This window comes from Equus caballus, chromosome X, assembly GCF_041296265.1.
Source record: "Equus caballus isolate H_3958 breed thoroughbred chromosome X, TB-T2T, whole genome shotgun sequence".
Classification (NCBI taxonomy): Eukaryota; Metazoa; Chordata; class Mammalia; order Perissodactyla; family Equidae; genus Equus; species Equus caballus.
The window spans coordinates 122,915,886-122,987,974 of record NC_091715.1 but is presented as its reverse complement, the minus strand read 5'-3'; the positions used below and the strand labels follow the sequence as shown (position 1 = coordinate 122,987,974).

General features: G+C 35.0%; 1 protein-coding gene across 1 annotated transcript; it reads right to left on the bottom strand.

Annotated features, from left to right (window-relative positions):
* Positions 1-37,194: 37,194 nt before the first annotated feature.
* On the bottom strand, positions 37,195-38,646 carry ACTRT1 (actin related protein T1). Its single transcript, XM_001500549.5, has one exon. It carries the CDS (start codon positions 38,435-38,437, stop codon positions 37,304-37,306), a length of 1,134 nt encoding a protein of 377 aa, XP_001500599.1. The 5' UTR covers positions 38,438-38,646; the 3' UTR covers positions 37,195-37,303.
* Between the last annotated feature and the right edge of the window lie 33,443 nt (positions 38,647-72,089).

Genomic DNA, 72,089 nt, shown 5'->3' with positions numbered 1-72,089 from the left:
CCCAACAGCAGCAAAATATACATTCTCTTCAAGTGCACATGGAACATTCTCTAGAATAGACATATTAGGACGCAAAAGTCTCAAAATTTTTTTAAAAAAAATTGAAGTTACACAAAGTATCTTATCATAAAAGAGTGAAACTAAAAATCAATAGCAGAAGTAAAACTGAAAAATACAAAAATACGTGGAAAATAAGCAACACACTCTTAAACAACCAATGGGTCAAAGAAGTCACAAGAAAAATTAGAAAATACTTTGAGAAAAATGAAAACTTAAACACAGTATACCAGAACTTGTAAGAAGCATTGAAAGCAGTCCCTAGAAGAATATTTATAGCTGCAAATGCATATATTAAAGAAAGATCTCAATCAACAATCTTATACATCTCAAGAAACTAAAGAAAAATCAGCTAAACTTAAGGCTAACAGAAGGAAGGAAATAATAAAGACTAGAGCAGAGATTAGAAAAATAATAGAAAAAAATGAATGAAAATTTTTTGAAGAGATCAACGAAGTTGACAAGGCTTTAAGCTAGGTTAATAAAAAAGAGAGAAGACTCAAATAAATAAAATCAGAAATGAAATCAGGCACATTAAAACTGATGCCACATAAATAGAAAGGATTATAAGAGAATACCACAAACAATTGTATGCCAACAAATTCCATAACCTAGAAGAAATGAATGAACTTCTAGAAACACTAAACCTACCAAGACAGAATCATGAATAAATAGAAAATCTGAAAAGACCTATTATGAGTAAGGAAATTGAATCAGAAATAAAAATCCTCCCAACAGTGAAGATCCTGGGACCAGACAGCTTCACTGGAGAATTCTACCATATATATAAAGAAGAAATACTAATACTCCTGAAACTCTTTAAATAATCAAAAAGGAGTAACTCTTCCAAACTCATTGTATGAGGCCAGCATTATCTTGATACCAAAGACAGACACAGACAAAACCAGCCAGACAAGAAAACAAAACTACAGACTAATATCCGTGACAACTATTGATGCAAAAACCCTCAACAAAATACTGGCAAACTGAATTCAACAACACATTAAAAGGACTATATACCATGAAAACGTGGGATTTGTTCCTAGAATGCAAGGATGTTTCAGCATATGAAAATAAATGAATGGACTACACCATATTAATCCAATGAAGTAAAAGAACTAAGTCATCATCTCAGTTGACAAAGAAAAAGTATTTGACAATATTAAACACCCTTTTGTGATAAAAACACTCAAAAAACTAGGAATAGAAGGAAATTACCTCAACATAATAAAGGCCATATATGAAAAGCTCACAGCTAACATCAAACTCAATGGTAAAAGACTGAAACATTTCCTCTAAGATCACATCAAGGAAACGATGCCTCCTCTCACCACCTCTATTCAACATCATAATGCAAATCCTAGTCAGAACAATTAGGCAATAAAAGGGAAAAAAAGGCATCAAAATTGGAAACAAAGAAGTAAAATGATCGCTTTTCACAGATGACATAATCTTATATGTACAAAAGCCTAAATATTCCACAAAAAAATGTGTTACAGCTAATAAAATAGTTCAGCAAAGTTGCAGTGTACAAAATCAACCACAAAAATCAGTTACATTTCTATACACTAACCATTAATAATTGGAAAAGGAAATTAAGAAAACAATTCCTTCTGCAAAAGCATCAAAAACAATAAAATACTTATAAATAAACCTTATCAAGGAGTTTAAAGACTTGTACACTGAAAACTACAAATCCTTGCTGAAAGAAATTAAACAAAACTCAAATAAAAAGTAAACCCATTTTCATGGATTGAAAGACTTAATATTGTTAAGAGGTCCATACTATCCAAAGCAATCTACAGATTCAAGACAATATCAAAATCCTACTGGCAATTTTTGAAAAAATATAAAAAATCACCCTAAAACTCTCATGGAATCTCAAGGGACATCTAATAGCCAAAACAATTTTTAAAAATAAGAACAAAATTGGAGACATCACAGTTCTTGATTTCAAAAAACTACAATGCTACAGGAATCAAAATAGGTGTAGTACTGACATAAAGACCAATAGACTAGAGATTCCAGAAGCCATATAGTCCAATGGAATAAAATAGAGATTTCAGAGATAAACTTTTGTGTATACAGCCAAATGATTTTCAAGGGTGCCAAGACCATTCAATGGAGAAAGGACTATCTCTTCAACAAGTAGTATTGGAGAAATTGGATAACTCCTACAAATAAAAAATTAATAACCCAATTTTAAAAATCAGCAAAGAAGTTAAATAAGCACTTCTCCAAAGATCTTATACAAATGAACAACAAACATATGAAATGATGCTCAGTATCACTAATCATCAGAGAAATGCAAATCAAAACAACGAGTTATCACCTCACGCCAATTAGGATGACTACTAGAAAAAACCCAACAAGTGTTGGTGGGGATGTGGAGACATTGATACCTTTGTACACTGTTGATGGGATTATAAAAGGGTGCAACTGCTATGTAAAACAGTATGGCAGTTGCCACAAAAAATTAAAAATAAAACTACCATATGATCCAGTAATCCCACTATTTGTTATATATCCAAAAGTGTTAAAAGCAGGGTATAAAAGAGATATTTGCATACCCACATACTTAGAAGGATTATGCACAATAGCTGAGAAGTAGAAGTAACCAAAATGTCCATGGACAGATAAACAGATAAACAAAATGTGGTATGTATATAGAGTGGAACACTATGCAGCTTCAAAAACGAAGGAAATCTTGGCACATTATACAACATGCATGAACCTTGAGGACATTATGCTAAACAAAGCAAGACAGTCACAAAAGGACAAATATTGTATTATTCCGCTTACATTAGGTATCTAACGTAGTCAAATTCATAGATTAAAAAGTAGAATGGCAATCATCAGGGGCTAGAGGGAGGTGGCAAGGGGGAGTTGTTCAATGCACATAGAATTTTAGGTCTACAAGAAAAAAACTTCTGGAGATGTTTCACAGCAATGTAAATACACTTACTATTGAACTGTACACTTAACAATGATTATGATGATAAATTTTATGTGTGTTTTTTGTTTGTTTTTTGAGGAAGATTAGCCCTGAGCTAACATCCACCACCAATCTTCCTCTTTTTGCTGAGGAAGATTGGCCCTGAGCTAACATCTGTGCCCAACTTCTACTGTGATGCCTGCTATAGCATGGTTTGATGAGTGGTACATAGGTCTGTGCCCGGTATCCAAACCAGCAAACCCTGGGCTGCCAAATTGGAGTGCGTGAACTTAACCACTATGCCTCCAGGCTGGCCCCATGATGTGTTTTTTAAGACCATAAGAAAAAGTATCAAGGTAAGCCAGCTTTATATATAGAAGGAGTAGGCTACACCTACGTGGTGTGATTTGAAACCATCTGCTCAAAACATCTCTGGCTTGAAGTATCTACCTTTGGATAACTAACAAAGACATATCCTCTGAAAAGCCCTTGTTAACATGTAAGAGATTTCTGTGGATAGGCCATGTGGTAGCCTTCATTTTACTTTATTTTGGTAAAATATATATGAAATAAAATTTATTATTTTAACCATTTTAAGTGTACAGTTCTGTGGCATTAAGTGCTTTCACATTGTTGTGTAACCATCACCACAATCCACCTGAAGAACTATCTGATCTTCCCCAGTTCAAACTTTGTGGGCATTAAACACTACTCTCCCACTCCCCACTACCCAGGCCCCTGGCAACCACCATTCTACTTGCTGTCTCTATGAATTTGACTACTTCAGGTTCATTGTATAAGTGGAATCATACAACACTGCCCTTTTGTGACTGGCTTATTTCACTTAAAATAAGTTCTTCAAGGTTAATCGATGTTGTAACATGTGTCAAAATTTCCTTCCTTTTTCAAGCTGAATAATATTCCATTTTATGTTTATACTACATTTTATTTATCCATTCATCTATCAATGGACACTTGGGTTTTGGGTTGCTTCCACTTTTTGCTATTATGAATAATGCTGCTATGAACATGTGTGTACAAATACGTGTTTGAGTCCCTGTTTTTACTTCTTTTGGATATATACCTATGAGTGAAATTGCTGTATCATATGATGATTCCATGTTTAATTTTTTGAGGGACCAATATACTGTCTTACAGAGTGGCTGCCCAATTTTACATTCCTTCCAGCAATGCACAAGCATTCCAATCTCTAAATATTCTCACCAGTATATTTTATTTTCTGTTTCATAATAACCACCCTAATAGGTATGAAGTGGTATCTCATTGTGGTTTTAATTTGCATTTCTCTAATCACTAGTGAGGTTGAGCACATTTTTAAGTGCTTACTGGCCAGTTGTATTTGCTTTGGACAAATGTCTGTTCAAGTCCTTTTGCTCATTTTTTAACGGGGTTGTTTGTTTGTTGCTGTTGCTGTTGAGTTGCAGGAGTTCTTTACATATTCTGGACATTAATCCCTTTACAGATGTATGATTTGCAATTTTTTTCTCATTCCATGAGTCATTTTTTCACTTTCTTTTTTTTCATTTTATTTATTTATTCACTTTCTTAATAGTATACTTTGATGCACAAAAGTTCTTAAATTTAATGAAGTCAAATCTTTCTATTTTTTTCTTTTGTTGTCTGTGCTTTTGTTGTCATAACCAAGGTATCGTTGACAAATCCAATGTCATGAAGATTTCCACCCATTGTTTCTTTCTAAGAGTCTTGTAGTTTTAGTGCTTAAGTTTGTCTTTGATCCATTTCGATTTAATTTGTGTACACGATGTAAGGTAAGAGCCCAACTTCATCGTTTTGCCTGTGAATATCCAGTTTTCTTAACAACATTTGTTGAAAAGACTGTCATTTCCAATTGAATGATCTTGGCACCTTATCAAAAATCAATTTATCATGGCAGAGTTTATTTCTGGACTCTCTAATGTACTCCATTGTTCTATACATCTGTCCTTATGAAAGCACTATGCTGTTTTAATTATTGTAGGTTTGTAGTGTCAAAATCGGGAAGTGCCAGTCCTCCAACATTATTCTTTTTCAGTATTGTTTTGGCTACTCTGGGTTCTTTGCAATTGTATATATATTTGAGGATCTGTTTTTCCATTTCAGTGAGAAAGGCTGTTTCAATTTTGATAGGGATTGTGTTGAATACATAGATTGCTTTCAGCAGTATTTAGATCTTAACAATGTTTACTCTTCCTTTCCATGAACATAGAATGTCTTTCCATTTATTTAGATCTTGTTTAATTTATTTCAGCAACATCTTATAGTTTTCAATTTATGAGTCTTTCACCTTATTGTTTATTCCTATATATTTTATACTTTTGATGCTATTGTAAATGAGATTTTCTCAATTTTCTTTACAAATTATTCATTGTTAGCATAAAGAAATTAAATTTATTTTTTGGTGTCGATTTTATATCCTACAACTTTGCTAAGATTTTTTTATTAATTCAAGTAGCCTTATATCAAGAGATATAACAGACAAGTTGATTGACAAAGAGGAAGGCAATAAAGAAGACAGAGTGAATATTAAGGTTCTATAGTACCATTGTGGGTAGAGTAGAGAGACATATCTGGGCTCCAAATGAGGTATAAATATTAAATTGAGTGAAAGATAGAGCAAATGATTTCTCTTTTTTATTGAAGGCAACACAAGTTTTAACAATTTTTATGGTGTTATTTATTTATACTTATTTGGTATGAATTTTGGTAAAATTTTATTCTTGTTTTACCTAGGATTTTTACTGAATTTCTTTTATTGTGAGACTCCATGCTAACCTTCATTGAGAAATGTGTTTCCCCTTTGACCTTTGTCCCATGCATATTATTTCACCGTTCCATGGATATTGTGTGTATGGTTTGGATTTCACAAGCATTCACTTGCTTGAGGGAAAAGAATGAATAACAAGTTGGTTGTTATTTGGGTACCACAGGCCTGAAATGCACACATTACTCCAGGTATAACTTGTGTCCTCTTTTACATTTTTCAACTTTCTTTTTATTTTTCACATATCCTCTTTTTTCAAGGTTGAGGGGGGTGAGACTATGGGACATAATCAATATTGAAGAAAGAAACAACCCTAGTTCTTCTAACAGTACTATTTTAGTCTCAGATTTACAATAACCTTTTCCTCCTTTCATAAGGTAAGCTTCTTGAAAGAAGCAATGATATCTAAATCTTCTCTGATAGCTCTTATATTACCAAATACAATGTATTTAATCAAAAATAGATCTTTAGGAAATGACTATTGAATGAAAGAATGATTATTTGATCAATAACCAGAGAACTAAGATGGCATGTTGACAAAATTCTAGTGTTTATTAAGGTATCTGGGAAAAGAAAAATATTCCTTTTTGCATATATTTTATTGAAATGTCATTCCAAAGCTAATATTGGTTATTTAACATAAATGAAACACATTTTCATTTCCTTACTGTTTCATTGCAAATTTCATATAATGCGTTAAAGACTTATTTATCTCTTAGAGGACCTGTATATCAGGGCATTCATCAAATTGGTCTCAGTTGATCACAAAAAATGAAGGAGGAAGTGAATTTTTCAAAATAAATTACTGTAATGCTAGTTTAACATCAATTACGTGTTATGGCCTAAATTATGTCCCCCCCCCCCATTTTATATGTTGAAATCTTAACCCCATTAACCTCAAAGTGTGACTGTAGTTGGAAATAGGACCTTCAAAGAGGTAATTAAGGTAGAAAGATATCAAATAAGTGGACCCTAGTCTGAGATGACTTGTGTCCTCATAAGAAGAGGAGAATAGGATACACACATACAGGGAAGAAAATCTGAAGACATAGGGAGAAGATAGATATCTGTAAGTCAAGGATGCCTTAAAAGAAAAAGAAAAACTGAATACACTTTGATCTTTGACTTCTCAGCCTCCAGAAGTGTTTCTTTCAGAAAAACTTCTGAAAAGGTTTCTTTCGTTTTTTTGTTTTTGTTTTTTTTTTTTTTTTGAGGAAGATTAGCCCTGAGCTAACTGCTGCCAATCCTCTTCTTTTCACTGAGAAAGACTGGCCCTGAGCTAACATCCATGCTCATCTTCCCCCACTTTATATGTGGGACATCTACTACAGCATGGTGTGCCAAGCCGTGCCATGTCCGCACCCAGGATCCGAACCGGTGAACCCCAGGCCGCCAAAGCAGAACGTGTGCACTTAACCACTGCGCCACCCGGCCGACCCAAAGTTTCTGGTTTTTAGCAACACAATTTATGAATTTTTTAATAACAGCCTTAGAAAACTAATACCCTATGTTTATTTACTTTCTCGTGGTGACTATACAAAGAGAGATATTTAAACTCCTAATGGAAGAGTTACAACAATATAGTGGATGACACAAGGGCCCTTGAGAAGCAAATCTGGAACTCTATTATCATATGTGTTGTTGTGTACGTTTAGGTCAGCACTTCTCAGTCCTGGCTATAAGTTAGAGATACTCAGAGGAATTTAAAATGAACAACAACAAAAAATTGTCTGGCCCTACTCAGGAAGTATTAAATTAGAATCTCTAAATATCAGGATAAGACATTTTTTAAAGCTCTTCAGGGGATTCTACATATTTCAGTGAAAAACTTGAATCCTTCTTTGCCTCCGTTTCCTTCTTAATATGATGACATTAGAATTCTTATCTAATTATTTTTACAGAGGTTCTATAATAGATAAGCATGAGAACATTGAGAAACTTTAAGCTATTAGAAAAATATTCACTACTCAAAATATATATATATTCAAAATATTCTATATTTTAAATTTTAAATATATTCTAGAAACATTTTGAATTCATAACATAATGATTAGATATTTTAGATAGGATATTACTCTAGGAATACAATTTCGGTTAAAAATGTAGTTAATAAAATATCCACTCTTTTAAAAAATTAGAGTTTTCATGCATGCTCCATATTTTTAAAAGCTAACTATATTTAATTTCTTGTGAAGGCTATACAGAGTTCCAAAACTGGATATTTTATATACATAGAGACTACATAGAGGTTATAACAAGATCAACTACGCCAAGAGCAGATATAAATATATTTGAATCTTCTCTGCCAATTGAAGCATTTCCTAATTATCCGTTACATGTTAAAAACATGATTCATCTCAAAATTAATGGCTTAAATCACAATTGAATAGTGACTCTGTTCTTAAAGGTTTGGTTCAGAAGAAAAGTTTTAAAATCTGCTACTAGTGGATATTAAAATCCCAAATGTCAATATTACAATGAGAGAAAATTCTGTTTTAACCAAAGCATTGTTCGCAAAATGTGAACATGACACTATGTATTATATAAAATTTCTGCTCAATTCTCAAATAAACAGTAAATCATAGACTGTTCTAACTTCAGACAAAATTATACAACTAAGGCCAATGTTATTTGTTTGGGGCTCTCAAGTTTTTATGTCCATTTGTTTAATTCTAAAATTACTCATGTTTAAGTTTTCAGGTTTCATATCCCTACATACAGTAAAGTAAGTCAATGACAAACATACTCTTGGACATTCACACATTCTGTGTATTATTCCATTTTTTCTGTCCTTTGCCTAAGATCTACTTCTGGCTTTTATGAAGATTATTCTGGTTACAGTATCAAAAAAGGTTTCAAAGGAGGAGAAAATGAAGGCAAGGTAACCAATTAAGAGGTTTGCGGTAATGCAGATGATAATTATTCTATCTACAGAGTGGGATGGTAACAGGAAAAATGAAAATAATTATAGAGAATCAAAAAGCATCTCTAAGATGTAATTGCCTGTACTGAATGACATACTGGGATGAGGAGGGGAGACAGTGAGAATGTAAGGGAGAGAGAAAAATAGACTTGGCTGCAGAAAAAAAAAAAAATATGCACCTGTATTACTTGGATTTACTTTAAATCCTTGACTGGAAATCTCAATTGCACCATTCATACTACATAGCAGTGATAACTATATTTACCTTATCCACTCAATCTCCCATTCTCCAAGGTATCTATTTCATACATTTTTGTGTGTCCTTAAACTTATAGAACAGCTGATAACTTTTCTTCCTACTGGAACTAAGAAAATCAACTCCTTCAGAAGAGAATGTCCAGGTTCCGACAATTAAATCCACACAGCTACTAGCATCTGCACAAATGTACTCTACCTTCCTTCCTATTATTGGATGGAACTAATGGTGGACCTACCCTTCCACCTGTGCAATACATCCAGTCTCCATTTGCCTCCTCAGACTTTAACACAACATTTCTTCTGTCTCTCTTCCTTCTCGCTTCTACACTATTTTTCTTCTCTCCTGAATTATTCTCATCAGTATGTAAACATGACATTATATCTTTCATCAATACATTTTTTCCTCGACACTACTTTCCCCAATGCCTATTGGCACATTTCTCTGTTTCCTTTTTGAAGAAAATCTCCTGAAAAGAGTGATTTATGCTCACATCTCAAATTCTTCCCTTCCTATTCATTTTTATTTTTTGTATTTTTATTATGGTAAAATAGACATAGCACAGTTACCATTTTAGTTATTTTAGTGTTCAATTCAGTGGCATTGATCACATTCATAATGATGTGCAACCAGCCCCACTATCTATTTCCAAAATTGTTAATTACTCCATAGAGAATCTCAGTAACTATTGAACGATATCTCTACATCCTCCACCACCAGCCTCTGGTAACCTCTATTCTGCTTTTTGTTCCTATGAATTTGCCTATTCTAGATACCTCATATAAGTGGAATTGTACAATGCTTTTCCTTTTGTAACTGACTTGTTTCACTTAGAATAACATCTTCAATGTTCATTCATGTTGTAGCATATATCAAAACTTCATTTCTTTTTTTGGCTGAATTAGAGTCCATTTTATGCATATAACAAATTTTGTTTATCCATTCATTCACTGATGAACACTTGGGTTGTTTCCAACTTTTGGCTATTGTGAATAATGCTGCAATGAACACTGGCATACAAGTATCTGTTCAAGTCTCTGCTTTCAATTCCTTTGGGTAAATAAATAGGAATAGAATTGTTGGATCATATGGTAACTTTACATTTAGCTTCTTAAGGAGCCACCAAACTGTTTTCCATAGCAGCTACAACATTTTACATTACTATCAGCAATGCACAAGGGTTCCTATTTCTCCACAACCTCGTGAACAGTTATTTTCTTGTTATTTTCTGTTTTGATTTTAATAATAGACATTTGTCAAAAATCAACCGATCACAAATGTGAAGATCTGGGCTCTCTATTCTATCACATTAGTCTATGTGTCTGTCCTTATGACAGTGCGATGCTGTTTTAGTTACTGTAGCTTTCTGGAAAATTTCAAAGCTTGGAATTGTGAGCCTTTCAACTTTATTCTTTTTCAAAATTGTCTTGGATATTTGGGACCCCTTGCAATTCCATATGAATTTGAGGATCTGCTCTTCCATTTATGTGAAAAAGACTCTTGGAAGTTTTATAAAAATTGTGTTGAATCTGTAGATAATTTTGGGTGATATTGAAATCTTAACAATGTTAACTCTCCTTATCCATTAACATGGATGACTTTCCATGAAAGAAAGAAATTAGTCTTTAATTTCTTTCAGCAATGTTTTCTAGTTTTCAGAGTACAAGTCTTTCACTTCTTTGTTTAGACTTATTGCTAATTATTCAATTATTTTACTGGCTATTGTAAATAGAATTGTTTTCTTAATTTGATTTTTAGATTGTTCATTGCTGGTATATAGAAATACAAATGCTTTTTTGTATTTTTTTGTGTTGGTCTTGTACCTTGCAACTTTGATGAATTCTAGTAGCATTCTTGTGGATTCTTTAGGATTTTTATATATAGGATCATGCCATCTGCATATAGACATAGCTTTACCTCTTCCTTTCCATTTGGACACCTTTTATTTCTTTTTCTTTTCTAATAGGTCTAGCTAGAACTTCCAGTACAATGTTGAGTATCAGTAGGGAAAGTGGACATCACTCATTTTCCTAATCTTAGAAGGAAAGCTCACCATATTTCATAATGGAGTACGATGCTGCTTGTTTTACATAAATATTCTTTCTTATCTTGATGGATTTTCCCTGTATTCCAAGATTTCTGAGAGTTTTTATCAAAAAAGGGTGTTGGACTTTTTAAATGCCTTTTCTGCATCGAGATGATGATGCATTTTTTTCTCTTTATTCTGTTAATGTGATACATCACATTGATTGATTTTTTTACTTTGAACTATCCGTATGTTTCATGGAAAATCGCACTTGGTCATGGTGAAAAATTCAATTCTTTTAATATGTTGTAGGATTCAATTTGCAAATATTTTATTGAGGATGTTTATATCTATATTCACAAGGCATATTGGTCTGTATTTTTTTCTTGCAATGTCTATTTGGTTTTAATATTATAGTAATGTGGGCCTCACAGAATGAGGCAGAAAGTGCTCCTTCCTCTTCAATTATTTGGAAGACTTTGAGAAAAATTGGTGTTAATTCTTCTTTAAATGTTGGTCAGAATTCATGGGTGATGTCCTGGTCCAGGACTTTTTTTGTTGGCATGTTTTTGACTACTGATTTAAGCTCCTTACTTGTTATAGTTCTGTTAACATTTTCTGTTTGTTCTTGAGTCATTGAGGCAATTTGTGTGTTTCAAGGAACTCACCCATTTCTTCTAGTTGATCTAATTTTTGGCATACAATTGTTTGTAGTATTCTCATAATCTTTTTTTATCTCTATAAAATATCAGTAGTAATGTCCCCATTTTCATTTCTGATTTTAGTTATTTGCTTATTTTTTTCTGTATTGGTCAAGATAAACGTTTATCAATTTACTCAATGTTTTCAAAGAACCTGCCTTTGGTTTTGCGATTTTCTCCATTGTTTTTCTCTTCTCTATTTTATCTCTTCTAATTTTTATCATTTCCTTCCTTCTGCTAGCTTTGGGTTTAGATTGCTCTTCTATTTTTGATTCCTCAAGTTTTAAAGTTAAGTTATTGATTTGAGATGTTTCTTCTTTTTTAAAGTTAACATTTCCAGGTTTAAATTTCACTCAGCACTGCTTTTGTTGCATCCCTTAATTTTTGATATGTTGTATTTTCCTTTCCCTTTGTCTCTAATATTTTAACTACCTTCTGATATCTTTTTTGTTCCATTGACTATTTAAGAATAAGTTACTTAATTTTCACATATCTGTGAATTTTCCAATTTTCCATCTGTTATTGATTTTTACCTTCATGCCAATGGGTAAATGCTTTATGTGATAGTTATCTTTTAGAAATCTAATAAGATTTGTTTGTGGCCTAACATATGGTCTATTCTGGAGAATGTCCAATGCACATCTGAGAAGGATGTGTGTTTTAATTGGTTGTATGGAGAGTTTTGTGTATGTCTGTTAGGTCTAGTACACTTATTGTGCTGTTCAAGTCTGCTATTCCTTAACTATCTTCTTTCTGGTCAGCCTGTTATTGAAAGGGGGTTATTTATGTCTCCACACATGATTGTAAAACTGTCTCTTTCTTCAATTATATCAATTTTTGCTTCATATATTTTTTTTCTCCCCTCCATCTTCTCTCCCTTCTCATCCTCCCAGGGTTGTTCAGGCTGAACCCAGGCATCCTGGGTGCCCCTCCCAACATGCACCCACATCAGGTGGGGACACAGGATGGGGTCCCCATGAATTTTTTTTTCACTTTTATTGAGATTATGATAGTTTACAACCTTGTGAAATTTCAGTTGTACATTATTGTTTGTCAGTCATGTTTTAGTTGCACCACTTCACCCTTTGTGCCCATCCCCCACTCCCCCTTTCCCCTGATAATCACTAATATGTTCTCTTTGTCTACATGTTTAACTTCCACCTATGAGTGGAGTCATACAGAGATTGTCTTTCTCTATCTGGCTTATTTCACTTAACGTAATATCCTCAAGGTCCATCCATGTTGTCGTGAATGGGACGATTTTATCCTTTTTATGACTGAGTAGTATTCCAGTGTGTATGTATGTATGTATATATATATATATATATACACCATATCTTCTTTATCCAATCATCAGTTGATGGGCACTTAGGTTGCTTCCATGTCTTGGCTATTGTAAATAATGCTGCAATGAACATAGGGGTACATGGGACTTTTGGAATTACTGATTTCAAGTTCTTTGGATAGATACCCAGTAGTGGGATGGCTGGGTCATATGGTATTTCTATTTTTAATTTTTTCAAAAATCTCCATACTGTTTTCCATAGTGGATGCACAAGTTTGCATTCTCACCAGCAGTGTATAAGCCTTCCTTTTTCTCCACAACCTCTCCGACATTTGTCACTTTTTGTTTTGGTTATTTTTGCCATTCTAATGAGTGTAAGGTGATATCTCAGTGTATTTTTGATTTGCATTTCCCTGATGATCAGTGATGATGAGCATCTTTTCATGCGCCTATTTGCCCTCCATATACCTTCTTTGGAGAAATGTCTGTTCATGTCCCCTGCCCACTCATTGATCAGGTTGTTTGATTTTTTTATAGTTGAGTTGTGTGAGTTCTTTATATATTATGGAGATTAACCCTTTGTTGGATATATGATTTGCAAATATTTTTTCCCAATTGGTGAGTTGTTTTTTGTTTCAATCCTGTTTTCCCTTGACTTGAAGAAGCTCTTTAGTTTGATGAAGTCCCATTTGTTTATTCTTTCTATTCTTCCCTTGTCTGAGAAGACATGTTGTCCAAAAAGATCCTTTTAATACTGATGTCAAAGAGTGTATTGCCTATAATTTCTTCTAGAAGCCTTATGGATTCAGATCTTACCTTTAGATCTTTGATCCATTTTGAGTTTATTTTTGTTAATGGTGAAAAAAAATTGTCAATTTTCATTCTTTTACATGTGGCTGTCCAGTTTCCCCAGCACCATTTGTTGAAGAGACTTTCTTTTCTCCATTATATACCCTCAGGTCCTTTGTTGAAGATTAGCTGTCCATAGATGTGTGCTTTTGTTTCTGGGCTGTCAATTCTGTTCCATTGATCTGTGCACCTGTTTTTATACCAGTATCATGCTGTTTTGATTACTATAGCTTTGTAGTATTTTTTTTTAAGATTTTTAATTTTTTTTTCTTTTTCTCTCCAAAGCCCCCCGGTACATAGTTGTATATTCTTAGTTGTGGGTCCTTCTAGTTGTGGCATGTGGGACACTGCCCTAGCGTGGCTCGATGAGGAGTGCCTTGTCCCCACCCAGGATTCAAACCAACGAAACACTGGGCCACCTGCAGCGGAGTGTGCGAGCTTAACCACTCGGCCATGGGGCCGTCCCCTGTAGTATTTTTGAAGTCAGGGATTGTTGTGCCTCCAGCTTTGTTCTTTGTTCTCAAGATTGACAACTAATTTTTGACAAGGGGGCCAAGAACATACAATGGAGGAAGGAAAGTGTCTTCAATAAATGATGTTGGGAAAACTGGATAGCCAAATGCAAAAGAATAAAAGCAGACCATTATCTTACACCATACACAAAAATTAACTCAAAATTAATTAAAGACTTGAATGTAAAACCTGAAACTGTAAAACTCTTTGAGGAAAATATAGGGAGTATGCTCTTTGACATCAGTCTTAGCAGCATCTTTTTGAATACTATGTCTCACCAGGCAAGGGAAACAAAAGGAAAAGTAAACAAATGGGACGACATCAAACAAAAATATTTTGCACAGCAAAGAACAAACCATCAACAAGGTGAAAAAGACAACCTAGGGGCAAGTCTCGTGATGCAGCAGTCAAGTTCGCACGTTCCGCTTAGGCGGCCCGGGGTTCACCAGTTTGGATCCCAGGTGCAGACCTATGCACAGCTTGTCAAGCCATGCTGCGACAGGTGTTCTATGTATAAAGTAGAAGAAGATAGGCATGGATGTTAGTTCAGGTCAAGTCTTCCTTGGCAAAAAGAGGAGATTTGGCAGCAAATGTTAGCTCAGGGTTAATCTTCCTCAAAATAAAAAACAAAAAAAGAAAGAAAGAACAACCTAACAATTGATTGAAAGAAGATATTTGCAAACCATATGCTTGATAAGGGGTTAATATCCAAAATATATAAAGAACTTGTACATCTCAACAACAAAAAAGCAAATAATCAGGGGCTGGCCCCGTGGCCGAGTGGTTAAGTTCGCGCGCTCCGCTGCAGGCGGCCCAGTGTTTTGTTAGTTCGAATCCTGGGCGCAGACATGGCACTGCTCATCAGACCACGCTGAGGCAGCATCCCACATGCCACAACTAGAAGAACCCACAACGAAGAATACACAACTATGTACCGGGGGCTTTGGGGAGAAAAAGGAAAAAATAAAATCTTTAACAACAACAACAAAAAAGCAAATAATCAAATTAAAAAATGGGCAAAAAATCTGAACAGACATTTTTCCATAGAAGATATACAGATGGTCAACAGGCCCATGAAAAGATGTTCAACATCACTAATTATTAGGGAAATGTAAAGCAAAACTACAATGAAATATCATCTCATGCCCATCAGAATTGCCATAATTAACAAGATAAGAAATAACAAATGTTGGAGAAAAGATGGAGAAAAGGGAACTTTCATACACTGCTGGTGGCAATGTAAACTGCTGCAGCCACTATGGAAAACAGTATGGAGATTCCTAAATAAATTAAGAATAGAACTATCATATTGATGCGGGGTCGGTGAGCCGAGGAGTCGAAAGAAAGATTTCTTGGACTCTCAAGATCTGGCAGTAGTGCTCTTTTATTTAGAGAACAGTGTGGAATAGCATGGGGACAGGACCCATGGGCAGTCAGAGCTGCTGCTGCTGGCATGGGGACAGGACCCATGGGCAGTCAGGCTGCTGCGTGGGGACAGGGCCCACAGGCAGGAGGAGCCACTGCTGCCCTGAGTTGAGGGTTAGGGCTAATTTTATAAGGCATGGGTATATGAATCATCTCTTTACAAGACAAGAATCAAATCAGATTAAGTAAAGGTCAGAAGCCACCACCCTAAATCAGTTACATGAGATTGCCAGAGAGCAACCAACTCAAGTTCTTGCCTTCCCCATTAAGAGTTTCCAGAGACAAGGTCATCTCCCTTCTCCCTGGTGCAGAGGGGGAGGCATGAAGATTTCCTTCACAAATGCAAATGTCTCTCCAAGGGCAAACAAATTCCACTCCTGGGAGCCTGCTTCTCATCTGCAGTTTTAAAATTAACCGGCCTAAAATCCTCATCAATATGATCCAGCTATTTCACTTCTAGGTATTTATCCAAAGAACATGAAAACATGAATGTGTAAAGATATATGCACGTCTATGTTCATTGAAGCATTATTTACAATATCAAAAACTTGGAAACAATCTAAGCGCCCATCAAAGGATGAGTAGGTACAAAAGATGTATATATACACAATGGAATGTTCCTCAGCTATAAAAAAGGATGAAGTCTTGCCATTTATAACAACATGGATGGAGCTTGAGGGTATTGTGCTAATCAAAATGTCAGACTGAGAAAGTCAAATATCATATGATTTCACTCATAAGTAGAAGATAAAAACAAGAACAAGAAACCCATCCTTACAGAGATTAGATTGGTGGTTACCAGAGAGGAAGTGGGGATAGAGGAGGCTGAAGGCGGTGATAGGGAACATGTGCACAGTGATGGATGGTAATTAGTCTTTGGGTGGTCAACATGATATAGTCTATACAGAAATCAAAATATAATGGTGTATACCTGAAATTTATATAATGTTATAAACCAATGTTACCTCAATAAAAAAAATTAATGATCAGTACATAGAAATCTTAACAAAGGATTGAAGCAATTGTTAGCCCCAGGGAAAAGAAAAAAAGTCTGATAAGAAAGGATATATAATCATAGTATATTACATGGACCCATTGTGGAAAGTATTTTCAAATTAATAATAACATAAATTAAAATTAGATTTAACCCTTCCAGAATTATGCTAAGCAAAATAAGCCAGACTGAGAAAGACAAACACCAGATGATTTCACTCATATGTGGAATATAAACAAGCACATTGACAAAAAGAACAGTTCAGTAGTTACCAGGGGAAGGGGTGTGGGGAGTGGGCACAGGGGGTGAAGGGGAGCACTTATGTGGTGACAGACAAGAAATAACACACAACTGAAATTTCACAATGATGTAAACCATTATGAACTCAAATTTAAAAAATTGATTTAACTCCCCCCCAAAAATAAGAGAAATCTTGAAATTTCTTAAAATCCAGATGAGAAATTAGAATTCAATGATCAGCATTATCACATAATTCAAAGGCTTGTAGTGTGATTTTTCTTAAAAAAAACAATAGTCTTTACCAAGTGCCATATTTAGACATTTTATTTACTCTCTATATAGATATTATTCTATCATTTTCCTTCACCATTGGTCTGAATTTCGTTTCCTCTCTATCCTGTGTTGAATTACATGCCTTCTGCATCCAATATCATTATCCATTCTGGTTTATACCTTAGTATTTTATGGAGCACTTCCTCCAGGAGCTCTCTGAAAGAAAGAGAATAGAAGGCAAATTTTTGAGACACTACATTTACAAATGACTTTATTTTTCTTCCATACTTGAATGTTTGATTGGATATGAAATCATAATTTGTGAAATTATTTTTCTTCAGAATTGTGAAGGCATTGCTCCATTTTCCTCTATGTTGTAACGTGGCTATTGAGAATTTTGTTTCTTTAATCATCTCCAGTAATTGCATGTAAATTATTATTTTTCTCTCTGATATTTTTTCTAATCTTTATTTTCAGCTATTTAAAATTTTATGATTATGTACTTTAGTCTGTTTTTTTCTTTTTTAATTAATTATTCTGGCACTTGAAGGATCTGTGTGACATGAAATTTCAAGTCCTTCAGTTATCAGAAATATTTTCACATGGTTTATTACTTTTGTCCCATTGTCTCTTTTCTCTCTATTGAATCTCTTGTTCTGTATACTGAATTGTGTCCCTCCAAAATTCATATGTTAAAATCCTAACCCCTATGTGACTGTATTTGGAGATAGGACCTTTAGGAGGTTATTATGGTTAAATAAAGTCGTAAGAGTGGGTCCTTATTCTGATAGGACTGATGGCATTATCAGAGGAGGAACAGAGAAAGATCTTTGTGCATGCACAAAGAAAGGGTTATGTAAGCACAAAGAGAGAAGGTGACTGCATACAAGTCGAGAGGAGAAGCCTCAGAATGAAACCTACCTTGCTAACATCTTGATCTTGGATTCCCAGGCTTTAGAACTGTGAGAAAGAAATTTGTGTTATTTAAGACACACAGTCTATGGTATTTTGATATGGCAGCCCAAGTGGACTAATACATCTTGACCATTCATTTTTATTTCGTCTTCCAGTGGCCATTTATTTACATTTTGTTTGTCTTTCTTAGTATTTTAGTCAGGAATCTCCCAAAAAACAGAACCAAGAGGCTGAGAAGTCTTAAGATCTTCAGTGAGCAAACTGGAGACCCAGGAGAGAGGATGGTATAAGTTCCAGTCTGAAATCCAGCAGGCTTGAGACCCAAGAGGAGCCAGTTTTTCAGTTTGAGTCCAAAGGCAGAAAGACTAATGCTGCAGCTTAAGCAGTCAGATAGGATGACTTCCCTCTTACTTAGCCTTTTTTTTTTTCTGTTCAAGTCTTCAGTTGATTGAACGAGGCCCACCCATATTAAGGAGGGTCTTCTGCTTAACTCAGTCTATTGATTCAAATGTTAATCTCATCCAAAACACCCTCACAGACATATCAGAAATAATGTTTGACCAAAAGTCTAGATGTCTTGTGGCCCAGTCAAGTTGACATGTAAAATTAACCATCATGCCAAATTTTTGCCTCAACTCATCTTTTAAACTTTGTATTTATTTCTTTTGCAATCACATTTTTTTCTCTGAACGTCCTTTATAGAGGTAGAACAATGCCATTCTTTCATCAATGAAGTATATTCTCTTAACTCTGTGAGAATTTTAATTATTTATTTTTTAATTTTTCGTCTGCTTTCTGTGTTACCTTTATTTCCATTTAACTCTCCTGTTGACAATTGTTTTTTTATTTTGAGGAAGATTAGCTCTGAGCTAACATCTGCCACAAACCCTCCTCCTTTTGCTAAGGAAGTCTGGCCCTGAGCTAATGTCCATGCCTATCTTCCTCTACTTTATATGTGGAATGCCTGCCATAGCATGGCTTGACAAGCCGTGCCATGTCCACACCCGGGATCCCAACTGACAAACCCGGGGCTGCCGAATCTGAATGTGCGAACTTAACTGCTGTACCACCAGGCTGGCCCCATTACAATTTTTAAAGTCTGTTTTTATTATGTCATAGTTTTTTATCAAATATCTCCTAATCCATGTTTCCTATTCAATTTTATGACAGGCACTGAGAAACTGACAGTAAGCTCCATGTGAATGGATTTTCGTTGGAAAATCCACATCTGCCAGAAACTTTACGTAATTTTCTTTCCCCTTTTGCAAGATATTTTTCTTTGTACGTCTCATCAAGATATAAACATAGCTTCCAATGTTATTGAAGCTGATTGCAGGAGCTAGGGGTCTCATGGTTCATATTCAGTTATTCTGCTAGTTTTTGCATGACAGCCCTTACCTGTGGCTCAGTTTATGTTTCTTTATTTTCTTCTTTTAGCTACAAGTTTTTTTGTTGTGATGAGAACTTTTAAGATCTACTCTCTCAGCAACTTTCAAATATACATTACAATATCGTTAACTATAGTCACCATGCTGTATTGGTCTGATGTTTCCAAGTCCAGAGAATAAACTGCTTGTCTTCTGGCGTGTAAAAAGAGTAGTTATGTGGTTGTATAGTGAGGAGAATAAAATCCGTTTAGACGCCTACCTCTTTCTTTTACAGACTGACAAAAAAATCTTCCTTTCTTCAATGCCACTTCACTTTTTCCTTATTTTGATTTATTTTTACCCATAGCAAACATAAATATATGAATTTATATCATGCTTATCTATTTTCTGCTTTTCATTGTTTCATTTGTCTGTCTTTTCTGTTAAATATATGCTTCATATGGGTAGGAAACTTATTAGTAATCCTCACTACTGTATCTCCAGCATTTATAATGGTGACTAGTAAGCGTTTAATAAATTGTTAAATAAATAAATTTCCTTCATATACTATTTACTATTTTCTGGGTGACAGTTTTCAGATGAGAAGTTGGATGTTTGTATGACAATTTTTCGTTCATAATTAGCTTGTTATTTTTGGTTGGAAATTTGTATGATTATCTCTTTTTCCTCAGAATTGAGAAATTTTACCACACAACATTTACTTGTATATATATTTTTTTATTAATACTACATGGGATTTGGTGAGTTTTTATGGTTGCCTACTTTAAGTAAATTTTCTTCTTCCGTATCTACTCTCCATTTGTCTCCACTCTTCTTAGACTCTGGAAACTCACCTCCATTGACTGTGTCTACCCAGTTCCCTTGTCCTCTGGAGTTGGTTGAGTTCAGGCTGTAGAAGTTACAAGCAAAGCTTGGAGGGTAAGAAGAGAAAAACTTTGTAATATTTATTCTTATGGCTCCCTAATGGGTTACAATTTGGCAGTGACTACATTCCATTTTATTTTTTGAGGAAGATTAGCCCTGAGCTAACTGCTGCCAAAGCTCGTCTTTTCGCTGAGGAAGACTGGCCCTGAGCTGACATCCGTGCCCATCTTCCTCTACTTTATATGTGGGACACCTACCACAGCATGGCGTGCCAAGCAGTGCCATGTCCGCACCCGGGATCCGAACCGGGGAACCCTGGGGCTGACAAAGTGGAACGTGCGAACTTAACCGCTGCGCCGCCAGGCTGGCCCCTACATTCCATTTTCAAAGACCATATTTCCAATTAGGCAGCCTACTGTTTTAAACTAATGTATGCAATATGCAAACAATATGCAGTATGTAATATACCATATATAATATAAAATGTACAATGTATAATAAAAGTAAATTTACAACAAAATGGGAACACATAGCCTTTATGAGCACATATGATTCACCAAACAATTATCATGTTTTAGGCAGAAAAAGAAGCCTCAATATTACACAGATTATGCTTCTGGCCATAATACAATAGAATTACACCTGAAAAATAAATGAAAGCTTTTCAAATTCTTTATCGTCAAAAACTAAAATATTAATCACCAAATAATAATTTTGTTAAAGTAGAGACTGTACTTAAAATTATAAAATATCTGAAACTGAATACTGATTTAAGCATTATATAACAAAATCTATGGGGTACAGACAGCGTAGTGCTCACAGGAAATTTAGAGCTCTTTGTACACTTACCAACAAACAAGAAATAATAGAAATAGATGAGACAAGTACTTGAATGCATGACAGACACCCAAAGAAACATGAAAGAAAGAAATACTAGAGATAAAGCAGGAATCAATAAAAGAGAGTGTCACACAATAACAAAATAGCAGAGAAAATTAATAAATCTATCTTTAATCCTTTAAAAAGAGAGTATAACCTCTGATAATGCTGACCAAGAATCAAAAAACAAGAGGCCAATGAATATAAAAGGAAATGAAAAATGTGTAGATACCACAGAATTTAAGCCATATATCATAACAACATACAGCTAATAATTTTGAAAATGAAAATGAAATTAATATACTTTTGTAAAAATATAAATTGTCATAATTGATAAAAAGTAAATATAAAATTTAAATGGTCTCAAAACTATTTTAAAAAGGCATGGCAAAAAAAACACCTGTCCCACCAAATAATATATAAAATAAAAGCAAAAACAACACAAATCTTGACCCATGTGGTTCTACAGGAGCGTAAACAAGCTGTTCCAGAAGAAAGAGATGATATGAAGATTCTCAACTCATTCCATGAGGCTTATTTAATCTAATTTTATAATATACAATGACATTTTAAAAAAGAGAAAGAAAAACAAAGACCAAAAAGAAAAATTCTCATAGTCTCATTATACTAATGGGCACAAATATGAAAATCACAAATAAAATAATATGTAACTGAATTCAACACTGAATTAAAACATGTATCTTAATTAAGTAGGATTTACACAAATTAAGTTAATATGACTTATAATCTTAAAAATAAATCAACAGGGGCCAGGCCGGTGGCACAGCAGTTAAGTGCACACGTTCAGGTTCAGCGGCCTGGGGTTCACTGGTTGGGATCCCGGGTGGGGACATGGCACCGCTTGGCATGCCATGCTGTGGTAGGCGTCCCACATATCAAGTAGAGGAAGACAGGCATGGATGTTAGCTCAGGGCCAGTCTTCCTCTGCAAAAAGAGGAGGATTGGTAGCAGTTAGCTCAGGGCTAATCTTCCTCAAAAAAAAAAAATCAACAGAATTCACATGTTATTGAACCAAATAAAAGGAATCACAATAGCAAAGAATATATATAATATATGTATACGTTTTCCAGAAGAAAGCTTAACAAAGAATAGACAATATTTTTAGCAAGCTAATGTCAAAACAGTATTAAGGAAAATAAAAATCTAAATAGAAGAAAGTATAATCAATGTCCATGGATGGTGTAATTTAATGGTATATAGATAATATGTTTCTCTATAATCTATAAATTGCATTTATCTATAAATTTCATTTGATTTCAATTGAATTTTTAGGTAGAAATTGTAGGAATTTGAAAATTTAATCATAAAATTAAATGGAAAAATAATGGTCCATAAATAACTAAGGCAATTCTGAAAAGAGGATCAAATAATGGTGTCTTACTCAACTTTCTATTAAGGTATACTATAATGCCACAAAATTAAAAACTGTATGAAACTGGCAGAGAAATAAAGATACACAAAATGGAAAATTTTATATACAAATGTACTTATGGAAACTTGATATGTGCAAAAAGTGGTGTCACAAATCAACTTTTATTGCAGAAATTGATTTATTCTATGGTGAAAAATTTAGCTGGATCCTTACTTTCTCTCTCTCTTTGTCTCTCTCCATCTCTGTATCTCTGTCTCTCTCTCTCTCAGTCTCTCTTTCTGATGCTGAGCCAGAACTACTCAGCTAAGGCATTCACAGATTCATAACTCTCATACTATTGAAGACAAAAAATATCTATTATTTTAACCTACCAAAATTTAGAGCAGTGTGTTACATGGTATAGCCTTTTCCATATGAACCAGATAATACTGTACAATGAAATGAATACGACTAACACAACTCTGTACCTGTTGTTCAAAGAAATAAAAACGAATAAGTGAAGTATAGTTATATGTCTCCTCCTCATTTCTCACAGGCTAAAGAGAAAGCAGAGGAACAAAATCGTTAAGAGTGAGGCTCTTTTTCCTATATTTATTGAGGTATAGTTGGTAGATAAAAACCTGCACATAATTAATGTGTACAGTTTGATGATTGTGGCCATGCATGTTATCATCACCAGAATCCAGGTGGTAAACATATCCACTGCCTCCAAAAATTTCTTTGTGTCCTGTCATTTTTTTTATGGTAAGAAAGAACACAACATAAAATTTACTCTGTTACAAATTTAAGCACACAATTTCTTATTAATTATGGGCACTAAGTTGTACAACAGTACTCTGGAACTTGCTTCTTTTGTATAAATAACTTTATATCCATTGAATAACAAATCCCCATATCCCTTTCCCATTCCCTGGTAACCACTTTTGTTTTGTCTACTTCTGTATGTTTGACTACTTTAGATGCCTTATAAAAAGGAATCATGAGGTATTTGTCCTCCTGTTACTGACTTACTTTACTTTGATAACGTCTTCTAGATCCATCCATATTGTTGCAAATGGTAGGATCTCCTTCTTTATGAAAGCTGAATAATATTCCATTTTGTGTATATGCCACATTTTCTTTATCCATCCATCTGTTGAAGGGCATTTGGATTGTTTGCATATGTTGGCGATTGTGAATAATGCTGCAATGAACATGGAAGTGCAGGTATTGCTTCAATTGGAAGAATTAATGTTGTTTAAATGTCCATACTATACAAAGCGATCTACAGATTGAATGCAATCCATATAGAAATTCCAAAGGCATTTTTTACAGACATCGAAATAATAGTCCAAAAATTCATATGGAACCACAAAAAACTCCAAATGGCCAAAGCAATATTGGTCAAGAAAAACAAATCTAGAGGCATCACATTTTTGACTTTGTTATATTTCAAAGCTACAATAATCAAAACAGTATGGTACTGGCATAAAAGTGGACATATAGACCAATGGAACAGAACACAGACCCCAGAAATAAACTCCAGCACATACAGTCAATTGACCTTTGACAAGGGTGCTAAGAATACACAATGGGTGAAAGGATAGTCTCTTCAATAAATGGTGTTGGGGAAACTGGACAGCCAGGTGCCAAAGAATGAAATTGTACCCTTATCTTTCACCATACATGGAAACAAACTTAAAATTGATTAGATTTCAATGTGAGATTTGAAATCATCAAACTCCTAAAAGAAAATATAAAAGAAAAGCTTCTTGACATTGGTCTCAGCAAAGGTTTCTTGAATATGATACCAAAAGCACAGGTAATAAAAGCAAGTGTGGATGAGTAAGACTACATAAAACTTAAACCTCTGTAATACAAAGGAAACAATAGAGTGAAAAAGCAACCTAGGGAATGAGAGAAAATATTTGCAAACCATATATATGACAAGAGGTTAATTTCCAAAATATACAAGGAACTCCTACAACTCAGTACCATAACACCAAATAATCCAATTAAAAAATAAGCAAATGACTTGAATAGACATTTATCCAAAGAAGACATACAAATGACCAATAGGCACATGAAAAGATGCTGAATGTGGCTAATCATCAGGGAAATGCAAATCAGAACCACAAAGAGATATCTTCTCCCATCTATTACAATGGCTATTATCAAAAAAATAAAGGATAAATGTTGGCAAAATTGTGGAGAAATTGGAACCCTTATACATTATTGGTGGGACTGTAAAATGGTGCTGCTGCTATGGGAAACAGTATGGACCTTGCACAAAAATTAAAAATGGAACTATCAGGTGACCCAGAAATCCTACTTTTGTATGTATATCCAAAATAATTGAAATGAAGAACCAGGCTCTGAAAGTCCATTTTTGATTCCCGTCTCCATCTGCTGTATAATATTGGTCAAGTAACTTAGTCACTCTGCCTCAGTAAAATGAGGATAATAATAGTACCTACCTAGAAGGGGTGTAATTTACAAAGTTAAATGATCTAATGTTTGTAAAACATTTCAAACAACAATAGCACATGATAAGTACAATATAGTTGTTCATTATCTAAATTAATTTGGTAACTGAGATGAAAATATGGTGTTTCTTTTTAAATCATATATCAGGTTTCAAAGAGTGATAAAGTGTTAACAGCTTAAATCAGCTCAAAATATGAATTTTTCATGTTTTTAATGAGAAATTCTAAAACTCCAATATTTACATTGTTTCCATATTACATTATAATTTATTTAATTGATATGTTTGGTATAAATATCCACCTTAAATATTGGTGGCTATAAATCAGAATGAATTTGAGCACAAAGCAATCATCAAGAATTTCAGGAAGAGAAAGCTGCAATTGCTAACTGAATCGAAAGGGAAATTACTCTACACGATTTAGCTATTAAAACCTAAAACAGCAGTCACAGAAATAAGAGGTTTGTGACATTTTGCACTTGATTATTTCCTTTTCTGTTTGTAGAAGTAAGAAATAAGTTTTATAAAATCAAAGAACAAATCCATTAATTAATGAGGCAGACTGTCATTAGGTAAATGTGAGAATTAAAGGTAAAGTGTTCTCTTTCTCTCAAAATAAAAATGTTGATTTTATCTGATACTAAAAGTAATATATGCTCTGTGTAAAAAAAAAAAAAAGAAGATAATTCAGAAAAATATAAAGGACCATAAAATCATCATTCCTTTCACAACACAATGGAGATCTTCACGTATATTCTTCTCTACATTCATCCATATAAGTAAATATGTTGTTTTGTTTTACTTTTCAAAAGCAGATCTTGCGTTGCAGGGCCCCTTTTCCAATACATAGTTCAGATATCTTCCATATCAGTGCATATAGCTCTAGAATAAAATTTTAGTGACTCTAAGGTATTACCTAATTACATAGTGATGGATATTTATTTTATTTGTAGTCATGTTATATTATGAAATTTTAAGGAAAAAAGTCAAATGCACATTTGTGAACCTGCATCATTATTTTCTTAGGGACATTCATAGAATTGAAATTGTTTGCCTCTATGCACATTTTTAAAGCTCTGATGCATAGAGAAAAATTGCTTCCAAGGAAAATAATAATTTCCAGTATCATAATTAGTGTTTGTTTGTATCCATTTTCTTGCAACTTGGCAATTAAAATGTCAACTATTTGTCATCTTTATGAACCTCATAGGGAAAGAATATCACCTTATTGCTTTAAGTTCTACCCCTTTATTAATAAAATTTAATAGTTTTCATGTCTACTTGTATTTTAATTTCTTTATTTTTGAATTACTTTTCAAGCAATTTGTCTATATTTTCTAATAAAGTATTCATTTAATTATTAATGGTATTTCACTTATTGATTTTATAATATAAATATATATTCATTGAAAATCCCAGCAATATAGGGGCCTGCCCAGTGGGCCAGCAGTTAAGATCACACATTCTGCTTCGGCAGCCCAGGGTTTGCCAGTTCGGATCCAGGGTGCGGACTGACCCACGCTTGGCAAGCCATGCTGTGGTAGGCATCCTACATATAAAGTAGGGGAAGATGGGCACAGATGTTAGCTCAGGGCCAGTCTTCCTCAGCAAAAAGAGGAGGATTGGCAGCAGATGTTAGCTCAGGGCTAATCTTCCTCAAAAAAAAAAAAATCGCAGCAATATAGAAAATCAGAAAGAGGAAAGTAAATTATAGGTGGACCTACCTCAAAGGTACTGTGGGTTTGGTTCTAGACCACTGTGATAGAGCAAATATCACAATAAAGTGAGTCAGATGAATTTTTTGTTTTCCCAGTGCATATGCAAGTTATGTTTACACTATATTGTAGTCTATTAAGCGTGCAATATCATTATGTCTAAAAAACAAGTACATAACTTAATTTAAAAATATTTATTGCTAAAAAATGCTAACCATCATCTGAGCTTTCAGCAAGTCATAATCTTTTTGCTGGTGGAGGGTCTTGCCTCGATGTTGATGGCTTCTGGCTGTTAAGGGTGGTGGTTGCTGAATTTTTGGGTGGCTGTGGCAATTTATTAAAAAAAGACAAAACTGAAGTTTGCTCATCAATTGACTCTTCCTTTGATGATCAATTTCTCTTCAGCGTGCAGTACGTTTGATAGTATTTTCCCACAGTAGAACTTTTTTCAAAATTGAAGTCAGTCCTCTCAAACCCTGTTGCTGTTTTATCAACTAAATTTAGGTAACGTTTTAAATCCTTTCTTATTTCACCAATCTTCACAGCATATTCAACAGAAGTAGATTCCCTCTCAAGAAACCACTTTCTTTGTTCATCCATAAGAAGCAACTCCTCATCCATTAAAGTTTGATCATGAGGTTGCAGCAATTCAGTTACATCTTCAGGCTCCATGTCTATTTCTCTTGCTATTTCCACCACTTCTATTGTAATTTCCTTCACTGAAGTCTTGAACCACTCCAAGTCATCCATGAGGCTTGGAATCAACTTTTTTCAAACTCCTGTTAATATTGATATTTTGACTGCTTCCCATGAATCACTAATGTTCTTAACAGCGTCTAGAATAATGAATCCTTTCCAGAAGGTTTTCAATCTGGAATTTGCCCAGATCCATCAGAGGATTCACTATCTATGGCAGCTATAGCCTTATGAAATGTATTTCTTAAATAATAAGACTCAAGAGTTGAAATAACTCCTTGATCCATGGGCTGCAGAATGGATGTGTTAGCAGGCATGAAAACAACATTAATCTCATTGTACATCTCCATCAGAGCTTTTGGGTGACCAGGCGCATTATCAATGAGCAGTAATATTTTGAAAAAAATCTTTCTTTCTGAGCAGTAGTTCTCGGTAGTAGACTTAAAAGAGTAAACCATGTTGTAAGCAGATGTGCTATCGTCTAGGCTTTGTTGTTCCATTTATAGAGCACAGGCAGAGTAGATTTAGCATAGTTTTTAAGGGTCCTAGTATTTTCAGAATGGTAAATAAGCATTGGCTTCAACTTAAAGTCATCAGCTGTATTAGCCCCTAACAAGAGACTCAGACTATCCCTTGAAGCTTTGAAGCCAGGCATTGACTTCTCTCTGGCTTTGAATGTCCTAGATGGCATCTTCTTCCAATAGAAGGCTGTTTCATCTACATAGAAAATCTTTTGTTTACTGTAGTCACCTTCATTAAGTATCTTAGTTAGATCTTCTGGATAACATGCTGCAGCTTCTACATCAGCACTTGCTTCTACACCTTGCACTTTTATGTTATGGAGATGGGTTCTTTCCTTAAACTTCAAAGACTAACCTCTGCTGGCTGCAAAGTTTTCTCCTGCAGCTTCCTCACCTCTCTCAGTATTCATAGAATTGAAAAGAGTGAGACTCTTGCTCTGGTTTCAGCTTTGACTTAAGGGAATTTTGTAGCTGGTTTGATCATCTGTCTAGACCACTAAAATTTTCTCTATATCAGCAATAAAGCTGTTTCACTTTCTTATCATTTGTGTGTTCACTGGAGTCGCACTTTTAATTTCCTTCAAGAACTTTTCCTTTGCATTCACAACTTGGCTAACTGGTACAAGAGGCCTAGATTTCAGCCTATCTCAGCTTTCAACATGTCTTCCTCACTAAGCTTAATCATTTCTAGCTTTTGATTTAAAGCAACAGACATGTGACTCTTCCTTTCACTTGAATACTTAGAGGCCATTGTAGAGTTATTAATTGGCCTAACTTCAATATTGTGTCTCTGGGAATAGGGAGGCCCAAGGAGAGATATGTCTGGATGGAGTAAAGTTATTTTGAGAAATAAATTGTTCTGGGTGGTACAAAAACTGAATTTTAGTGGTTGCCATTGACACCCATGGAGCTTCTCTTTATTGGGTGGTACACCTCTCCCCCATCCTCTGTGAACTTTGGTTGATAGCATCTCATACTTGCCCTTTTTCTGCCTGATCCAAATGAAAACTTCCTAGTCCGTGAAGCTACACCACACCCACTTCCCCCATAAGAGGCTGACTTTGATCAATGACTGAAAAACATGAAAGAACAAAAATCCTGCCCATTTGTTTCAAGGTGGGGCCAACTATATGTGGTACAATTTTTGCTTCAGAGCTTCCTGGTGATCATACTGAAGCTAGCCTTTTGAGACCAGAATTCTTTTTCAGTATTTCTTCTTTCTCCTATCCTGCTTCCTTCAATACCTTCCTCTTGAAAGAAATCTACAATAAATTACTTGAAAAAGCATACTTTTCTAGGTTCTGCTTTTTGGGACCCCACACTAAGACACCCTTAAATACTCTGTGTGCAGATTCCATCTCACTCCATCAACCTATATATAAGCAATATCCAGAAAATTGTTTCACTCTTTTCAGCTTTTCCTTTTTAATTTTGCTGAATATATATGGGACACTAAACAATACTTCACTGGATTTTGCCTGGTTCTGATATTTATATAAATGAAATTATAGTGTGTTTATTTTCCTGTGACTAGGCTATTTTTGCTCAAGATTTCATAGTAAAGACATTCGTGTTGATGCGTGTAGCCTTACTTGAGTTATTTTTGCTCAGAGTATTTCGTTATATAAATCTATTAAACTATATTATCCATTTTCTAGTTAGTGAAATTCTGAATTTATTCCCTTTTTTATTAAAATAATGTTTAATGAAAATTCTTGAATTTTCTCGTTATAAATTTGCAATATTTTCTCTAGGGAAAATATCCAGGTGAGGGATCCCTGTGTCATAGAATATCAAAATTTTAGCTATGTTAGGTAATATCCAGTTATTTTCAAAACTGTACCAAACTCCCATAAACAGCATAAGGAACACCCCTTCCTGTATATATTTGATAGCACTTGATGTTGTATGACTTGTATTTTAAAATTTTGATAATTAGGTATATGCAAAATTAAGTCTCACTATTGTTTTAATTCTGATTTTTTATTACTAATGAAGTTTGTATATTTTCATATTTATTAGTATTTGTTTCATAACCAGTGAAATGTCTGCTATTGTTTTTTGCCCCATTTTCTGTTCAGTGATTTGTAGTTTTCTTACTGAGGCATAGGAGTTTTTCTGGAGATAATTACCTTGTTAAAAAAGTTATCATGTACAGTTCTCTTAGTTTACAGCTTATGTTTTTAAACTTTTTAAAAGTGTAGTACATATACAGAAAATGCACAAACTATGGTTATACAGATTAATGGGTTATCACAACTGAATACCATGATAAGGTACTTTGTCCCTACCAGGAAAAAGTAGCTCATCAAGAGCTCTTTTCAAATGGTTTATACTGTATACTTCTGTGCTTCAGATTGCATTGTTATGATCCAGAAACCTAGCAGGTCTATGTTTTGATTTTCCTTTTCGAATTGTCCATAAGTTCCACACTATCTTTTTCCATTACCAGTAACTCTAATGCCATAGGGTCTACTAAGTTATATGGCCCAAACAACAGGGTCCCGTAAACTGCAGCCTAGAATTGTGACAGAATATTTTCTTGCTCTGGGCCCCACTAGAAGCTCACTTCCTTTTGTGTAATGCAGTGTATTGGTTGGAGCAGTATCTCCAAGTTTGGAGATACTGCTTCTAGACCCTGAAGAGGCCTATCTGACCTTCGGCTTTTGTCTTAGTAGTGTGAGTTACAGGAGCCAATAATTTGTCCTTTCATTTGGAGAGGTTCTACAGCATATTGTAGACTCCTGGATCCCCCAAAATTCCAGGGATGAGACAAGTACCTGGTTTGTTTTAGGCTTTATCTTCCACATGATTGAGCTCATATATATACCAAGGCTTCCAGTATACATGCTGTCTCTTATTTATACAGTCCAATTAATGATGGTATCAACAAAGTAAATCAATGTCCTGTTATCTAGGATGTACAGAGGGCCCAGATCTCTTTAGACTATTTAGTTACATATGGTGGAAGAATTCATATAAATTTATACTCTTGACCATTCCTAGTGAATTAGAGCTACTTCTAATGCTTCTTTCTGATAGAAATAAAATAAAACACATTCATCAGATTGATGACTGCAAACCATACACTTGGGACCACATTAATTTGTTCTAGAAAAGATACCACACCTAGCACAGCAGGTATAATTGGGATACACTTGTTTGAATTTGCAGTAGTCCACTGTTACCCTATAGGATTAGTCTAACTTTTATGTAGGTTGGATGGTAAATAAAATTAATACCATCATCCCAGAATCCCTTAGGTCTTCAAGGATAGCACAAATCTCTGCTATCCTTCCACATCAGATGCACTATTACCTCTGGTTGATTACCTTGTTTGGTGTAGAGGCCAGAAGAATGTGCCTAAAAGACCTCCAACTGTAGGGAGAATAATTGACCAAGGACTCTAGCTGCTGCATTCTGAGATTGATTACATTTATGCCAAGGCGACACTTCCCATAGTCTTCTCCCTGACCAATGACACAGTATAGTAGGGATACCGAGGCAGCCCTGTTCTGGGCACACATGGAACTCTTTTATAGGCCAACTTTGACTTGACGACTCCCCAAGAGCTTTGCTGAAATTTCCTTAGAATGCAGATAGACTAAGATGTTTCCATGCAACTTTCCTTCTCTCTCCTTCACTTGAATTTAGGTTTATATTGTGGTCTGACAGCCCTTTCATTCTTCCCCAGCTCCCTCACCCTTTTCTCTAACAGACATTTAAAATGACACTTGCATAATTAATCTAGTCTTGGCATCTGATTCTTGGGGAAACCTCATTAACATAGCTGGTAGGAGGCATCTTCAGAAGCTTTTATGTGCCTTTTCTTACCTTAATATCTCTTACACAGTAAACCAAAAACACAATTAACATTCTGCCAAGAACTCAGAGTGTCCATTCCAATTTATACATTTTGGGACTGGGGAAAAGACTATTGGATTTGTTGTTGGACACAGTGGATCCATTATGAGCTATACTTGGTCCATGATTCCAATTATCACTTGGCCCCCATGCACTCTTACTCTAACAAGGGAGCTAAGATAACACCAGATCTCTGGGTATCCCTGTTACCTGAGGAATCTGGGGTTTCAAATTTTTTCAAATTTTTGAGTGCATTAACATAATTCTCTCCATTCATATCTCAGTTCCCATTATGTGTTCTAATCTTCATATAAAACATCTGCTGGAGTTGAAAATTCAACTTTCTCTGGATTTCTGCTACATTTCTGATTAATTCTGGGCCTGGGCCACAGCATTTCCTGCTCTTTGGCTGCAGGAGATGAAAGTACAAGGAGCACTCGTGATTTTCACACTTAGCTTAAATTGCTGATTAATCATCCTCCATCTTATAGTGTCTTTCTTTACAATGTCAATTGCCCCAAACCACAGACAGCCAACTCCATTGTCCTTATAATTACTATTTTTCAGTACTTATAAACTATGAATACATTACCTCAGTCAATGTATTCCCTTCTGCAAGCTACCACCAGTGAAAGTTTTAACAATTGGCATGGATAACATGTGCTAGGATGACCAGTGTCCTATCTAACAACACTGCAGTCTTTTTGTTACCATCTGGTGGGCAGATGATACAGATCTAATATCTAATATGCTTTCTTGGGCAAATCTTAACATTAACTCTCGTAGGTCAGATTCTCCAGAAAGCAAACTCTGAGAGGATTTATTTGCAGGAATTTAATTGGGGACCACTCTAAAGCTCAAAACCTGTGGAGAGAGAAGGAAGCAGGATTGAGAAGAGGAAGAAGTTGGATTGTGATGTATTCACAAAAAGACCTCAGTCAATCCCATCCGGTGCTCTGCAGCTTGGATGACCCTGAAGAGATGTCTCAACTGGGACAAGGAAGGTCATGTGTTTGTACTGTTCTATCAATTAATAATTGGATATGTGCTTCCTGGCAGAGGGTGTGACCTTGGGCAAAGTGTACTTTTTCAACCAATAGCAACTGTTGGGAGGGGAAACTAAGTTGGGAATTGTCAGAGTCCAACATTGCCAGCTGCTTGGGGCATGGGTGCCTCAGTACTGAAGCTAGTGCGAGTGGGGAATCTGAGTGGCTTAATCTGTTTTTATTTTTACTTTTGTGTCTTGTTTAGAAACCTGTGACATCAATCCTAAATTAAAAAGACATCCGTCTATATTATCATCTAATATTGTAAACATTGCCTTTTCCATTGAGTCCTTGATTCTTCTATAATTTCCCTCTCTCTTTCCTTCACTCCCTCTTTCTCCCCGACTCTTCCTCCTTCCCCTCCCCACTGCTCTCTGTCTCTCTTTCTGTGTCTGCTGTGATATACCTATTTTTATTTATTGTTTTTCCATAAAGTTAACTATTTACCAAACTATGCCTCATCTGAAATTCAGTACTGTCAGGTTTCTAAGTATGTCTGTATTTGCTTCTGGTTTCACTTTACTATCATATTTATCTATTTGTTTATCCTTCAATCATTACCTCACAATCTTATTGCAATAACCCTTAACGTCTATATCAAGTCCCCCAGCCTGGATCTATTTCTGTACTGTCTTGCATGTTCTTGGCCCTTTGATCTTATGTATAAATGTTAGAATAAGTTCATTATGTCTTACAACTTTGTTGGGATTATTATTGAAATTCATTGAATCTATAAATCATTCTACGAAAAAATGTCAACTTTACAATTTAAAATGTTTCTGTTGATGAGCATGGTCAGTTTCTCCATTTCTTTGGGTCTTCCTTAACGATTTGCAAAAATTTTAAAAAAATTTCTTCATAAAGAGTCTTGTACATATATTTATTTCTAATAATCTTAAATTCTTTACTGCTATTGTAAATAATATGTTTCTAAATTTAATTTAACTCTTTGGTGCTACAGTTAGAAATACAATTGACTTTGGTATATTTATTTTATATCTTAAAATTATAAATCATATCAATTCTAATATTTTTATAAATACTTTTAGATTTTCTGAAGAATTTCCTATCATCTCTGAAAATGACTATTTCATTTATTCTTTTCTGATCATTATATCTTTTGCTTTTACTGTCTTCTTTAACTACCCAGTACCCTTATTATGATGCTAAATAAAATTGGTCAAAATGGAAATCCTTGATTCTTTTGTTTAAACATAACTTATATTTCACACTTTGGCAAGAGATTTGATGTAGTATTGTGGAAAATATTACTCATTTTATGATAATAATATCTCATTTCTTTTAGATATATTTTATCATGAATGGATGTTTAATGTTCAAATGCTCTAATTTTGCCATCTATTGCGATGTAGTAAATCTCATCCACAGATTTACAAAGGGTATACCAACTTTGCGTTTCTGGAGTAAACCAGATCTTGGAAAAATGAGCTTTTTCCTGTATTGATCAATTGGATATATTATTTTGCTTATGCAATTTGGATCTATGTTTATGATTGAGATTGATGTGAATTTTTCTTTCATATATTGCTTATGATTTGGTATGATTTAAAAGCTACATTGTACTCATAAAATGAATTAGAGGGTTTTTTTCTATATTACTAAAAAATTGATTTTTTTTTTTGTGTTAGGAAGATTGGCCCTGAGCTAACATCTGTTACCGCACTTCCTCTTTTTGCTTGACGAAGATTGTCACTGAGCTAACAGCTGTGCCAATCTTCCTCTATTTTTTTTATGTGGGATGCTGCCACAGCATGGCTTGACAAGCGGTGTTAGGTACATGCCCGGGATCTGAACCTGCAAACCTCAGCCTGCCAAAGCAGAGCATGTAAACTTAACCACTACACCACTGGGACAGCCCCCCAAAATGGAATTTTTGAATGACTCATAGAACTTACTTGGACAAATATCTAGATGATGTTTCTGGTTTTTTTTTTTTTTTTGAGGAAGATTAACCCTGAGCTAACTACTGCCAGTCCTCCTCTTTAGCATGGTGTGCCAAGTGGTGCCATGTGCGCACCTGGGATCTGAACCGGCAAACCCCGGGCCGCTGAGAAGTAGAATGTGTGCACTTAACTGCTGCGCCACCGGGCTGGCCCCCAATGTTTCTTTTATGTCAAGATTTTTAAATAATTTGTTTTTCTTTGGTGAGGAAGATTGGCCCTGAGCTAACGTCTGTTGCCAATCTTCCTCTTTTTGCTCGAGGAAGATTGTCACTGAGCTAATATCTGTGCCCATCTTTCTTTATTTTATATGTGGGATGCCTGCCACAGCATGGCTTGGCTTGATAAGCGGTGCATAGGTCCACACCTGGAATCCGAACTGGAGAACATTGGACCACTGAAGCAGAGCACATGAAATTAACCACTATGCCACCAAGCCAGCCCCAGGGGCATCTACTTTTAAGACATAGTTTATGTAAATTTATATTTTTTGGATTAAGTGTAAAGTTATTTACAATATGGCCATTGTTTAATTTCTGCTTCATCAGCATTTATGGCCACTTTATATTCTTCACAATTTTAAAATTCTTTATTGTAAATTTTAATCAATAATTCCATTGGTAGATGTATTTATTTTGTCTTTATAAAGAATTGAGTCTTTGTTCATTCTCTTTATTTCATCCTTGTTTTATAGATCACTGATTTCTGATTTCTTACTTTTAATTCCTTCTAAATTTTTGAGTTTATGCCATTTGCTTTTTCTACTTCACAAATTGAACATTTAGCTCTTTGATATTCAGCCTTTATTTTTATTTGTATAAGCAGGTAAGAGGATACATTTCTTACCAACTCCAGCATGGCTGCAGCCCATCTCTTAATATTTAATATTTTACTGCCATTCACTTTTAATTAGCTTATAACTTACATTGCAATTTCTTCTTTAATACATTGGTTTTATAGAAATGTCTTGTTATATTTTCAATTGCAATGGTTATTTAATACTTTTGTATTTTTAAAAGTTTTTACTGTCAGAATTTATTCAGTTTCAATATATATTATAAATTTAATCAATATTTCTCTTTCTGAGAAATGCAAGTATATTCAAAGATTTTTAACTCCAACTAGTTTCCATGATTCTTTTCTATTACAGAATATTTATTCTTTTTATTATGTTAGTCCTATAAATTTGTACAGTTAGTAAATTTTCCTCTATTTTTACCATTTTTAATGTCCATTATTTCTTTTACACCATATATATCTTACTCTTGGATTATTTCTATATGCCCTTGATTAATTCTATAAAATTTCCCTTAGTGATGGCCTATTGACAGTAAACACTTTCAGGCATTGTCAGAAAGTATCTTTATTTTATCATCTTTCTTGGAATGGTTTTCCTAGGTATATCATTATAGATTGACAGTAATGTTTTCCTAGCTCTTTGAAGGCATCATTCCACTATCTTCTATTTCCATTATGGTTTTGCTAAGTTATCTGTAAACAGAAGTGTGTTATTAAACCAGATCTCTCAAACAAATACAAAAATAAAAGACTTGATTTATAGTAATTTATCAAGTTTCATAATTTTCATGGCTGTATTCAAGCTATCAACATGGCATCCCTGAATGTGGAGTTAGGAAGATACGTGCAAAATAAAACTCTTGTTTTTTAAGATGAATGGTTTCATTTCGCCCAGACTGATTTCTTCTAGTATAGCCCTTTCTTTTTGATTTGCCACCCCCCCACACTCTTCTTTTGACCTGTGTTACCGTTCATTACATTCTTCTCCAAAAACCTGTGTACACCACATGGTATATAACCTTCTATACTTATTTCCAAGTGCTTATAATAATAATAAAAAAGCATATTGAACCCTAATAGCAGGGTAGCATTCCTTCTTCTACTTAATTCCCTCCCCCTCTCTGCATTTTCCATGGTGATTGGGTCTCTCCTTAGTACTAGATATATCAAAAATATCTAAGACACTTTATTAAAATGAAGATTCCAGGGGTCGCACTGAGTCAAGCTTCTGGGCATGAGGCTCAAGCACCTGCTCTTACTACAAACCCTGCAAGTGGACACAGCCTCAACACATAACCCAAGGATTTCTCAAGAAAAAAACAACTAAAGAGGTCCATGGGACAGGAAGGGTGGAGTAGAACCACTTAAAAAGGTTCACTACCTGGATCAGAAATTACTCTGGTGTCACCAAAAATAAAGTGAAACCCAAAATGTCGTATCACTTTTATTGACCAACATGCTAAAGTCAAGGGAAGATATCACCTTCCACCAGTGTTCCTGTGATCTCTCACTTCAAGCTGTCCCTTGTGCTCTGGATTCTTTAAAAGCATCTTCTCTGAACGACATATGTCCCAAATTCCATGAAATCTGCAGAAGTGATCCACATCTGCTTGAAACTGCTCAGAGAGGTCACAATGGATGCGCCTATCCATGCAGAGAAACACCTATCAGGAGAAGCTGTGATCTTGAGGGGAGTTCCTCTGGAAGCCAATTGTTCTAGTTCTTTCATAAGTCTTTCCTCAAACCCAGGAAAGAGAGTAGTGCCCCCAGACAGCACAATTTCTGCAAAAAGATTCTTCTGGATGTCGATGTCACACTTCATTATGCTGCTGGAGACCATTTTTGAGATTCCTGGATTGTGGATGCCCAGCTGGTCAGGCGCGAAAAGAATCTCAGGTACCTTGTACAACTGGTCCCCAATTTGGATGACATTCCCATCTGGAAGTTTGTATTCTGTCAGGACCTCGTCTGGCTTCTTACATGGCTTTTTTTCTGGCTCCAAAGCTACATAGCACAGCTTCTCTTTGATGTCATTCACTAAGGCCTTGTTGAGTATGCAAGGGAAGGTACTCCCACTAGCGAGGAGGACCCGGGTGAGGTGCTCTGTGATGTCCTTTCCTGCCACATAGAGCTTGGTGACAGCATGAGGCAGGGAGTAACCCTCAAAGATGGGGACAGTGCAAGTGACCCCGTCCCCACTGTCCACCACTAGGCCCGTGACAGAGGCAGAGGCATAGAGTGCTGCCACAGCATGGTTGGACAGGTAGAAGGCAGGCACGTTGAAAGTCTCAAACATCATTTCTGCCATCTTCTCTCGAGTTTCCCTTGGGTTCAAGGAGGGCTCGATCATGAGCACAGGTTGTTGACAAGGTTTTACTCTAAGCTCCCACTCAAAAAGGTACTTCCAGAGTTTCTCCATGTCATCCCATTCTGTTACCAGTCCACGCTCAATGGGGTAGTGCAAATGCAAGGTCTCGTACTTGTACAGGGCTTTTTCCCCCACAAAATACTTTTTCTGATTGGCTTCTGATAAAAGCGTGTTGAGTTTAGGATGCCCCACGACAGGACTGATGACTTGACGGGGTCCAAGCTCTCCAGATATACCTGCTTTGCAGAGTCCTGATCCATTGTCAAAAATCACAGCTGGATTATCTAACAAGTATGAGTTAAACATCTCTGCTACATGCTCTTCTGAACTTCACCAAAATAGAGAAAGAACACTTGTCCACTTTGTGAGACAATAGGCACCTCTGGAAGTTTTAAGGCCACAGGATTCCAATGTTCTCAGGTTGTTACTCACGTGGAGTTAGCAGGCTGTTTACAATCTCCCAGAACACCCCATCTTCAATCCATGAATGTTTTCCCCTTTCAGGCAGCCCAGGGCCTGCTGAGGCTATTTCAGTGATGATAGCCCCCTATGTAACAATCTAGCCAAGGCAACAATTGTCCTCAGAGAGCATCACAGGGATTTTAATGGGTGGGGTCTCTGAGCTACCAGTACTCCTAACTTAGTGAGACATGAAACAGAGGAAGGCAAACCATACCTATGGACAGCTTTGATAAGTCGGTGCATCTGAAGCAAAGGCCTAGACTTAGAACCAAGTGAAGCAGCCCACCTGTGGGCTTCTCCCAGAAAACTGGCTTCTATGCTCAGCCAAGCTGCCGTTTGTAGGATGAGAAAAAACCCTTCTCTTTGCTAAGCAGAGGAACTATGCACAAAACACCAATTCAGATTGGAGCGAGAATGCCCATAATACAGTTTCGGAGATGCTTAGAAAACCCTTTCTTTTATTCTCCCTTATGTTTGTTTTCCTGTGTTTTATAGATTTATTGAGATGACTTTTACATATAATACATTCACCCATTTATAGTGTACATTTCCATGATTTTCAGTATATTCACTGATAAGTGCAAATATCACAAAAGTCAAGTTAGGACATTTTCTTCACTTCAAAACGAAACTGTACCCTTTAGCTCTCACTTTCTTCAGACTGTCCTCCTGAGCTGTAAACCCCACTAATATATTTTTGGTCTCTATAGATTTATCTCTTCTGCTTTTTTCATATAAATGGAATCATGTAATATGTGACCTTTTGTCTGGCTTCATTCATTTAGCATATGGTCTTCAAGGTTCTTCCATTGTTTGGATATAACACATTTTGTTTACCTCTTCTACAGCATACTATTGTTCACAGTATTTATAATCCTTATTTATTTCTATAAGATAAATAATAATATCCTCTCTACTTTTTTTAAGTATTTTTAAAAAACAGGATTTAGTTTCATTGGTTTCTCTATTTTCTACTTTCTCTTTCAATAATTTCTACAATATTTTTCACCATTTCATTCTGTCTGCTTTCTTTGGTTTGCTCTTCTTTTTCCAGTGTGTTAAGTTGGAAAGTTAATATACATGTGAGAACTTTCTTCTTTTTTAATTAGATGATTCATTTCATTTGTCAACTTGACTGAGCTATTGTGCCCAGTTGTTTGGTCAAACATGAGTCTAGACATTACCATGAAACTATCTTGTAGGTGTGATTAACATTTAAAATCAATTGACTTAAATAAAGGAGATTAACACCCATAATGGGGATGAGCCTCATCCAAGCAATTAAAGGCCTTTAGAGCAAAAACTGAAGTTTCTGGGAGAAGAACGGATTCTACCTCAAGACTATAACATAGAAAACCTGCCTGAGTTTCCAGCCTGTTAGCCTGTCCTATAGATTTCAGACTCAAGGCTATAACATTGTGTTGGTTAAATTTTTATGTGTCAACCTGACTTGGCTAAGAGATACTCAGATCCTTTATAGACGACTATGTCTAAGTATGTCCTTGAGGGAGTTTCTAATAGAGATTAGCATTTAAATTGGTAGATTGAGTAAAGAAGATGAGCCTCACCAATGGGAGCAGGGATCATTCAAACTGTTGAAGGTCCTGAATAGAACAAAAAAGAAGAGAGAGGGCAAATCCACTCTCTAAAAATGGATGTCTCTGGGACACCATCATCTACTGTCTTCAGAATTTGGACATCGGCACTCCTCGTTCTTGGGCCTTCAGACTCAGACCAGGACTTTCGTTACTTTTGCAAATTTTTATTTATTTACTGAGGTAGCATTGGTTTATAACATTATATAAATTTCCAGTGTATATCATTATATTATGATTTCTGTGTAGATTGCATCATCTTCACCAGCCAAAGACTAATTACCATCCATGACCATACACATGTGCCTGATGACCCCTTTTGCCCTTCTCCTTCCCCCCTTCCCCTCTGGTAACCACCAATGCAATTTGTCTCTATGTGTTTGTTTGTTGTTGTCTTCGTCTTCTATTTATGAATGAGATCATACAGTATTTGACTTTCTCTTTCTGACATATTTCATTTTGCATAATACCCTCAAGCTCCATCCATGTTGTCATAAATAGCAAGATTTCATCATTTTTTATGGCTGAGTAGTATTCCATTGTGTATATATACCACGTATTCTTTATTCATTACTCCCTTGATGGGAACATAGGCTGATTCCAAGTCTTGACTATTGTGAATAATGCTGCAATGAACATATTGGTGTATATACCTTTATGCATTCATGTTTTCATCTTCTTTGCAATAAATACCAAACAGTGGAATAGCATGAATATATGGTAGTTATATTCTTAATTTTTTTGAGTAATCTCCATACTGTTTGCTGTAGTGGCTGCACCAGTTGGCACTCCCACCAGTGGTGTATGAGAACTCCATTCTATCCACATCTTCTACAACACCTGTTATTTCTTTTCTTGTTAATTATAGCCATTCTGGGGAGCAAGAGGAGATATCTTGTTGTAGTTTTGAAAGCATTTACCTAATAATTAGTGATGTTAAACTTCTTTTCATGTTTGTTGGCCCTTCTTTGAAAAATGTCTGCTAATACCTTTCCCCCATTTTTAATGGAGTTGTTAGCTTTTTTCTTGTTGAGATGTATGAGTTCTTTATATATTTTGGATATTAACCCCTTATCAGATATATGCTTTGTAAATATCTTCTCCCAGTTGTTAGGTTGTCTTTTCATTTTGTTGATGGTTTCCTTGATGTGCAGAAGCTTTTTAGTTTGATATTGTCCCATTTGTTTATTTTTTCTTTTGTTTGCCTTGCCTAGTCAGACACGTTATTTGAAAATATGCTGCTGACCAATGTCAAAGCATTCCCTTTGCTTTCTTCTAGAAATTTTATGGTTTCAGGTCTTATGTTCAAATCTTTAATCTATTTTGAGTTAATTTTTGTGTATAGTTTAAGATAATGGTCTATTTTCATTCTTTTGCATGCCACTGTCCAGTTTCCCCAGCACCTTTCATTGAAGAGGCTTTCCTTTCTCCATTATTTGTTCTTGGCTTTCTTGTCAAAAATTAACTATCCATAGACATATGGGGTTATTTCTGGGCTCTCATTTCTGTTCCATTGATCTGTGTGTCTGTTTTTGTGCCAGTATCATGCTGTTTTGATTACTGTAACTTTGTAGTATATTTTGAAATCAGGGAGATTGATACTTCCAGCTTTGTTCTCTTTTCTCAGAATTGCTTTGGCTATTCAGGGTCTTTTGTTGTTCCACATAAATTTTATGAGTTTGAACACATGCATATACCTGTGATATCATTACCACAATCAAGGTAATAAACATATCTGTCACCTCCAAATGATTTATTGTGTCCTCTTTTTGCTTGTGTGTGTGTGTATGCATAGTGAGAATACTTAGCATGAAATATACCTTCTTACCAAATTTTTAAGTGCACAATGCCATATTGTAAACTATAGCCACTATGTTGTGCAGCAGATCAATAGAACTTATTCATCTTCTAATGCTTTGACTTTATACCCATTGAAAAATAACTTCCCATTTCTGCTGTGCAGGGCTTTTAATCACCAAATCACAAAATAGTACAGCAAACAAGAAAAAAAGGACAAAAGAAATATAAAATATACAGAAAACAATAAACAAAATGGCAGCAGAATGTCCCTTTCTATCAAAAATTACTTCAAATATAAATGGATTAATTCCCCAATCAAAAGTGGCAAAGTGGAAAGAAAAGCAAAATCCAATCATATCATGTCTACAGGAGACTCACTTTAGCTTTCAAGATACAATAGACTAAAAGCAAAGAGATAGAAAAAGCTATTCCATGGAAATGGTAACCAAAAGAGAGCAGGCGAGGCTAAACATATGTCAGTCAAAATAAACTTTAAGTCAAAAACTCTCACAAGAGACAAAGAAAGTCATTATATGACAATGAAAGGGTCAGTTCATCATGAATATAAAACAATTATTTACATATTCTATATATATGAATATTAATTATTTATAAATAAATATACTCATACATACACACACATAACTTGAGAGCACCTAATTATATAAAGTGAAAATACCAAAACCTAAAGGGAGATATAGAGAGCAATATGAGAATAGCAGGAGACTTTATTGCTCCACTGTAAGCAATGGATGAAACATCCAGACAGAAAACCATTAAGCAAACAGAAGACTTGAACAAAACTATAGATCAAATGGACCTAACAGACATATATATAATATAGTATCCAACAACAGCAGAATACACACTCTTCTGAAGCACACATGAAACATTCTTCAGGATAGATCATATGTTAGGCCACAAAAGAAGTCTTAACGAAATTAAGATTTAATTATATAAAGTATCTTTTTTGACCACAGTGGTATAAAACTAGAAATCAGGAGGAAAATTGGAAAACTCACAAATATGATGAAATTAAACAAAACTGCTATAGATTAATGTTTATGTATTACCAAAATTGTGTGTTAAAACCTGATCCCCAATATGATGGTATTTGGAGGTGAGGGCTTTGGGAAGCGATCATGTCACAAAGTGGGGAACCCTCACTGATGAGATTAGCACCCTTTTAAAACAGACCCCAGAGACCTCCCTTACTCCTTCTGCCATGTGAGAAGACAGTGAGAAGACAGCCATATATGAACCAGGGAGCAGATCCTCAGCACACATTGAATCTGCTGGTGCTTTGATATTTGAGCACTCAGCCTCTAGAATTGTGAAAAACAAATTCCTGTTGTATATAGTCCATCCAGTCTATGGTATTTTATAGGAGCCTGAACAGACTAAGATGAACACACTCCTGAACAACCAACAGGTCAAACAAGAAATCAAAAAGAAAATCAAAAAGTATCTTGAGACAAATGAAGGTGAAAAAACAACACACTGGAATTTATGATAGAGCAAAAACAGTACTAACAGGGAATTTTGTAGTGATAAATGTCTACATTGAAAAAAGAAGAAAGATGTCAAACAAACAACTTAACTTTACACTGCAACAAAAAGAAAAAACAAGAACAAACTAAACCCAAAGCTAACAGAAGAAAGGAAATAATAAAAACTAGAACAGAAATAAATACAATAGAGAATCGAAAAATAATAGAAAACAACAAAAATAAGAGTTGCTTTTTGAAAATAAAAAAATGACAAACCTTTAGCCTGATTAAGTAAAAAAAGACAGCAAAAACTCATAAATAAAATTAGAAATGAAAAAGGAGGTGCTAGCCTGGTGGAGTAGTGGTTAAGTTCATGCGCTGAGCTTTACTGGCCCAGACTTTTTGGGTTTGAATCCTGGGTGTGGACCTGCACACTGATCATCAAGCCATGCTGAGGCAGCATCTCACATACAAAATAAAGGAAAATTGGCAGAGATGTTAGCTTGGGGGCAATCTTCCTCACCACAAAAAAAGAAGAAATGAAAAATAAGTTACTACTAATGCTGTAGAAATGTGAAAGATCCTAAGAGAATACTATGAAAAATCATTTACCTGCAAATTAGACAATCTAGAAGAAACATAGGCATTCCTTGAAACACACAACTTACCAAAACTGAATCCATAAAGAAATAGAAAATGTGAACAGAACAATAATGACTGCAGAGATTGAATCAGTAATCAAAATCCTCCCAAAAAAGAAAAAGCCAAGACCATGTGGCCTCACTGTTGATTCTACAATGCAAAGAAAACTTAATGCCAATCTTTCCAAACTCTTTCAAAAATTCAAGAGGTCACTTCTAAACTCATTTTACAAGGCCAGAATCACCCTGATACCAGAGTCAGGCAAAGACAATATGAGGAAAGAAAACTACAGGCCAATATCCCTGATAAACACAAAAGCAAAAATTTTCAACAAAATTCTAGAAAACTGTAACAGGACATTAAAAAGTTCATTCACCATGATCAAGTAGGATTTCACCCTGAGGTGCAAGGATGGTTCTACACATGCAAATCAATAAATGTGGTGCATCACTTTTTATTCATGAAGAATAAAAGTCATATCATCATCTCAATAGATATATAGAAATGTGACAAATTTCAACATCCTTTCATGATAAAAATTCTCGAAATGTAAAAATAGCAGCTATGTACCTCAACATAGTAAATGTCATATATGACAAGCCCACTTTTAACATCATACTCAATGATAAAAAAACTGAAAACTTTTCCTCTAAGATCAGGAACAAGAGAAGGATCCTGTGATGGTTAATTTTAAGTGTTAACTTAACTGAGCTAAGAGATGACTAGATACTTGGTAAAACATTATTTCTGGATGTGTCTGTGAGAATGTTTCTGGAGCAGACTAGAATTTGAATAACTAGACTGAATAAAGAAGATCCACCCTCACCAATGTGGGCAGACATCATTCAATCCATTGAGAGCTTGAATAGAAGAAAAAAGGCAAAGGAAGGATGAATTTTTGTTCTCTCTTTGTGCAATGGGACATCCTTGGACGTTGAAGCTCCTGGTTCCCAGGGCTTAGGACTCCAGGACTTGCACAAGCAGACTCCCTGGTTCCCAGATCTTTGATGTCAGACTAGGAATTACACCATAAGTACCCTGATTCTCAGGCATTCAGACACAAATGGAATTATATCACCAGTTCTCCTGGGTCTCTAGCTTGCATACAGCAGATTGTGGAACTTCTCAGCATCCATAACCACTTGAGCCAATCCTTTATATATATATATATACACATATATATATAATCCTTTATATATATCTAGATATATATATATATATATATATATTCTATTGGTTCTGTTTCTCTGGAGAACTCTAATACAGATGCCCTCTCTTGCCACTTATTTTCAGTATAGAAATGGAAGTCCTAGTCAGATCAATAGGCAAGGAAAAAAAAATAAAATCATTCAAATCAAAAACGAGGAAATAAAAAATGTTTCTGTTTTCAGATGACGTGTTCTTATATATAGACAACCCTAAGGAGCTTACCAAAAAAACTGTTAGAACCAATAAACAATTTCAATAAAGTTGAAAGATATAAAATAAACATACAAAAATCAGTTGTGTTTCTACACACTGACAACAAACTGTCCAAAACAATTAAGAACACAATACCATTTGCATTAGCAGCAAAACAGTTAAAAACAGAATAAAACAGTTAGAAATAACCTTAACCAAGGAGGTGAAAGATTTTTACACTGAAAACTACAATTCATTGATGAAAGAAATTTAAAAAGACATGAATAAATGGAAAGACATACCATGTTCATGGATTTGAAGAAAATAATATTAAATGTCCATGCTATGCGAGCAATCTACAGATTCAATGCTATTCTCATCAAAATTCCAATGGCACTTTACACATAAATAGAAAAACAATTCTAAAATTCATATGGAACAACAAAGGATCCAGAATAGCCTAAGTGATCACGACAAAGAAGAACAAAGCTGGAGACATCATATTTCCTGTTTTCAAAATACATTATGAAGCTACTGTCTTCAAAACAGTATGAAATTGGCATAAAGACAGACATACAGACCAAGGGAACAGAATGAAGAACCTAGAAATAAATCCACACATTTACAATGAAATGATCTTTGACAAGGGTGCCAAGAATACATAATGAGGTAAAGATAGTCTCTTCAACAAAAGATGTTGGGATAACTGAATATCCATATGCAAAAGTATAAAATTGGATCCCTGTGTTATTCCATTCACAAAAATCAACTCAATATGTATTAAAAACTTAAATATAAGACTCAAAAGTGTAAACCTCATAGAATAAAATATAGGGGAAAACTTTCAAGACATTGGTCTTAGAAATGATTTAAATGGATATACCAAAATCATAGGCAACAAAGCAAAAAGAGACAAGTGGGACTACATCAACTCTTACCTGACCTACTAGCCTGCTTGTGTGCCCTACAAATTTTAGACTTGCAAGCCCCACAATTGCATAAGCCAATTCCTTAAAATCAATCAATCAATCAATCATTCTCTCTCACTCTTTCACTTTCACACATCTTTCCTCTCCCTGTTTCTAAACAAATATGGTTGATATCTTTCTCTGGAAAATCCTGACTGATACATAGTCATATACATCTATACATTTTCATCTAAGCACTACTTTATCCAAATCCCATATGTTTAGATGTGCTGTTCCATTTTCTTTTTTCTCCATTGTTTCTGATGAGAAGTCCACTGTTGAACTTATTCAGGTTCCCCTGTAAATGTCAATTCATTTTTCTCTTGCTCTTGGGCTTTCAGCAAATTCTCTATGACATATCTGTTTCTAGATCTCATTAGGTTTATCCTACTTGGAGTTGTTGAGATTCCCGGAGGTGTAGATAAATGTTTTTAAAACAATTTGGAAAAATTTGCAGTTATTATTTCCTGAAACATTTTTTCTGTTCTTTTCTCTCTCTACTCTTATGCTGATACTGCCATTATGCATAGGCTGGTGTGATTAATCGCTTCCCACATTTCTATGATGCTATGTTCATTTTTCTGCGTTCCTTTTCCTCTCTGTCTTTCAGATTGCATAATATCAATTGATCACTCTTTAAGTTTGCTAATTCTTTCTTCTGTCAGTTTAAATCTTCTGTTGAGCTCCTCTAGTGAAGTCTTCATTTCAGTTATTGGAATTTTCAACTCCAGCATTTCCATTTCTTTCAGCTTTATAATTTCTAACTCTTTATATTAATATTCTCTATTCAATGCAATATTGTCATCATACCTTCCTTTACTTGTTTAACCATGGTTTCCTTTAGTTTTTTGAACATTTTTATAATGGCTTCTTGGAAGAATTTGTAAAATGCAACATCTAGTCACTCTCACTTTTAGTTTCTGTTGCCTGCTTTTTTCCTTTGTATGGGTGTCATGGTTTCCTGCTTTATTGTATGTCTTATAAATTTTTTCTTGGAAATTGAATAATTTAGATAATATATTGTAACAAATCTGGGTACTTCCCCATCCCCAGGACTTGTTATTATTTGATTGTTTATTTGTTTAATGACTGACTGGATTATTTTAATAGTGTCTATTTTCATTCTGCAGTGTTAATCAGCTGATGTTGCACTTCAGGGGGCAGCCTTGTGTATGCATACGGTCACCCTGGGATGATGACTGTGGTTTTGGCAAGACTCTCCTTGACTATCTCTTTCCCTAACCACATCCAGCTATTAAGCTCCACTAATTGTTGAATGATTGCTTTATTGATTTCAAAATTATCTTTAGAAGTAATCTGCCACATTCTAAACCAAATTCAGACTTCTTTGAAGTGATAGTTTCTGAGATCACTGCTTGAGATTTGTTATCACTCAAGGATGTCTCCTCCAGCATTTTTTTTTTTTTTGGTTTCTCCAGCATACTACCTGCCCTCCAGTTCATCCTATATCTTTATGAAGTTACCAATATTTTCCCAATCACTGTTCACCATAACCTCCAGTGTTTTCTAAGAGTGCCTATAGGCTTGCTTTTCTCCACACTGTGTTCTCAATGAAATAAGTTCCTTTGTGAAGTAATTAGGAGCTATATATTTTTTCAGCTTCTCCCTTCTGCAATAATCACTGAGCTCTGGAGCTGAGAGTGAAGACAATGTCATGTTTCTCTCTGAGTAACTCTCCTGTAAGATCTGGGCATTCAGTGGAGGAGAGAGTGTCCTCAGGTGTTCTTGGCTTGCCTCTCCCGATGTGGAACCACTACTATATGAGCCAGGGCAAGAGCAGTCAGAATCCCAGTATTCTCAGTGATTCTGTGTCATAGTTGAGCCTCTGTGTGGGCTGGGCAGAACAAAAGACCCTACGCCTCTCATTCGCACCTACTTGTTACAGCATTAACAACTGGTAGCTGGGGACAGAATGAGGAATGTTGCACCTCCCTAGAAGATAGTCTTCAACTGGAAGCTCTAGGAGCAGAGTCCTGTCTTCTTTGCTGAATGAGTCTGAAGTTTCTCTCTCACTGAGTTAGGAAGGGAAAGAGAAGGACCAGGTTTCAATTCAAATGTCACAGACTCTCATTGTTACTATCAAATTTCAGAGATTTTTATGAATAAATGCTTCTTCACTTCCTGCATGTCTTTAGGATCATTTCCATAGTCTTTAAATGGTTTGCTTTAAAATAATTTTTGCCAGTTTTGCTTGAAGTATGTCTGAAGTGCTCCTTACTCTGTCATGCTGTAAGTCCATCGATCAATTCTTACAAGGTGGTATGAACTGGCTCCATCTCGTCACTACCTATAAATATGTACTTCATTCCTTTGTTTAGTAATATATTTCTTTTTTCTTTCAGCCCTGAGTGTTCTGCATTTTTACTGCAATTTGCATAGGTATTATTTTAAAGATAATTTTTCCTGCTTAATATTCATTTAGTGTTTTTTTTAAATTTATTAATTGATGTCTTTCATCAATTCTGGAAGGTTCTTAGTTAATTTTTTTCAATATTGTTCTTTCCTATCCTCTCTCTCCTCTATCATATTCATATTGACATATTTGAACTTCTATTTCAATCCTTGATTTAACTTTATCTATTGCATCCGAAGCCTCTTTCTATGCTGCTTTCTATATGACCTCTGTTTTCAGTTCACTAATGTTCTATGTAGCAGTGTAAATTTATAATTAATGCATGAACTGTATATATAAATTATTTTATTTCTAATATCAATAATCATATTTATCTTCTCTAGAAGGTTTTTCTTTCCTTTCCAAAACTTCTTCATAATTTTCACTGGTCACTTATTCATCACAGATTTAACTATTGAGTTAATTTACTTAAACATACTATACTTTTATTTCCTGTATTGTAACATACAGTTGCAAAATATGCAGTGTTTTTAGGTCAAATACTGGGATTTAGCTTGTCTTCTGATTCTAGCTGACTCTAGTTTACACAGACGAGATTCTTAATGTTCTAGTGATATTTTTGTTATAAAATAATGTTCTCGGGTTTTCATCTGTAAAAATTCTTTGAGGTCTGTATTCAAAGTGAATTCCACTAGAGAAAATTTGCTTTTTCTCTTAATACTATAAAGCTAGGACCACCTTAAACTAAAATTTTGGCTCTGTGATTTATAAGACATGTAGGTTCATTGAATTCTGTTCTTAAATCCTAAGTGTAGGATATGTTTAGGAATTATGAGGATAGGCTTTTTCCTTTTCACTCACTGTGTAGGTTTCTTTCTTCAGGGATCCCAGCTTTATGTGAGGGATTCAAATGCTACCTCTCACCGTATTTGTGTCCTCTATTTTCCTCTTGTTTCTGCATATATTACCAAAGGTGTAGGCCACCAAATACAGCAAAATTCACTGGACAAATATCAGATCTACTACTCTATTTATTATTCTGGATTGAAGATTTATTTTTACAGGATTTAAAGTTCCTTCTTTCAAGCCATGCATGGAAACATATTAATGTATTATGTCCAGAATTTTAGGTGTTGTATAGATACTTAAATATATTATGTACTAAGTATTGCCCTCTTATCCTTTCAAATTGATATAATCCCACATTTCAAATAAAGGAGATTTTACCTTTGTCATTGTAATGCATTGAAAGTCAGTTACATTCTAGTATATAATAATGCATCATGAACTCAAGGAACCTAGCGTGTCTCCATCTATTTCCATAAGCCTATCAGTGTTCATGATCTACCCATGACAATAATTTACTTCATTTTTATTTTTCTCACTCTAATAATGGAAGAAGCTTACAGCTATGATAATCAGATATTATGTCATTAAATAGCTTTTTAAAACGCATTTTTGCAAGTTTTTAATTCCAGGTAAAGTAATTTTTTAGGCTATTCCCTGAAGGTGGCTGTCATAAAAATTTATGTGTTTTATTTGCTTTAATCGAAGCCAACATCTATCCAAGTAGAGAAAGGGCATTGTTTCTGACTGATATTCATTTTCTAATATTCTTATCAAAATTTTCAGTTTCGTGAGAATTCTCCAAGTGAATATTAGGTATAAATTGCCAAGGGCATTATTAAAGAAAATGGCTGAATCTCAATGAGACCAGCACACATTGTGGCATTTTAACTTGCCTTGTTTCTAGTCTCCTCTCCACAGATACACATTTGCTCTGAAAACCAACAGACCATAATCACTGTGAAAATTAGAAGCCTGGCAGCACTTACTGAAGACAGAATTGGTCTTGAGTTCCTTTAAAGTCCCATCTCCCAAAATTGTCATTATTAGATTTGTCTGGTGGTTTAATGGAAGACTCAACTCACAAAATTGTCTTTACTTGACCTGACTTATAGTTTTCCCAGTGTGAACAGTTTTTTTCCTGGAGGAGTTACTGAAAAAAAATCAGAGACAACTGTTGAGCATTCCAACTTCCTGTGATGATGGATAACACCTGTGTCAAACACTAGCCCAAAAGCAAAAAGCTTCAAAGGAAAACCTGAGGATCAAATGTCCATAGTGGGCATAGAAATGCCTCAGCATATTCCTGGGATCTAAAAGGCCAAGCATGTGTATGGGGCTCTGTACACACACAAGGCTGTGTATGTGCTCAGAAAAAAAATTGAGAAGGCTTTAAGCTCCTAACTTTGGCTGACTTTGAGACTCTACACAAGAAGGAAATGGAAAGACGAAGGTAGACTTTTAAACTGCCTGGCTGAGTGTTGAAGCCATGCCCCAACACACACACAAAGCCAAGCAAGAACTTGGAGAGTCATTGGTTTCACCCACTTGAAGAAATATTTTTCCAGTAATTATCTGACCGTTAAGTTAACTGAGTAGAGACATCAGTGGCCAAAAATGACAAAAAATAAAAACTATACAAAATTTGTGAATGAAAAGCACTAAACAACCAATAACAAAAGCAGCAACATCCAAAAAAAAAAAAAACCCAATGACAACAAAAATTGCTAAGGAGTAGAGAATATATAATTTCTAGAGCTGCCACATTGTAATATTAAATATGAAGAGATGAGAATACAAGACACAGACCTGGAAAAAGTATTTGTAAAACATATATCTGATAAAGGGTTGTTATCCAAGATGCACAAATAACTCTTAAAACTCTACAGTAAGAAAACAACATGATTAAAAAATGGAACAAAGACTCTAACAGACATCTCACCAAAGAAGATAAACAAGTGACAAATAAGCATATGAAAAGATGCCCCACATCATATGTCATCAGAAAAATTTAAATTAAAACAACAATGAGATACCACTGCACACTTGTTAGAATGGCCAAAATCCAGAACACTGGCAATGCAAAATTCTGGTGAGAATATGGAGCAACAGGAAATCTCATTCACTGCTTGTGGGAAGGTAAAATGAAACAGAAAGAAGTTTGGCAAGTTAGTAGTTTCATGCAAAACTAAACACACTTTTACCATAAAGTCCAGCAGTAACTATCCTTGGTATTCATCAAAGGGAGATGAAAACTGATGTCCACACAAAAACCTGTGTTGGTGTTGCAATCCAATGTACACATCAGCATAGATGCAGAGAGGGCTGATGGCCACTCTGAGTTTATTATAACCAGTGTTTCAAGATATACATAGCTTACATCTGTTAAACCTACACAGGTGTTCTGGATGAAGTAATTAGCAAATGCCAATAATTCTTAGTGCTTTCTCAAGAAGCCCTCCCTTGGCCTCTGTTTTGATATTATCATGTTTTTGCTGTGCTCATATATTTTTATCTCGGAGCAGGCAAGGCCTCCTAGGCAATGGCTCCTCCTGCTCCTGATATCGATATCGTGTCTCCATCTGTGCCCCTGGGCGACCAATGCCTGGCTTAGGTTGCCTGCCCCTGGAGGTCTTACCCATCATTGGCTAACCGGCATTCTCACCTCTGGGTCACAGTTTGTTGGCAAGTGTTTTCCAGTGATTATTAACCCTTCCTGCGTCAGGGGCGGCTACCACCTGCACATGGATGTTTATACTAGCTTTACTTATGACTGCCAAAACATGGAAACAACCATGATGTTCTTTAGTAGGTGTATTGATAAATACATTGTGTTACATCCAATCAATGGGATATTATTAAATTCTAAAAAGAAATGAGCTATCAAGTCATGAAAAGACAGAGAAAAAATTTAAGACCATATTACTAAGTGAAAGAAATCAATCTGAAAGGACTATGTACTGTATTATTCCAACTATATGACGTTCTGGAAAAGGCAAAACTACAGAGATAAGAAAAAGACCAGTGGTTGTCAGCAGTGTGTGTGGAGTGGGTAGAGGGATGTATAGACAGAGCACAGAGGCTTTTTAGGTCAGTGAAAATCCTGAAACTTCAAACCTGTTGAAGAATATATTTGAATTTGCCTCTCCCTCTGGCCTATGGCAACCAACACTCTACTTCCTGCTTCTAACAGTATGAATACTTTAGCTATCTCATGTAGGTGGTATCGATGAAAATAATCCATAACCAATCTATAAATGAAAATTTTGGTGAGTTTATTCTGAGCTTAAATCTGAGGATTATAACCCGGGGCCTTTCTTCCCGAAGGAAGAAAGGGCACCAAAGAAGTGGGGTGCACAGACTGGTTATATACCCCCAGAGAGGATGTTTCACATAGGATTGAAATGTCCCTTTTACAATAGTCGCAAGACTGCTCTGTCGGCACAGCAATTGATGGAAATAGCAGGTAGGTCTTCTGTCTCAGTGAACACAGCAGGGTGGCAGTCTGTTGTCTCCAGCTGAGTGGTCACAGGTGAGCTGGGTGGTCAAAGGTGAGTGCAGCAATCAGTTCCTAGCCTAAGGAAAAATGCTAATGTGGGGGGAAGTTGCACCTTTATCTCAAGGGCCTTTGTTCTGGCCATAGGAAATGTCTAAGCAGATATGCAATGTGTGCTCAATGGCCACAGTCAGGCCCTTTTGGACAAACAAAGTCAGACCGAATTAGGTTTATACCAAATGGCTTCCTCATATGCTCCAATATATCCTATTGCTTGCCATTTTTATTTGTCAGTGGAATCGTGCAGTATTGGTCCTTCTGTGACTGACTTATGTCACTTAACACAATGTCCTCAAGGTTCATTTATGCTGCCACATATGGCAGGATTTCCTTCATTTTAGGGCTGAATAATGTTAATCATATGGTTATACCATATTTTCTTTATCCACTCATCTGTTGAATAATATTTAAGTTTTTTAACATCTTGGAAATTGTGAATAATGCTGCAGGAAACATGGGGATATGAATATCTCTTCAAGATGCGAATTTAAATTCTTTTGAGTAAATTCCCATAAGTGGGAAAATGGATCATGTTGTACTTACATTTTTAATTTTTTAAGGAAATTCCATACAGTTTTCCATAGTGGCAGGACTATTTTATACTCCCGTCAACAGTGTAGAAAGGTTCCACCTTCTTCACATCCTCACCAACACTTGTTATATATTTCTTTTTCGATAATAGACACCCTAATAGGTGTGAGGTGATATCTCCTTGTGGGTTTTGTTTCCAATAACCTGATGATTAGTGACATTGTGCATTTATTAATTTATCTGTTGACCATTTGTATGTCTTCTTTTGAGATATGTCTATTCAAGTCTTGCCAATTTTTTAATCAGGTTATTTGGTTTTTTGCTAATGAGTTGTGGGAATTCCTTATGTATTTTGGAGATTAACTCCTTATCAGATATATGTTTTACAAATATTTGTACTATTTCATAGGTTTTCTTTTCATTCTGTTGATTATGTCCTTTACTCTTCAAAACATTTTAGTTTGATATATTCCCACTTGTTAATTTCTGTTTTTGCTGCCTGTGTTTTTAGTGTCATAACCAATAAATTATCACCCAGGCTAATGTCATGAAGCTTTTCCCCTACATTTTTCTCAAGGAGATTTAGAGTTTCAGGTATTATTTTTAAGTCTTTTTTAAAATTGAGGTAAAATTGGTATATAACATTATATAAGTTTCAGGTGTGCAATGTTGTAATTTGACATTTGTATATACTACAAAATGATCACCATCAAATGTCTGGTTACCATCTATCACCGTATGATTGACTCCTCTCAACCATTTTGCCCATCCCAACCTCTTCCCACTCTGGTAACCACCAATCTGTTGTCTGTGTCCATGAGTTTGTTCTTGTTTTGTTTTTTTCATTTGTTTTAGACTCCACATATGAGTGAAATCAAGTAGTATTTGTCTTTCTCCATCTGACTTATTTCACTTAGCATAATACCCACAAAGTCTACTCACATTGTCACAAATCAGATAATTGTATTCTTTTTTTTTTTTTTGAGGAAGATTAGCCCTGAGCTGACATCCACACCCATCTTCCTCTATTTTATATGTGGGACACCTGCCACACCATGGCTTGACAAGTGGTTCATTGGTCTGCACCCAGGATCCTAACGGGTGAACCCCAGGCTGCTGAAACGAAATGTGCAAACTTAACCACTGCGCCACTGGGCTGACCACAGATTTTATTCTTTTTTGTGGCTGAGTAGTATTCCATTGTATGTATATGTGTGTGTATTACACATATTCTTTATCTATTCATCTGTTGATGGAAACTTAGGTTGTTTCCATATCTTAGTTATTGTACATAATGCTAAATAATTCTTTAATAAACTTAGGGGTGCGTATATCTTTTCGAATTAATGTTTTGGCATTCCTCGGATAAATAATCAGAAGTGGAATATCTGGATCATATTGGTATTTCTATTCTTAACTTTTTGAGGAATCTCTGTACTGTTTTTCATAGATGCTACACCAATTTACACAACCACCAACAGCATAAAAGTGTTCCCTTTTTTCCATATCCTCTCCAACACTTGTTGTTTCTTGTCTTTTTGATAATAGCCATTCTGACAGATGTGAGCTGAAATCTCATTGTGGTTTGATTTGCATTCCCATAATAATTAGCGATGTTGAACATCTTTTCACATGCCTGTTGGCCATCTATATGTTTTCTTTGGAAAAATGTTTATTCAGGTTCTCTGCACAGGTTTTAACTGAGTTGTTTCCTTTTTTTGTTGTTGAGTTGTGTGAGTTATTTATGTATTTTGGATGTTAACCTCTTGTCAAATATATGATTTGCAAATATTTTCTTTCATTCAGTTCATTGCCTTTTTGATTTGATGATAGTTTCTTTCACTGTGCAGAAGCATTTTAGGTTGACGTAGTACCATTTGTTTATTTTTAGTTTTGTTTCCCTTGCCTTTGGCATTAGACCCACAAAGATAGCAATAAAAACCATGTCAAGGAGCTTATAACCTACATTTTCTGGTAGGAATGTTATGGTTCTAGGTCTTACATTCCAGTCTTTAATATATTTTCAGTTAATTTTTTGTGTATGGGGTGAGAGTGCTCTAGGTTTATTCTTTTTCATGTGCTGTCCAGTTTTCCCAATACCATTTATTGAATAGATCATTCTTTCTCCATTGTATGTTCTTCATTCCTATGCCATAAATTAATATTCCATGTTTGTATGTGTTTAGTTCTGAGCTTTCAATTCCATTCCTTGGATCTGTGTGATTGTTTTCATGCCAAAAGCATATTGTTCTAATTACTATAGCTTTGAATATAGTTTGAAATCAGGGAGCACAATACCTCCAGCTCTGTTCTTTCTTAAGATTGCTTTCACTATTCAGAATTGTTGTGGTTCTATACAAATATTAGAATTATTTCTTCTAGTTCTATGAAAACCACCATTAGAATTTTGATAGAGATTGTACTGATTCTGTAGATAGCTTTGGGTAGTAGGGTCATTTTAACAACATTAATTCTTGAAGTCCAGGAGCAAAAAATATATTTTCAGTTGTTTGTGTCTTCTTCAATTCCTTTTATCAATGTTCTATAGTTTTCAGTGCACAGATCTTCCACCTCCTTGGTTTAACTTATTCCTAGGTATTTTATTCATTTTTGATGCAATTGTAAATGGGGTTGTTTCTTAAATTCTTTTTCTGATAGTTCCTTATTAGTGTAGGAAACACAACAGATTTCTCCACCTTGATTTTGTGCCCTGCATCTTTACTGAAGTCATTTATTACTTTTAAGGAGAAGGCTTTGTTTTTTTCTACATATAGTATCATGTCATTTGAAAATAGTTTTCCTTCTTCCTTTTGGATTTGGATGCCTTTTATTTATTTTTCTTGCCTAATTGCTGTGGCTAGGACAACAAAACTACGTCGATTAAAAGTAGCAAGAATGGACATCCTTGTCTTGTTCCTGTTCTTAGAGTAAAAGATTTCAGCTTTTCACTGTTGAGTATGATGTTAGCTGTGGGTTCATCATATGTGGTCTTTATTATGTTTAGGTATGTTCCCTCTTTGCCAACTTTTTAAAGAGATTTTATCATGAATGGATATTATAGTTTATCAAATGATTGTTCTGCATCTATTGAGATGGTCACGTGATTTTTATCCTTCATTTTATTAATGTCATATATCACATTGCTTGATTTGTAGATATTGAACCATCCTTGAATTGCTGGAAAAAATCCCCTTGATCATCCCCTTCAATACCTTTAAGATATTGCTGAATTTAGTTTGCTAATTTTTTTTCAGGATTTTTGCATCTATGTTTATTGGGCATATTGGCCTATAATTTTCCTTTTTCTGGAGTCCTTGTTTGCTTTGGGTATCAGGGTCACACTGGTCTCATAAAATGAATTCAAAAGCATTCCCTCCCTTTCAATGTTTTGGAAGAGTTAAAGAAAGGCAGCTGTTAAATATTCTTTGAATCTTTGGTAGAGTTAACCAGTAAAGCCATGAGTTCCTGGACTTTTGTTTATTTGTAAGAGTTTTGATTACTGATTCCATCTCCTTACTAGTAATTGGCCTATTCAGATTTTCTATTCTTCATGAGTCAGTCTTGGAAGCATGTATGTTTCTAGAAATTTATCCATTTCTTTTAGGTTGTCCAATTCGTTCATAGTAGTCTCTTATGATCCTTTGTATTCCTGTGGTATTAGTTGTAACTTGTCCACTTTCATTTCTAATTTTGTTTATTAGAGCCCTCTTTTTAGTTGGTTATTGTAGCTAAAGGTTTGCAAATTTTGTTTATCTTTTCAAAGAACCAGCACTTTGTTTCATTAATCTTTTCTATTGTATTTTTAGTCTCAGTCTCATTTCTTTCCACTCTGATCTGTATTATTTCCTTCCTCCTACTGACTTTGGGATTCATTTGTTCTTTTTTCTTCTAGTTCTTCCAGGTACAAAGTTCGATTGTTTGAGTTTTTTCTTGTTTCTTGAGTTAAGCCTGTATTTTATGAGCTTCCCTCTTAGAATTGCTTTTGCTGCAGCTCAAAGATTTTGGTATGTCATATTTCTATTTTTATTTGTCAATAGGTATTTTTTAATTTCTTCTTTGATTTTTTAATAACTCTTGGTGGATCAGTGTCATGTTATTTAATCTCCAAGTTTTTGTATTTTTCTCCAGTTTTATTTTCGTTTTATTGATTTCTAGTTTCATATCATTGAGGTTGGAGGAGTTGCTTGGTACGATTTCAATCTTCTTGAATTTATTGAAACTTGTTTTGTGATCAAACATGTGATCTATCCTGGAGAATCTTCCATTTTCACTTGAGTAGAATGTGCATTCTGTGGCTTTTGGATGTAATGTTCTGTATATATATATATATATATATATATATATATATATATATATTAAGTCCAACTAGTCTACTGTGTCATTTCAGGCTGACGTTTTCTTATTAATTTTCTGTCTGGATGATCTATCCATTGATGTAAGTGGAGTGTTAAATTCTCCTACTATTATTGTATTGCTGTTAATTTCTTCCTTTAGGGTCATTAATATTTGCTTTATATATCTTGGCACTCATGTTGGATGCATATATGTTAATAAATTTTATGTATTCTTGTTAAATTGACCTTTGTCATTATGTAATGTCCTTCTTTGTCTTTTATTACGGTGTTTGTTTTAAAATCTATTTTGTTTGAGTATAGCTACACCAGATTTCTTTTCATTTCCATTTGCATAGAGTCTCTTTCTTCATCCCTTCACTTTCAGTCCGTGTGTGTCCTTACTTATGAATAAGTCTTTTGTAGGCAGCATATAGATAGGTTTTATTTTTTTTATCCATTCAGCCTCCCTATATCTTTTGATTGGAAAGTTTAATCCATTTACGTTTAATGCAATTATTGACATGTATGTACTTATTGTCGTTTTGTTAATTATTTTCATAGTTCTTCTCTATTCATTTCTTCTCTTTCTCTCTTTCGCTATGGTGTGATAGAATTCTTTAGTGTTATGCTTAGATTCCTTTCTCATTTTCTTTTATGTATTTCCTAAACGTTTTTGCTTTGTGGGTATTGGGAAGTTCATATATAATTTCTTATGTATATAGTAGTCTCTATTAAGTTGATAGCAACTTAAATTTGAACACATTGAAAAATTTTACATTTTCCCCAATAGTTCATATTTCTGATTTCATATTTTAAATTTTTTTAAATTTTATGCATCCTTAACTAATTGCTGTAGTTCTAGTCAATTTTACTACTTTTGTCTTTTAACCTTCATATTTGCTTTATAAGTGAATGATCCACTACCATTACTTATATTTACCTTTTCCAGTGAGATTTTTTTAACTTTTGTCTATTTTCTTGTTGTTAATTAGTGCTATTTCTTTTCAATTCAGAGAAGTCCCTTTAACATTTCTTGTAAAGCCAATTTAGTGGTGATGATGTCCTTTAGATGTTACTTATCTGTAAAACTCTTAATCCCTATTTCTATTCTGAATGATACCCTTGCCAAGTAGAGAATTCTTGGTTGATTTTTTCCTTTATGAACTCTTTATATGTCATTCCACTCTATTCTGGCTTGCAAAATTTCTGCTGAAAAATCTGCTAATGGCCTTATGGGGTTTCCTTTGTATGTAATAAGTTGTTTTTTATTGATGCTTTTAATATTCTTTCTTTAAATTTAATTTTATCATTTTAAGTATAATGTTTCTTGGTGCAAAACTCTTTGGGTTCATCTTACTTGGAGCAATCTGGGCTTCCGGAACTTGTATATCTGTTTCCTTCCTCAGATTAGGGAAGTTTTCAGCCATTAATTTTTCAAATAAATTTTATGGCCTTTCAGTTTTCTCCTTCTGGGATCCCTCTAATGAGAATATTACTCCATTTAATGTTGTCTCAAAGGTCCCTTAAATTATCTTTTATTTTAGTTGTTTCTTTTTTTATTTTCTTCTGTGTCTGGGTAAGTTCTATTGCTTTGTCTTTCAGTTCACTCATCTGATCTTCAGCTTAATCCAGTCTGCTCTTATTCCCCTCTACTGTATTTTTCAGTTCAGTTATTGTGTTCTTCAGCTCTGTAACATATGTTTGGAATTATTTTAAAAATATTTTCTATCTCTTTGATAAAGATCTCACTGTGTTCTTCCATTCTTCTCTTGAATTTGGTGAGCATCTTTATGAGCATTGCTTTAAACTCTTTATCAGGTAGATTGCTTATCTCCATTTTATTAATATCTTTTTCAGATGTGTTGTCTTCTTTCATTTGGAACATAGTCCTCTGTCTTCTCATTCTGCCTGACTCTCTGTATTTGTTTCTATGTATTAGGCAAATCAACTACATCTCCCAGTCTTGAAGGAGTGACCTTGTGTACGAGATGTCACTTTGGATCCAGAAGCACAATCCTCCCTAAGGACTGCCAGGGCTTGGTGCTCAAAGATATCCTTTTTGCAGGCTGCAGATGCCCATTTCTCTGGTGGGGTCATGCAAGCAACATGTAGGGGAAGGGCTGTTCACCTGTCATGTCTAATGGTGCAGAGCACAAGTGGTGTGGGTCTCATGGGAGAGGCTGCTTGCCCTCCATGTTTATTGGTGCTATGCATCAGCAACTTGGGCCTAGGGGAGCAGAGATGCTCACCATCTGCTTCTGTCAGTGCCGCTAGCTAGCAGCATGGGGCCGAGGAGGAATACTGCTCCCCCATCACTGTTGTAGGTTTAATATAGAGTACAAAAATGGCATCTACCAACACTGGCACCAGCAAGATAGAGAGAGCCCGTAAAAGTGGTGTCTTCTCAGCATTCCATTTCTGGAGAGAATCACACCAGACTTTTGCCCCTCTGGCAAGTGCTTTAAGATTATTACGTGAATCTCCTTCACATATGGTTTAGGCTCTTTTCACACTACTGCTTTATATTTTGGGTCCCAGGGCAAGTGCGTCTGCACATGGGATCTTTAAAAGCAGGATCGTTGTTCCTTAAAGGCCTATGTTACTCCTTAATGTAAGCTACATTAGTGTTCAAAGCCAGGTATATTGAGGGCTCATCCCCCAAGTGCAGAACCCAAGGTTTAGTGTGTCTGGTGTAGAGTAAAAACCCTTTGATTTTCAGGGATAAGTTCCATTTATTTATTTATTTATTTATTATATATCTGAAATAATCCCAGACTTGGTGAAAAATATTAAAATGCAGAAAACTTAAACAAATAAAATATAATCTAAGAACACTATAATAAAACTGATGAAAACCAGAGATACAGAGAAAATCGTTTTAAATTATTTTTATATTTTTTCGTTTTTATTTTATTTAAGTAACATCAGATTATAACATTATATAGCTTTCAGATGTACATTGTAATATATTTTGAATTCTGTGTAGATTACATCATGTTCTCCACCCAAAAACTAATTAGAGACCATCCCCTCACATGTGAGCCTAATCACCTCTTTTGCCCCTCCTCCCCAGAGAAAATCTTAAAAGCATAAAAAAAAGACCATATTACATAAAGAAGGAAAATTATACAAAATTTTGTGACTTCTCATCAGAAACAATAGACGCCAGGGCAGGCCCGGTGGTGCAGCTGTTAAGTTCACATCTTCCGCCTCCATGGCCCAGGGTTTGCTGGTTCAGATCCCAGGTGTGGTTATGGCACTGCTTGGCAAGCCATGCTGTGGCAGGCGTCCCACATATAAAGTAGAGGGAGATGGGCACAGATGTTAGTTCAGGGCCAGTCTTCCTCAGCAGAAAGAGGAGGATTGGCAGCACATGTTAGCTCAGGGATAATCTTCCTCAAAAAAAGAGAAAAAAGAAAGAAACAATGGAAGCCACATGATTATGGAATGATGGAATTCTTTATCCAGTGAAAACATTTCTCATAAATGATGAAAACCTGAAGATATCATCAGATAAACAAATGGAGAGTAAACTAATTTACTCTCAATAAAATAATTACTACAGGAAATTTCTCAGGCTGATGGACATTCATATCAGATGGAATCTCAGATATACAAGAAGGAAGAAAAACACCAGAAATGGTTAATATGTGGTTAAATGTAAAAGACTATTTTTTCTTCTCTTAATATGTAAAAATACTTTTCAAAGCAAAGTTTTTTCAGTACTAAGTACTGGATTTTATGTTTTAAAATATTCTTGGGATTAAATGATATGAAAATAACAGAAAATCAATGGGATAAATGAAACTATACTCTTATAAGGATCTTACATTTTATGTGAAGAGGTAAAATATTGATTCTAATGATACTGTGATAAGATAAGGATGTGCATTTTAATCCATAGAGAAACCAATAAAAATGCTAAAAAGTAGAGGAAATGAGCCATTAGAGAAAAAAAGTGGAACACTACAAATATTTTAAATCACCTAAAATTAAGGTGGAAAGGAGTAAGAAGGGTAGACAAACATGGAACAAATGCCAAATATATAATAAATATTAAATAATATATTAAACATCTAAATTTATATATAATTATAGATAATGTCATTGATAAGATAGTGTTACTAAGTTCTTATGTATCAATAATTACTTTAAAAGTAAACAGTTTAAATTCTCCAATCAAAAGGTATAGAATAGCTGAAATGATTTAAAATACAAGACCCAACTATATGCTGTCTACAAGAGATTCACTTCAGCTTTAAGGACACACATAGGCTCAAACTGAAGATATGGAAAAAGATAATCCAATTTAAGTGGAAACCAAAAGACAAGGGTAGTTATAATTATATTAGGCAAAATAGATGTCAAGACAAAAACTATAACAAGAGACAAAGAAGGTTATTATATTATGAAAAGGGGTAAATTCATCAAAAGGATATAGCAATTGTAAGTATATGTGCACTCAATGTTGGTGCTGATATATTAAAGAAATATTAACAGAACTGAATAAAGAAATAGAAAAACTAAAATAATAGTAAGAGACTTAAATATCCCACTCTCAGCAATGGGTAGATCATTCAGACATAAAATCAATAAACACTGGCCTGCAACTATACTTTAGACCATACACACCTAAGAGATATACAGAACATTCCTTCCAACAGCATTCTTCTCATTCTTCACAGTCTTCTCAAGAACTCATGGAACATTCTTTAAGACTGATCACATGTTGGTCACAAAAAAAAGACTTAAATTTAAAAAGATTAAAATCATACCAAAGTCTTTTCTAACCACAATGGTATGAAACTAGAAATCAACAACAAGAGGAAAAATGTAAAATTCAGATATATGTGGAAATTAAACAACACATCCCTGAACAAGCAATGGATCAACAAAGAAACCAAAAGGAAATTTAACAAACTATCTTGAAACTAATGAAAATAGAAACACAGCAACCCCAAATTTATGAGATGCATCAAAAGCAGTTCTAGGAGGGAAGTTTATAGAATAATTGCATACATTAAGAAAAAGGAAATATCTTAAACAACCTAACTTTGTATCTCAAGGAACCAGAAAAAGAAGAAAAAGCTAAACCCAAAGTTAGCAGAAGGAATAAGATGATGAAGATCAGAGAAGAAATAAATGAAGGAGAGAATAGGAAAACAGTATAAAGATCAGGGACACTGAATTGGCTTATTGAAAAGATCAACAAAATTGACAAACCTTTAGATACTCTTATCAAGAAAAAAAGGAGGACTTAAGGAAATATATATGAAAGGAGAGACATTACAATGGATTGGATAGAACAGAAAAACAAAGTATCATAAGAAATTGCTATGAAAAATTACCCACCAATGAATCGGACAACCTAAAAGAAGTGAATAAATTCCTAGAAACATACAACCTACCAAGACTGAAAGATGAAGAAATAAAAAATCTGAACAGACTAATAAAGAGTAAGTAGATTAAATCAGTAATCAAAAAACTCCCAACAAAGAAATGCCCAGTATCAAATAACTTCACAGGTGAATTCTACCAAACACTTAAAAAATTAATTCCTATCCTTCTCAAACTCTTCTAAAAAAACTTAAGGGGAAGGAACACTCCCAAATTCATTTTACAGGGCCAGCATTACCTTGATACCAAAGCCAGAGAAATACATTGCAAGTAAAGAAAACTATAGGTCAATACCCCTGATGAATATGAATACAAAAATTCTCAACAAAATATTTGCAATGCAAATTCAAGAGCACAATAAAAGGATCATACACCATGATATTTATATAATAGAATATTATTTAGTCGTAAAAAAAGGAAATCCTACCATTTCCTACCATTTGAGACAACATGGGTGAACTGAAGGACATTATGCTAAGTGAAGTAAGCCAGACACAGAAAGAAAATACTGTGTGATCTCATTCATATGTGGAATCAGAAAAGTCAAACAAATAGAACCATATTGTCAAATCGTGCTGGTCAGAGGCTGGGGAATGGCAGAAATGGGGAGGTGTTGGTCAAAGGTTACAAACTTTCAGTTATAGGAGGAGTAAGTTCTAGGGATCTAATGTACACCATGGTAATTATAGTTAATAATATTGTATTGTATACTCGAAATTTGCTGAGAGAATGGATCTTATGTTCTTACGACACACGAAAAAGCTAACTATGTGAGGTGATGAATGTGTTAATTAACCTGATTGCAGTAATCATATATTAAACCGTGACTATCTTCACCTTAAAAATCACACAGTACGCCAGAAATACATATAAATTTTAGTTGTCAATCATGCTTCACTAAAGCTGGAAGAATATAGAAATATTTAAATTAGATTCCTCTTTTAAATAATGCATGTAAAATTTCAGATAGTTTAATGAATCAAACTTGAAAGTGATACATTTAAAATTTTCAGAAATAAATACAGAATAACTTTTTTAAGAAGATGACTGGGAAAGCATTATGAACAAACAAAATCTTTAATGCCACTGTTCCTAGAAATTATATAGATTCCAAACTGATTTTCTCAAGTCATCACATCTTCAATTATAAAACTTCGATAGAATAAAAGAAAATAATTTTTATAATATACCAAACTTACTTAGGAATAGACTAAATATTTTTAAATAAAATATTAGATCACCAAGTATAGTTATCTATTAATAATATTTGCCCACATCAATTGAATAAAGGGAAAAAATACGGTTGCCTTAATAGATGCCAGAATTGCATTTTGTAAATTTCAAAACTTTTTCTCTAAGAAAAAAATAGAAAGATATCTCTAAATGTCTAAAATTTTATGAATAATAACTTTGTTAGGGATTGCATTGAATCTGTAGATTGCTTTAGGAAATATATAAATTTTAAGTATGTGAATTCTTCCATCCCATGAATGTGGAATGTTTTTCCATTTCTTTGTGTCTTCTTCAATTTCTTTCAACAATGTTTTATAGTTTTCGGTGTGCAGGGCTTTCACCTTTGGTTCAAATTATTCCTAGGTATTTTATTCTTTTTGTTGTGATTGTAATTTTGATTGTATTATTAATTTCTCTTTCTGCAATTTTGTAACTAGTGTATAGAAATGCAACTGATTTTTGTATGTTGATTTTGTATCCTTAAACTACTGTTTGTTTATTATTTCTAAAAGGTTTTTGGTGGATTCTTTAGGATTTTCTATATATAAAATAGTGTCATCTGCAAATAGTGACAGTTTCACTTTGTCTTTTCCAATTTGGATCAATTCTATTTCTTTTTCTTCCCTGATTGCTCTGATTAGGAATTCCAATACTATGCTAAATAAGAGTGGCAAAAATGAGCATCTTTGTTGTGTTTCATTTCTTAAAGGGGTAGATTTCAGTTTTTCACCATTGAGTATGATATTAGCTGTCGATGTTTCATATATGGCTTTTATTATGTTTAGGTACTTTCCTTCTCTATACATTTTATTCAGAGCTTTTGCCATAAATGGGATGCTATATCTTCTCAAATGCTCTCTCTGCATCCATTGGCATAATTTCTTGATTTTTATGTTTCATTTTGTTAGTGTGGTTTGACACGTTACTTGATTTGTGGATATTGAACCACGTCTGCATCTCTGGAATAAATCGAACTTGATTATGGTATATGATCATTTTAAAGTATTTTTGCATTTGATTTTCTAGTATTTTGTTGAGGAGTTTTGTACCTACGTTCATCAGAGATATTGGCCTCTGCATTTTATTTTTCTGTGTTATCTTTTTCTGATTTTGGTGTCACGGTAATGTCGGCCTTCTAGAAGGAGTTAGGAAGCTTCCCCTCGTCTTCAATATTTTGGAAGAGTTTGAGAAGGATAGGTATTGTCTTTAAATATTTGATACAATTCACTGGGGAAGTCACCTGGCCCTAGACTTTTGTTTCTGGGGAGTTTTTGTTTATTATTTTGATCTCCTTACTGGTGATCAGTCTACTCAGATTCTCTATTTCTTCTTGATTCAGTTTTGGAAAGTTGTGTGTTTCTAAGAATTTATCCATTTCTTCTACTTCTAGGTTATCCAATCTTTTGGCATATAGCTTTTTAGAGAATTCTCTTATAATCCTTTGTATTTCTGTAGTGTCCATTGTAATTTATCCTCTTTCACTTCTGGTTTTATTTATTTGAGCCTTCTCTCCTTTTACTTGCTGAGTCTATAAAAAGATTTGTGATTTTTGTTTATCTTTTCAAAGAACCAGCTTTTAGTTTTATTGATTTTTTCTATTGTCTTTTCAGACTCTAATTCATTTATTTCCTCTCTGACTTTTACTATTTCCTTTCTTCTACTAATTTTGGGCTTTGTTTGTTCTTCTTTTATATTTCCTTTAGGTTCACCATTGTATCTTTCATTTGAGATTTTTCTTGTTTGTTCACTAGGCCTTCATTGCTATAAACTTCTCTCTTATTACTGCTTTTGCCATATCACATAAATTTTGGCATGTTGTATTTTCATTTTCAATTGTCTCCAGGTATTTTTGAGTTCTCCTTTGATTTCTTCATTGACCCAACAGTTGTTCAGTAGCATTTTGTTTAATCTCCATATATTTGTGGCTCTTGCAACTTTCTTCTTGTAGTTGATTTCTAGTTTCACAGTGTTATGGGTAGAAAAGATGCTTGGTATAGTTTCAATCTTCTTAAATTTATTGAGACTTGCTTTGTGGCCTAATATATGATCTACTGTGGAGAGTGTTCCATAGGCATTTGAAAAAAATGTATATTTTGTGGTTTTGGAATGGAATGTTCTGTATATATCTACTAAGTTCATTTGGTCTAATGTGTCATTTAAGACCAATGTTTCCTCATTGATCTTCTGTTTGGATGATCTATCCATGGATGTAAGCGGAGTGTTAAAGTCTCCAACTATTGTTGTGTTACTGTCTATTCCTCTTTTCATGTCTTTTAATAATTGCTTTATATATTTAGATGCTCCTCTGGTGGGTGCATGGATATTTATAAGTGTTATATCCTCTTTTTGGATTGTTCCCTTTATCATTATGTAGTGCCCTTCTTTGTCTCTTGTTATAGTTTTTGTTTTAAAGTCTATTTTGTCTGAATTAAGTATTGCTAGACCAGCTTTCTTTTCATTGTTATTTTCATGGAGTATCTTTTTCTGTCCGTCCTTTTTCAGTTTGTGAGTGTCTTTAGGTGTAAAGTGTGTTTGTTGCATGTATCACATAAATTGGTCTTTTTTTTTCATGAAGATTAGCTCTAGACTTACATCTGCTGCCAAGCCTCTTCATTTTGCTGAGGAAGACTGGCCCTGAGCTAACATCCATGCCCTTCTTCCTCTGCTTTACATGTGGGATGCCTTCCACAGCATGGCTTGACAAGCAGTGCGTAGGTCTGCACCCATGATCTGAAATGACAAACCCCGGGCCACTGAACTGGAACATGCAAACTTAACCACTGTGCCACTGGGCTGGCCCCATGGTCTTGTTTTGTTTTTATTAATTCAGCCACCCTATGTCTTTTCTTTGGAGCATTTAGTCCATTGACATTTAAAGCAGCTATTGATATGTATGTACTTATGGCCATTTTGTTATTCTTTTCAGGGTGTTTTAGTAGTTCTTTCTCTTTTACCTTATTTTCTTGCTTTCCTCACTTGTGATTTGATTGCTTTCTTTAGTATTATGTTTGAGTTCTTTCCAGAAATGTTTTGTGTATTTTTTATAGGTTTCTGGTTTGTGATCACCATGAGGTTCATATACAATAACCTATGTAAATAGCAATCTATGTTAAGTTGATGGTCTCTTAAGTATGACCTCTTACTAAAAGCCCTACACTTTTACTGACATCCCTCCACATTTTGTATTTTTGATATCATATTTCACTTCTTTGTCTTTATATCGCTTAACCTGTTATCATGGAAATAGATAATTTTAGTACCTTTTTCTTTTGATCTTCATATTAGTTTTATAGGTGGTTGATCTGCTACATTTACAGTATATTTGACTTTACCAGTGATTTTTTTTTCTTATTCCTATTTGTGGTCTTTTCTTTTCCACTTAAATAAGACACTTTGACATTTGTTGTAAGAATGGTGTAGTGGTGATAAACTCCTTTAGTTTTTGCTTGTCTGGAAAACTCTCTCTCCTTCCACTCTGAATGATAACTTCTCTGGGTTGAGTATTCCTGGCCGTGGTTTTTTCATTTCAGCAATTTGAATATGCCATGCCACTCCAGTCTAGCCTGTAACCTTTCTTCGGAGAAGTCATCTGATAGCCTTATGGAGTTTCCTTTGTATTTAACTTGTTGACTGTCTCTTGCAGCTTTTAGGATTCTCTCTATATCTTTAATTCTTGACATTTTGATTAAAATACATTTTGGTGTGGGCCCCTTTGGGTTCATCTTGTTTGGTGCTCTCTGTACTTCCTGTGCATGGATTTCTGTTTCCTACCTTAGGTTAGGAAATTTTCCAGCTGTTATTTCCTAAAATAGGTTCTCTGCCCCTTTTTCTCTCTCTTCTCCTTCTGGGACACATATAATACAGATATTCGTACACTTGATGTTTTCCCAGAGGTCCCTTAAACTGTCCTCATTCTTCTTAACTCTTTTTTCTTTATTCTGTTTGCTTGGATGATTTCCTCTCCTCTTTCATCCAGCTCGCTGATCCATCCTTCTGTGTCATATACTCTGCTGTTGATTCTGTTTAGCAAATTTTTCATTTCCATTATTGTATTCTTTGATTCCAATTGGTCCTTTTTTATATTTTCCAGTTCTTTGTTGAAGTTCTCACTGTGTTCATTTATTCTTCTTCCAAGATCAGTGAACATCCTTATGAGTATTACTTTGTACTCTATATCATGTAGATCACTTATTTCTGTTTTATTTAGGTTTTTTTCTGAGAATTTGTCTTGGTCCCTTATTTGGAACTTATTCCTTGGTCTCCTTATTTTGCCTACTTCTCTGAGCTTTTATTTATGTATTAGGTAGATCAGCTATGTCTCCTGGTCTTGTAGATGTGGTCTTACGTAAGAGATGCTTTATGGAGCCCAGAAACATTCTTTCCTCTCATCACCACTTCCAAATTTTCCAGGAGTGTCCCCTGTGTGGGCTACATGTTACCCTTCTGTTTTGTTGGGGTTGCTTTTGCTTCAGGCGCATACGTAGTCTAGGCTGGCCCCAAGCCTGGCTTGTTGTAAGGCTCAGCTGTGTGAGGCTGCTACCGTCACTTTAGCCCATTTATTGGGTGGAGCAAGTCCAAGCACAGCTGGTTGCAAGGTCTAATATTACACACCCACTGCTGTTTTGCTTTTAAGTGAGTCAGGCCTCCATTATGGTTCAGGGGCTCACAATTTCTATAGGTCTCCAGTCTTTGAGGCTGTTGTCTGTTCTCTCAGGAGTGCAGCTGATTGGGGCTGTCCCCAGTCTTGGAAGCACACAATCCTTTCAGGCTTTGGAAGGTGGGGGAGATCCTACGTGTGACTGTTTGAGAAGACCAGTGGCATAAGTCTGCTGCTGCTAACAAGCCCCGCTGCCCATGAGAATACACCCTTGCCAAGGCAATCATGCCCCACACACATGCCCTGCTCCACCAAGGCAAACTCACTTGCCCCATGGTAGAGGTCCCACACACCCTACATATGTCAGACCCCAAGTTTCCTGAGGTATTGGTAGTGGATGAGGCCAGTCCCAGGGCTGCCTGCCTTGGCTGTGCTAGATTAAATTGGTGCTCTATTGGGCAGGACAGACACCTGCACTAACAGGCCAGAGGCAGAAATCCAATGGAATCTGCCAGGTCTGTGTCAGCTCGCCTGTTAGGTCACAATAATGGCTTCCACCAGTGTCTCATTCCATAGGGGGATGGGCCCAGCCACCTCCTGCCTCTCTGAGATGCACCCAGAGTCTATCAAGTAAGTGCCTTTCACCAAAGGACTGTGCACCTTTCTGGTGATTTTGTGTTGGTTTTGGGGATGGGGGAACTTCTGCATGAGCCCTTTAAGAGCAGGCTTTCTTTCTCTTATGTTCAACAGCTTTCAGGTGGTACTTCCTGCTGGTTTTAATAGCCAGAAAAGCCAGACTTTATGGTACTCATCACAGTTCTGCTGAATTCAAAGGCTGCTTGTTGTAGCATAGCTCTTCCGCTCAGAACCCCTGCTCCTCCAGGAAAATCTTTGTACCTTAAGATTGCTCCTGGCTGTGAAGCACTGTAGCTTTTTCCTCAGAAGAAAGGTATTTCTGCCTCTTCCACTTCTGTCAGTGTTTTCCCTTGTGGTGGTGATTCTCTTGATCCAGTTTCCAGTTCTCTCTCAGAGGTAATTGTTCCACAGGTAGTTGTAAATTTGTTGTCCATGGGAGGAGTGAGTTCAGGGTCCTCCTATGCCACCATCTTCTCAGCAATCCCCCAAAGGGGTAAAATTCTAAAATGTGCTTGAATGTAGAGAGTCACAAATATTTGATTAACAGTAATAATATTTATCACATTAGAAGGATGTGAATGTGTTATATGCAAAGACAAAAGAGTGCACATGGATTGTTGAGTTGCCACAGGGGCCAAATGTGGCAGCTATGGCTAGTTATTCCCTAATGCCCATTTTCTCTTTTTTCTTTCATAATAAAACCCCTAAATTATAGCCAAAAATATGACTATCCAGAATTTCAGTCTAATTTTCAGACAGCTGTAGCCATGTTAACAAGTCTGGCAAATGTGATATAAGCAGAATTGATATATGTATCATCTAGGAAGATTTCTTAGAGAAAGGGTGTATATTCCACTCTCTTCTTCCTTCTTCCCATGGTCTTAAATGTGAAAGTTGTGGTAGAAACTTAAGCAGCAATCTTGAATCACAAGATAGAGACTACATATTGAGGACAACACAGCAAAAGTTGGAAGGTGCCTGAGTCATTCATGTCTATGGAATTGCTAAAATATTCCTGGAGGTGTGCTTGTCTTCACAGAAAAAAGAAATGAATTTCTGCCTTACTCAAGCCATTGTTATTTTAGGTTTCTATTGATTGCAGCAGAACTTTATCCTACCTATGTAAGCAAGTATTATTTTGTTAGAGAAACAGCAATAAACAAATAAAATTAATATGGTTTACATATGAGACTAGATATTTTAACCTAGCTATATGGGTGAATGTTTTATTAGTTATCCCTTGCTATGCTAATGTGTTAACAAACAACCTCCCGAACTCAGTACTTAAAACAACCAGCATTTATTTCTCACTCTCTGACCATGCTAAGCTTGGCTTGATTTGTTGGGCTTGGTTTCAGGCAGCGGGTTGGGTTCAGGTATATGTATTCTATGTGTCTTCTCAATCTGGAACTAATGGCCAAACAGAAAATGTTTTTCTCGTAGTGGGAAATCGGGTTCTAAGAAGCTTAGCCAAACCATACAAAAACACTTAATTGGCTAAAGCAAGTCACATGTCCCAGTCAAATATCCCTGAAAGAGTGGGGTGAGTAAAATGAATTTTACCTGAATCGTAATACAATTTACCACAGTTGCTACAGAATCTAAGGCTTGGCTACACACACATACACACACACACCAGATATACAATAATACAACTACTTCCCTTGAATTTCAGTTTCTGTTGGCTAAAGTACACATTTCCTTTATCTTCAACATTGCCCTCTAGACTTATAACTTTACAGCAAATTTACACATGCTCAGAGCTTGACTACATTAAAAAATTTCCTTCTATGCTACATCCTCTTTCAGTGGTTGCCTAGTTTTTTCCTCTTCAGAATCAAACTTTTAGATCTAGATTAGGCAAAAAAGTAGAATTTGATGAAAGAGTACTGGTGATTTTCCATGTAACACCCAAAGAGGCATAAGTATACTTTGGTCTCCATTTTAAATCAAAACTCAACAACAGCAACAGTAAACAATCCTTTCACTGTGGAGATGTTAATATGGCAGGCAACCCTCAAAGCTAAAACATTAAAGTAAGAAGAGTACTCCAATGAAGTACCTCAGAGAGTGGGAGCAGATGTTACTGAAAAATC

Coding starts and splice junctions, on each gene's coding strand:
- ACTRT1 (XM_001500549.5), bottom strand. CDS start 38,437: ATGTTTAACTCATACTTGTTAGATAATCCAGCTGTGATTTTTGACAAT.